Source organism: Camelus ferus, chromosome 20 (assembly GCF_009834535.1).
Source record: "Camelus ferus isolate YT-003-E chromosome 20, BCGSAC_Cfer_1.0, whole genome shotgun sequence".
Lineage (NCBI taxonomy): Eukaryota > Metazoa > Chordata > Mammalia > Artiodactyla > Camelidae > Camelus > Camelus ferus.
The window spans coordinates 2,747,315-2,807,349 of NC_045715.1; the positions used below are offsets into that span (position 1 = coordinate 2,747,315).

Sequence of the window (60,035 nt, forward strand, 5' to 3'; positions counted from 1 at the left end):
GTCTGCCTGCGATAAGGGCCCCAACTCTTTTATTAATTAAAAATTTTAATCCATTGTTCGTGCACTTAGTTATTAATGAAATCAATTTATTGAGCACCTGTTACATAGGAGGTGCTGGGAATGCAAAAATTAGTTAGCCTTGCCTGCACTCCCAGAGCTCAGAGAGATGGATGCCCAGGACAGGGGAGCAGGACTGAGGTGAGACCCAGTCCAGCTGCATGACCAGCAAAGGCTGCAGGAAAACGGAGAACAGAGGCGGCCGGGATGCAGGGTTTAGCTGGACGGCCCTTCCATGCCGGCAGTCGGGGGCCCTGCTCTGCCAAGAACAAGAGCCAGAGGTCGCTGCTGGGGGTGGGGGCAAGAGTGGGTGGGTGCCAAGACCAGAGGGGGACCACCCTCTCCTGGCAGCTGTCTTGCTTAATTATTTTTTAAATGACATTATTAATTAAGTACTATTTTTTTTAAAAGGAGAAAATTTATAATTTTGCTTTCAAAATACAGTTTGTTTCAAGGCGTTTAATAAAGTTGATGAGAAGCAATAAACTATTAACTAACACATTAGTCCGGTAAAGTCTATTCAGGGGGCAGTAATTCATGTTTACTGAGCACTAACTAAGGCCAAGCCTTGTCTTTTTTTTTGGAAGTATAGTCAGTCTACAATGTTGTGTTTATTTCCAGTCTGGGTCTGTGAGGGGTGGGCGTCGAGACCAGAGCCCCCCCCCCCCAACTCCTGCCAGCTCTCTTGCTTTAGACCCGGGGCCAGTAAACATTTCTGTAAAAGCAAAATCCTTAACCTTTGTGGGCAAGAGCCTGAGGCAGGGTCACCGTCACTGAGGACACGGCTGTGTCTCCCAGCCCCCAACCCCCGGCTCCCTGGGTGTGACTGTGCAGCCTCGCTTCCCGATGTTCATTTGCTGTTTATCTGCTGATGCGGGTGCTGCCGGGTGCCAAGCGCATGCAGGGGGGATGCGGGGTTTCCTGCACGCAGCTCCGCGACTCCCTGACTCCTGTGCACAGTGCGAGTCTCCAGGGCCCCTTACGTCTGGGCCTCTCCAGCTGTCAAACTGCGCAGGGCCTGGACCCTGTAACCCCAGCTCCTGCTCTGTGAAAGGAGGCGAAAATCCCTTCTCCTCTTCCTCCTCCTCCACCAGCGCCGCACACTAGCCAGCCTTCCTCACTGAGAAGTACGTCTGGGAGATGCGAGTTCCAAATCCCCAACTGCCCTGGAGTGACCTTGACTCCAGGGGAACTTTATAAACATTATTTTTCCAAGACCATTTTGAAAAAAGCCCAGGCATAATAAAAGCACATTGTGCTGCCCGGAGTTTGTGTTGAAGAAGTGTTTTTCCACTGGTGTTCTGACTGAAGGGTTTTGTTTCTTCTTTCATTTCTCCTCGAGGCCTTGGCGGCCGTCCACATACCGAAGCTGCACCCTCTGCTCGCTCCCGTGGATAAGACTTCCAGACTCAAGCTCCTTGCTCTCAGGAGTTGGCCGAGCAGCCAAACAGCTCCTGTCGTCTGTGTCTCAGAATCCTCAGGGCGGCGCAGGCTGTGTTTTTTCAGGACCTGGACAGGATGCCGAAGGGATGATGTCACAGCCCCGGCACCAGCCCCTCCGCTTCCTGTCCCTTTCCGCCGACAGACTCACGACTCACGAATCCACGGGACTCGGGCATGTTTCCCTGTTCCGCAGACATTGGCACTTACAGGAGGTGGGAGCCAAGTGTAATCAAAACATGAAAGCCTGAGTGAATTTACTTCCAAAGCTGGAACACATGCCCTCCCGTCTCCAAAGAAAGCACAGCGCCTGGCTTAACTCAGCGCGTTCCGGCCAAGCGTTCCGCTCCCCGGGTCAGACGGCGGTGATCTCATCTGAAAAGCTGGAAGCTCCCAGGGCTGAGCAGGGCAAGGGCCCAGCCTAGGTGGCGCCGTGGCCCCTGTGCGAGCCCACTCTTGGCCTTGGAGGAGCGAGTGCACCCGGGGCGGGGGCGTCGGAACAGTGGACCCAGCCAGGTGTTTTGGACTCTGCAGGCAGATGTGGCTGGGACTCTGTTTAGCCATTCTCCCTGGCCTTGCATCCCTGCCCTCGGGTGACAGTGTTGATACGAAAACAAGTCTAACAAAGAATCTCGACCCGTGAGTGTGAAACGGAAACATCAATGACTCTAAATATGAGGAGGGTCTCAGGGAGTCAGAGACAGGAGTGAACCAGGCACTCGGCCCCCGAGAAGGTGAGCTTACCTGCTCGCAAACACACATGGCTATGTTTATCAAGAACTCACCACCTGACAGGCCAGCTCTCAGGGCTTTACCTGCAAAGCTCATCTCACGTTCACAACCCTGGGAGGTAAATACAATTCTCGCCGTCATTACAGGTGAGGAAGGAGACACTGGGAGGCACCCGGGCTGCGGTCGCACGGCCAGTGCACGTCTGAGCCTGGGGGCACCGGGAGGATCCTGCGGTCACACGTGAGCCCTCAGACACGAGAGTGTAACACTATAGATGCAGACGTTCAGGGGTTTTCTGTGATCTTTTAAAATTGAAGTATAGTTGATTTACAATGTTGTTTCAATTTCAGAGGTACAGCAAAGTGATTCAGTTATATGCACACATATATATTCTTTTTCATATTCTCTTCCACTATAGATTATTATAAGAAATTGAATACAGTTCCCTGTGCTGTACAGTAGGTCCCTGTTGTTCATTTATTTTATATACAGTAGTGGGTATCTGTTCATTCCAAATGCCTAGTTAATCCTCCTTCACCTCTTCCCCTTTGGTAACCATAGTCTGTTTTCTGTGTCCCTAAGTCTGTTTTCGGTTTATAAATAAGTTCATTTGTATTTTTTTTATTCCACATATAAGTGATACCATTTAATATTTGTCTTTCTCTGTCTGACTTATTTCACGTAATATGATAATCTCTAGGTCCATCCACATTGCTGCAAATGGCTTTCTTTCAGAGAATTTCAGGGTTTAAAATGAATGTACTTATTTCAGAAATTCCAGGTGTATTTTAGTACAATGTATTTGGTGTAATGAGATTTGACATGTGTCTCCTGAGACATACGGCCAGCCGAGGGGGGAAACACACAGCTCAGCACGTGGACAACGTGGACAACATGGTCATGGAACTCGTGGGAGCCTGTGTGTCCCAGGCTCCGGTCTGTGTTGGGGCCGGTTCCACAGCCACCTCTGCAACTGCCAGGGCTGCACGTGGAGAGCCTGCGCGCCCTTCATCCCTGGGTTGGATTCCACACGAGGGTCCTCTTGGGCAGCAAGGCTACTTTGACCGGATGATGCTAACTGTTTCCTAAAGACATTGGTCAGGCCGGGCTTGTCCACACTTCCCTGCATCTTTGGATGCCGATTATCTTGAAAAAGGCTGTGGCAGCTGAGTTCTGACTCCCCCAGCACTTGTCTAACGAGGAGGAGGGGGTGTGCACTGGCCAGGAGGCCGTGGGGGTCAGATGGCAGTGTCCTTTCCTCAAGGGACCAGGAGGCCCCCTCTGCTGGCCCCGTCGCCACGTGCGCCCCGCTTTGTCCTCCTGGTAAAATACTGTCGGCCAGCCTGGTGTTGGAATGGCTTTCAGGAATTTATCTAAAGGCAATTCAAAGAGCATATTCCCAGGAACCCTGCAATCTCCTGAGAATTTGTATAGCTCGTCCGTGAGGGTCGCTTAGCAGAGGGTTTCCTCACATATGGTAACAAATTCTAAACATCTGTGTCATCAGTCATAATTTCTTGAAGCTGAAACTTTTCTAAAATACCAAGAACTATCTTTGCTTAACCTGGTTACACGAGAGACTGAATCATACCTGTCTATTCTCTCTGTGGAAAATACCATGATATTGTTCCCACACGAGGAGGCAGTAGCCAGCTGCCAAAAAGTGCAGGTGTTTTAGACTGTTATGTCATCTTGTGAACAGCTTTAAAGATGCTCGGGACACAAGGCAGTAATTAATCCCGAAGAAGGAAAGGCCAACATGAGCAAGAGCAATCCAGGAGACCATCAGGGGAGGCAGGGAGACCAGGGCCTCAGCAGGTGAAGGACAATGGAGGCCAAGAGCAGGGCTCAGTCAACTGGCAGCCGCTTCTGTCAGTTACACCCGCCTTCAGTTCTGCTGGCTCCGCCTGCGTGCTGATTGGTTGGCGCCTGCCTTGGCAGTTGGTATATGTTTGCATGTCATCCCCATCAGTTAGAGAGAACAGTATTAGCAAAGGCACAGAGAAGGAATCGTCTTGGCCTGTGTATCGAACGGTAAGGAGATTAAACTGGCTTGAGTCCAGCTGGGGCAGTTACGGGGAGTACAGCCGTGGTTAATTGTTATAACACTGGTTGTGAAGAGTACTGCACGTCAAGCAAAGAAACCTGTACACAACCCTGCAAGTGGTGCAGGCAAATGAACCCTTTCGGTAAAGTAATGACAAAATGGAAATTTCTGTTGTATCTTAGGAAGATTACTGAATGGGGGAACAACCAGGAAGACCGTTTCAGGACGTGGTTGCAATAAGCTAAGCATGAACTTATCAGATGTTACCTGGGGAAACAGGAGTTTAGGCTGGGTTGGATATCACTTCCTTTACTCAAGCTTTGTATTATCAGCTTATAGTGGATCACGTGTTGAAGGCCCCTAAGGCCCCACTAAAACCCTCTGGCCCCATCTCCTTCCGGCCACTGCAGTGAGCAGCTCTGCTCAACTAGCTCCATGCTGGAGCATCCTCTGAGCGCCTCTTCTTGCTCCCATCTTTGGCTTCCTGATGCGGTGACTGGCTGGGATGTCCAACCACCCAGCCCACTGGGCACTTAGGCAGCTCAGAGATGCAGGGTTGTCGACACCCGCAGAGCAACTGTGGACCGCCGGGGACGTGAGCTGCAGGGTAAACGCTACCCCTTCTCTCCCCACCTCGCTATGATGATGACACATGTCTAGAGCTTCCAGAAGCTCTCGAGGGGTCAGACAGTCCTCCACGGAGACGCCACCTCGACCGTATAGGCTTTCCTCCTCGGCTTCCCGTCTCATCCTTGCACTCCCTCCTGCTCCCCAGGACCACGTTCCCAGATAAACCACCCACGGGGTGGACCCTCTTATAATGTTCTGCCCCCTCAGGAGCATCAGCCAAGTGGTGATTCTAAGCTGGCAGGGGGGCCGTTTGGAGCACTAGGAAGAGCAGAGTTCAGAGTCATAAGATCCAGATTTGAGCTTTGCCGCCTACTAGGCAAGTGATCAAGCCGAACACGTCACTCTCTTCGTCTTTAGTGTCCCATCCATGAAACAGGGAAGTTAGTGACCACCTGTAGCAGCCAGGCAGTGTGTCTGTGGTGGGTGTTTGCTGGTCTGAGTGCTTGGCTGTCCTGCTCCCGGCCTCTCGGGGATGCGACTGCAAGTTTTGTTTGGATGGTTAGTGACTTTCCCCGACACATCCCACCCCTGCCGCACCCCGCCCCCTGCTCCAGGGTAGGTTCTGACTGACCAAATTGAAAGAGACCATGTATCATTTTCCTGGACGCCATGCCTAGAAAAAGCAAGAGGAAACGTGTTATGGGGTCTGTGAAGGAATCTCCCTCACTCTTCTGAGAGCAACCAAAGAACAATCTCTCTTTGCCCTGGACATGAGACAGCAGGTGGCTCCTGGAAATTGCCAGACATCATCTTGTGACCTTAAGGCGTGTCAGCCTAGGGGTGAAGCAGGCAGGAGGGTGAGATTACTGACCCGAGTACCGCCACATCCAAAGCGCCACTGACCTCTGGTCTTTTCAAGTGAATGAGTCACTGACTCCTTTACTCAAGCCGGTTTGAGTCAGGCTTCTCTCACCTGAACAGGAAGACTCCCAGCTGATGCAGCAGGTCAACAAGCTTTGTAACATGCAAATCCCGATAAAACATTTGTTTTTATTATTTTTATTACTACTAGTTAGCAAAAATACCATGGAGCACGTTGAGAAATATTCCTAAGTTTTCATTTTAATGTACCTTCTTTTGGAAAAAATATCCAAATCATTGCCTTATAGTATAATCAGAAATAGCTTCCAGCTAGATTAACTATCTATGTAAAAAGAAACACTCATAAGATGACCCTACAAAAACGAGTGAATTTTTAAATATACATGAAACTCATACACCAAAAAAAAATCCTGTCAGATTTGGCTACCTAAAAATAAAAATTCAAAAACTACCATGTAGCCAGAAAAAAAAAATACCATAAACAAAGTTAAAATTCAAAGAAGAAACTGGGGGAAATGTCTGGAGCTTATATAGCAGGAAAAGTGTTGGTATTCTTAATATATAAAGAGTTCTTATAAATCAATAAGAAGAAATCTCCTCAATAGAAAAATAGGTTAAAAATTTTACATGAAATTTAAAGAACATAAGATGTTCAACTTATAATCAAAAAAGTCAAGGGCTATCAGGTTAAAAAGAATTACTAATAATTGTGATAACTAATATATATTAAATGCTAGGCACTGTAAGAATTCTCTCACAGAGATGTAGGTATAAGAATAATCATTGTAGAGTTAAAAAACACAACAACTTAAATGTCAAGCAATAGAAAATTGGTAAAACATGTTACAATACATTCTTACACTGAAATACACTGGGGCCATTAAAAAGGATCTGATAGGTCTTTAAGTGTTAGCATGGAAAAAAGAATGCTATATCATCTGAAGTTATCAAACAATGTACAAAATGATCCCACTTATATTAAAGTACATATTTATATGTACATTTGAAGTCCTGAAGTAAATTCCAACTATTAATGATTATCTCTCAGGTTTGGGTTACATAAAGGCCATCTTATGTAAAGTTTTTACAAAATCCATGTAGTGTGAAAACATTTTTAAAAAAAGAAATGAGCAGAAATCATAGAGAAATCTGGGTTGGGAAATCTAGGGCCACCGTGAGGGTGGAATTCATTCCTCTTATCCTTGGCATCTGAAGGCTGATGAAGTAAGTGGTGGCACTTCATCAACAGCAACTGTCGTGTTTGGGAAGGCTGCGGTGGGGCGAGGAGGGGCGAGTGAGGGCTACACACGCCACCATCTCAAAGTGGTGCCTGGGGTGGGACTGGAGGCTTGAAGAGGACACGGTGGGGAGGGGGCGTGGTTCCCAAGGAAGTAGAAGAAATTCCTCAGCTAGAAAAGTAGGAATGGAAAAATTTCACAATTAGCTCCCAGTGAACATGTGGGATTTGATTTCTATGCTCACTGCCCTAGAGTCAGCTCTGAGCAAAGGTGTTAGCAGTGGGTCCTTGGAAAGTCTGAGAAGCATCCATTTGCCAGGCTCTGGCTGTGAAGGCCCGACGCTGCCCCAACTCCTCCACCACCAAGTCAGTCGTTTCCTGGACTTAATCAAATCCCTTCCCAGCCCTTTGGATTTGCCTTTGGACTAACCTGCTAACACGTCAGCCCTGCTGTGACCAGCCAAAGCCTGAGACGGTCTGTGAGCAAATGTCTTTGGCTGAGCTGGCATCTCCCCACCCCACCTGGAGAAATTTGGATTTCCAGATAACCAGCACCGAGGAGGAATTATGCAAGCAAATCAGCTCTAGGCTCCCTAATCCATGTCTCGTGATCAACTTGGATGAGTTATGAGAAAGTCCTCGACTGCATAACTCAAAAGGATCAGATAAACCAGTTCGCAATTTTTCAGACGACGAAACTGAAGCGTAGAGATAATACAGCTTCCCTGAGGCCGTAACAAACTGTGGAGCCGCAGTGAGGGCCCAGCCCTCCCCACGTGGCACGATTTCCACTCTGCCAGACTACGTCTTGGCTGCCACACTTCCAGCTGCAGGGTTTCAGAGACTCGGGGGTTTGTACAGAGTGATCATTTACACCTTCACTCTAAATAGAGAATTGAAAATGAAGATGTAACACTGAGCACTTTACTGTAATGCCTCGTGTTTCTAGTATCAGTAGTGTCTCAATGTCATATAATCAAACAATGTGACATTTCTTCATTCAATCATCAAAGATTTATTGACCGTATACAATATTGCCAGGCCCTGGAGCAGGGCAAATGAAAACACACACCAGTAGCAAGAGGACATACAGCCTCTCAGTAATTTTAAGCCATATATCCTCACCCAGTTAATCTGGTGGAGCCCCATTGGAGTCTTGGCCTGTGGCCATGGCAACCCTCATACAAAGAATTACTCCATCAGTGCAAAACCCATCAGCAATCAGCTCTTGGACGCAGTCCCCATGGATGGTGGTCTGGTGGGAGTCTCAGAGGGTCAGAAAATGAAGAAGCTTTCAACGCTTACATTTCACCTACTGCTGGAATCTTAGCATCCTTTGAAGCACCCATGTTAAGTCCTACCAACTAGGACAAGCTGCATCGTCAACACCCAAGACCCACTCCTACCGCTGGGACCATCATGGATAATTCCACTGGCTCAGCAAAGATCCCAGCCAGTTAATTTTGGCTACAAAGAAAGTATGGCTACATGTTAGCGGATCACAAACCACAACATCCCATGAACGGTGTGTGTGAGAAGGGGCTTTCCTTGTGTCGAGATGGCCACCTGTGCATGTCCTGAGTGGAGGCAAGGGGAAGCTACCCTGGCATCCTGAGGATGGACGCCACTGACAGCCAGCGTCTGCACACGCGCAGGAGCCTGCATCCACGGAAAGAGGCCGTGCACGAACACCAAGGACACGGGAAGCATCCTGCTTGGTGCCCACTCCTTTATTTTCTGCAGTCAGTCCCCAAATTCACCAACATTGAAGGACAAAAATCTTGTCTACACCAAAGATTTTACATTATAAAGAGAAGAGACAATCTGATTTTTTTTTATGTCTAGGAGACAAATTGGTCACTTAAAACCAAGAATGATGAAAGAATTTCTTTAGATGGAAGGGAAATGATATAAGAGGGAAACATGCAACTTCAGGAACAAAGGGCGAGAAACGGAAATGGCAAATATCTGTGCAAAAATAAGCAAGTGACTCCTTTTCTTGAGTGCTTTCTGTGCGATGGTTGAAAGCAAAAAGTCCAACATTGTCTGACGGGGTTTCAATGCATGTAGGTGTAACACATACAATAGCTACAATATATGGGGAGGGAAAAGGGACTTTCATGGTGATAAGGTTTTTCATTACTCAAAGTAGTAAAATATTAATTCAAGTAAACTGAAAAATTAAGAATATATGTTGTAATCCCCAAAGCAACCACTAAAAATCCACAAAAAGATATAGTAAAAACCTCAACAGATAAATTAAAATTGAATACTAAAAACTAATCAAGTGATTCAAAAGCAGGCAGTAAAGAGGAAGCAGAGGAATAAAAATAGGGGGGAAAATAGAAAATAAATAATAAAAAAGCAGATGTAAATCCCAACATATCAATCAATAAAAACATAAATGGTTCTGAGCACATGAATAAGACAGAGATGCCACAGTGGTTAAAAAAAAGAAAAAGATCCGACTATATGCTGTCTACAAGAAATCTACTTTAAATATATTGATATAGGTAAGTTAAAAGTAAAAAGAATGGAAAAGATACACCACACAACCACTAATCAAAAGAAAACTGGGGTAACTAAAAAAGTAAGAAAGATTACTAGGGATAAAGAGGGACATTATGATAATAGGGCAACCTACCAATAAGATATAACAACCCTAAATGCATATGTACCTAACAATAGAGCTTCAAAATACATGAAGCAAAAATGTATAATACAGAAAGGAAAATGGAAAAAATTTGTAATTATAATTGGAGGCTTTATTGCTTTTTTCTCAGTAATTAATAAAACACATATACAGAAAATCAGCAAGATATAGAACTGAACCAGTGGATCTGACACTTTTAGAGCACTCCAGTTAATAAGAGCAGAACACACATTCTTTCCAAGTGCACACAGAAATTTACTAACACAGACCATAACCTGGATATGGAACAATCTTTATAGATTCAAGAGAATAAAAATCATACAAAGTATGTTCTCTGACCACAATGGAGTTAAACCAGAGATCAGTAACAAAAAGATGACTGGATATCTCCAAGTATTTATAGATTTAAAAACACACTTCTAAATAAATAATCCATAGGTCAAAAAAGAAATCTCAAGGGAAATTAGAAAATATTTTAATTGCATGAAAATATGAACACATATAAAAATGTGAGGGATCTAGTTAACAGAGAGAAATTTACATGTTTAAATGTTTATATTAGAAATGAAGAAAGGTTTCAAATCAATAATGTAAGGTTCCACCTTAAGAGATCAGAAAAATAAAGCAAACAGAAGGAAGGAAAAAATGAAAAGCAGAAGTCAGTGAAATTGAAAACAGCAGAGAAATTTTTAAAAATCAAAAGTTGGTTCCTCGAATAGATCAAATTCAGTAAACTTCTAGATAGACATAAAGAAAAAAGAAGACACAGTATAAGGAATGAAAGGAAGGAAACACTATGAACTCTACAGACAGTAAAAGGAAAATGAGAGAATCATACAAAACTATGCACAAAAATCTGACTACTGAGATGGAACAGACCAATGCCTGGACAGCCTTCACGATCTCCGACTGAGGGAAGAACTCCTAAATAAGCATCAAAAGCACAATCCATGAGTGAACAGATAAGAAATTGGACTTCATCAAAATTTAAAACTTTTGCTCTGCAAAAGACATTTAAGAGAATAAAAAAAAAAGAATCTAGACTGTAGACGCTATCACAAATCGCATATCTGATAAAGGACTTGTGCACAACTCAATTTAAAAACTCTCAAAACTCAGTGATGAGAAAACAATGCAATTAAAAAATGATCACCTAGCCAGAGCAATCAGGCAAGAAAAAAACAAAAACAGAAATAAAAGGCATGCAAATCAGAAAGGAAGAAGTAAAAGTGTCACTATTTGTGACAGGTGAGATATCACCTCACACATATTATTTTTAAAAAAAAGACAAGAAATAACAAGTATTGGTAAAGATGTGGAGAAAAAGGAACTATGTAAACTGTTGGTGGGAATGTAAATTGGTGCAGCCACTATCCAAAACAGTATGAAGTTTCCTCAAAAAATTAAAAATAGAACTGCCATATGATCCAGCGATTCCTCTTCTGGGTACTTACCTGAAGGAAAGGAAATCACTGTCTTAAAAAGCTCTCCACGCCCCGACGCTCACTGCAGTGTCATTCACAGTAGCCAACACGTGGAAACAACCTAAGTGCCCACTGATGAACGGATAAGGAAGATGTGGTGTATATACATGCTAGAATGTTATTTATCCATGAAAAAGAAGGAAATCCTGCTATGTGTGACAACACAGACTTTGAGAGCATTATGCTAAGTAAGTCAGACAGAAAAAGACAAATAGTGTGTGAGGACCGGAGGACTGTGATGGCCTCACACGGATGACTGACCAGCCTGGCTTCCCAGGAGACACAGACCCGCCGCCCGGGTAGCCGGCTTGGAGCATGAGTGGTTTTATAAAAAGCTCCAGGTGCCCGGGGCAGCTGCCCCCTGGGCAGTCCCAGGGCAGACGTCCAGGAGCGACGGCCGATGTGAAGGAGTTCTCCAGAAAGTGCCTGAAAGTGAAGGAGCTGGTTTGGGCAGAGGCTTGGCTGTGGGGATGCGGCCGGGGCGCCCACCATGAACAACCCGACTTACGTAGTCGCACCGTGAGTGAGATTTCTCTGTTTGACACGGGAGTCGTGGCCACACCTTTCCCATTTGCTCGCCATCAATAGTCCCCAAGAGTGCCTGGTCCATCCTTGCTCACCTAAAGCCAACATTTCTTATCTCGGACATTTTCTTATCTCAGAATTTAATTTTCTGAGTGAGCTGGGCAATTGCTCTCATCCACCTCCAGGACCACAAAGGTGGTATCTTGGGGTCACCTCCCTCCCCATGAACCCTACGGAGTCCATCCTAGAAGCAACCCCAGAGACAGGTGTTCCTGCTGTCACCCCCGTGCTGGGCGCTCAGCGCTGGCCGGGAGCAGGTCAGTCCCAGCTGTCAGCCCCAGCTGTCAGCCGGGCTCCGGCCATGGGTCCAGCAAAATGGCAGGCCCTGCTCCTGCAGATGAGTTCTGGACCCACGGTCACTTCCAGGAGGGAGAAAATTAAAGTCTGAGGTAATCAATCAGCCCCATTGTTGCCCCTTTGCCACCATCTGAATGGTGGGCTTTCAGGAAAGCAGGAAGAGCAGGTGGCGTTTAGATAAACTAATAATCTCCGCTGGGGACAAAGATCAAAACAAGAGGAGGCACTGCTCACGGGGCCCAGAGCTGACCTGAACCCCTACCTCGGGGCCCCCGCTGGGCGCCACCTTCTCCTCGCCTACGTCCCTGTAGGCGTGCAGGCAGGGAGGGGAGTCCCCATCTGTCTAGAATATTTTCTCTTCTAGGGAGACATCTGACTTTTTCTTTTTCTCTGACATTTCTCTGCGAGTGTGAGCTCCTTGCTGCTGTCTCATGCACCCATTTTCTGTCCTGTCCCTTCACTTCTCTGGCGATTCTTCCAAGAGCTGGCTTTCCAGTGGTGCTCTGCAATCAGAAACAAAAGGTGTACCACCTTTAGAAAGAGAAAGAGGGTCAGAGCCTCCTGTCCTAGCTGCCCTTCACCTGCCACGTGTCCAGGGAACCTGTTTCCTCCGCCCGGCCCACAGCCACCTGGGTACAGGCGAAAACTCCCCGGATTTCTACTTGTGAGAAAAATGTAAACGACATAAAAGTATCCTACCACACATGACATTGGCCACAGGTCTCCCCAAAACTCCTTTTATCAAATTAAGGAAGTCCTCTTCTGGGTCCAGCTCGCTGAATGTCTGAGTTCCACCTGCAGGCACTGCGATGTCTGAAACGCAGTAAACCACACACGCAGAGGCTCTAGTGCTGCGTGATCGTTGAACGAAGCCTGCTCCGCCCGTTCAGGTGTGTACGTTCAGGAACTGCTGGAGTCGATCTGCCAAGTTTTACCCGGGATTTTTGCCACGACGCTTATCGATAAGACTGGAATATAACTGAGGTCCTTGCAGTTTTTCTGACCTGGCTTGTATGCTAACAACCTCCACGACAGCCTCTTCTTCGCGTGAGCTGGCCAGACGTCTGAACCTACTGCTGGGAAAATGAAATCTTCATCCACCAGAAGAAGTCAATCGATAAATTAAAACTGATCAGTCACAAAACAGCAACATAAGAGCTAGAAAAAAAAGAAGGTAAACGTGAGAAGAAACATCAGTAGAGACTGAAAGCGGTCGCCTCCAGGGAAGACTGTGATGGGACTGGGGACTCAGTGCTGCTGTTTTGTTAAAAGAATCCTTTTAGTACACTTTTCTTTTTAAACCATGCATATGTATCACTTTGAAAAAACTAAAGACAAAATTTAGATCTCACAAAACTCAAGAGATATTTATGGTGCAGAATCGATTTTGAAGTCTGTGGCATCTTCTGTTGTTTTTTTCTTTTTCCCCGGTGAACACACATACAGAAGTCACGGGCTGTTTGTCCGCGCTTTTTCCATCCAGTATATTTCATACTTCCCCGTCTCTGAACACGTGAAGGCTTTCCCCTGACCCCACCCCGCAGCAGTTAGCACCTAGGAACTCGTGTGGAGAATTCTTAAAATCAAGATTTCAGACTTTTAAGAGAGATCTGCTTCCTTCTGTTATTTGCTTTTCCTACCAACCGTCTCAAAGAGTTGGAGACTAACCTCGTTAATTGTGGAGGCTGGCTAGGGCACAGGGAGACTGTGACTGAGTTAAGAGGATGGATGCTGGGGAAGAGGGATGATGAGGCTGGGGGACTGTACTGATATTTGGGTTCTGATTAAACTGGAGGAAGGGTGGTGACAGCAGACATGGCGGCACCACAGTTAATTGGATTAAAATGTGGCTGGTTGGATTATCTAATTGAAAGAGGAGACAGCCAAGGAATCTGTCTCACACTATGTCTATTAAAGGTAATGACTCAGGGAGCCTGGAGAGAGGAGGGGAGAGAGTTAAGATTTGGGAGATAGACACTTTCAGGTCGTGATGAGAACCCGGGTGCAGAAGTGAGGAAGGAGGCAGGGGATGGAGGAGCAAGGCAGGAGAGCCAGGAAGACAGCAGGGAATTTCTGACGTGACAGCCACAGCGGGGACAGTATCCCCAGATTGCGTGAGCTTCAAGGGAGCTGGGAGTTTTAAGGGAAACAGAAGAAATGTTTTGAAAGAGCAGGGCCCCCACCCCACTTTCAGTTTGAGATGACGAGACACGTCAGAGGAAAACAACCTCCCCTCTAGGGAGCTGCAGGGAGAAGTGGTCCCCGGGGAACAGCAGGCTGAGGGCAGCAAAAAGACAACAGGAAGGCTCCCAGAGGTGGCTGAGGGTTTGGGGTTTGCTGATGAGCGGCTGTGTTTAGGGGGCACAGTGGAAGAGCTGGGGTGGGCGGAAGGCTGGATGAGACGGTGGTTCAGAGCTTACGGGGATGAGGTCCAGCGGATGACAGCACTGCGGGGCCTGAGGCAGGAGGGACTGGTCCCGAGGGAGGACAGTCCGCTCAAGCTGAGGGCAGTGAATTAGGGGGCCTCCCTCTGCTTTGGCTAAAACGCCAAGAAGGCAGGTTTGTGTTCAGATGCCCTCTGCCTCCTACAGCTCCCACCCAAGTGGGCTGTGCCCTCACCACACTTAAGCACTGGGCACTGGGTGGACTCAGCAAACACTCCCTGCAAGAATGACTCTTCAGGGAGGGGTAGGGACAGCACTGAGTGCGGTCCTGCCTCCCCCGTAACAGGCTGATGGGAACTCAGCTGACTTAACACCCTCTAGGGAGGCGCTGCAGGTTGCTTCGCTCTGACCCCCTCTCCCCTCACTGGCGTGTGTGCCTGGGGGGTGGGGGGTGGTGCACCTGACTGAGGAGAGAGTTGCCAGTCCAGGCCCAGGTCCAGTGCAGGCTGGATCTCTCCGTGCTGTGACTGTTGTATGTCTGTGCTTGACGGGGTCCGTGGGCAGGTGCACGGGCCTGGCCAGGCAAGAGTTTGCTCAGTAGACTGACCCTCTCCGTGTGCATCTCCCCAAACCCTGCCTTGCACCAGCCTGTACGGAAGCCACAGTCACATGGGGCCATTGCAATTGAAATGAATGGAAGTAAAAAGCCAGTGCCTCCATGAACGACGTTGGCCACATTGCAAGCGCTCAATAGCCCGTAGGGCTGCGCGACGATCAGAGCGGCTACGGAACCTTCCACCGCCGCAGGAAGTTCTGTAAGAGCGCGCCCGCCTAGACCCGACTGCGGTTAGAGCTGTTCCTCTGGCCCCTCCGTAACTCCCGTGTTTTTGTTCCCTGCCGCAGAGTCCAGGCGTTGGCCCCGAGCCTCCGGGCGTGGCTGGCGGCGGGGATGGCGCAGTACAAGGGCACGATGCGCGAGGCCGGCCGGGCCCTGCACCTGATCAAGAAGCGCGAGAAGCAGAAGGAGCAGATGGAGGTGCTGAAGCAGCGGATCGCCGAGGAGACCATCGCCAAGTCGCAGGTGGACAAGAAGTTCTCGGCTCACTACGACGCGGTGGAGGCCAAGCTGAAGTCGAGCACGGTGGGGCTGGTGACCCTGAACGACATGAAGGCGCGGCAGGAGGCCCTGGTGCGCGAGCGGGAGATGCAGCTGGCGCAGCGCGCGCGGCGGGAGCAGCGGCGCCGGCAGCTGCAGGCGCAGCGCGAGCGGGAGCGCAAGCGGGAGCAGCGGCGCCAGATCTGCGGCCTGTCCTTCTCGCCCGACGACGGCGACGGACGGCGACGGCGACGGCGACGGCGAGGCGGCCGAGGAGGAGAAGGAGGCCGGGCCGCCGGCGCCCGGCCGGCCCCGCAGGCACCTGGGCAAGGACCCGGCCGTGGACACCAGCTTCCTGCCGGACCGCGAGCGCGAGGAGGAGGAGCGGCGGCTGCGCGAGGAGCTGCGGCGAGAGTGGGAGGCGCGGCGCGAGCGCGTGAAGCGCGAGGAGGTGGAGGTGACGTTCAGCTACTGGGACGGCTGCGGGCACCGGCGCGCGGCGCGCATCCACAAGGGCGGCACGGTGCAGCAGTTCCTCAAGAAGGCGCTGCAGGCGCTGCGCCGCGACTTCCGCGAGCTGCGCGCGGCCGGCGTGGAGCAGCTCATGTTCGTCAAGGAGGACCTGATCCTGCCGCACTACCACACCTTCTACGACCTGATCGTGGCCCAGGCGCGCGGCAAGAGCGGGCCGCTCTTCGCCTTCGACGTGCACGACGACGTGCGGCTGCTCAGCGACGCCACCCGGGAGAAGGACGAGTCGCACGCGGGCAAGGTGGTGCTGCGCAGCTGGTACGAGAAGAACAAGCACATCTTCCCCGCCAGCCGCTGGGAGCCCTACGACCCCGAGAAGAAGTGGGACCGCTACACCGTCCGCTGAGGCCGCGGGCGCGGGGCCCCGGCTCGGCGCGGCGGCCGCGACCTCCGGGCTGACACTTGCGTAATAAAGACGGAGGCTTCGCGTTGTGCCCGCGTGGTCCTTCTGTGGCGGACGCTGTGTTGGGTTGTGGGGCTGATTTCGGGGGAGTTTCGGTGCGGCCTGGCTCTGCCGGGCCCCGGGAAGGCACGCGGCCGCCCTGGACAGCAGTGAGAGTCAGGGTCCGCGTTGGGACCTGGGTCACGGTGTTCTAGCCCGGAGTCAGGGGCGTGGACTTGACCCCCCGGCTGTCTGGGTTCCGGGCCCAGCCCAGCTGCTTACTCGCTACTGATGGAAACTCTGCGTGGTTTCCCCGCCTGTAATTAAGGGTGACAGTAGCGCGTAGCGCACAAGGTGGACCCGAGGATGAAATGGGGTAACAGCTGTGAGGCACTTAGCGCTCGACAAACACCTGCTCGTATTCTCATGGTCTTGGCTAAGTGACTTAAAGGACTGCTGTGACCCACTTCAGAACCATGTGCGGGCAAAGTGACCTGCCAGCACTTTCCCCAGGATCGGGGAGGGAGTGGCTCACAGACTGGGGGAGCAGCCCCGCCTTGGGCGTTCCTTAGCTGGGTCGTTTGCCCGCAGGAGTCAGGGGGTGGGGCTTCTCCTTTTGCTTCAAGCTCCATCGCGCCTCCACACAGCACACATGCCCGAAGGTTTAACATTTTGATGTTTTATTCATTGTGTTACCTTTGTTTCTTAAAACATTGCATTAGAGTATTTATCTTGATGACTCTGTTTAGGGGCATACCCCACCCCCCACTCTGTCCTATACTTACTGCCCAAGGCCAGTGCCTCTCTCACTTTACCGGGTCCCAGCTCCCAGCGAAAGGAGGGACACTTTTTTTCCCTTGGAGTTCCTGCCTCTACCCATAAATGAGAGCTTGCACAGGAAACACCGATGCTCCAAGTCCGGGAGCCTCAGCCTGGCTACCCCTTGGGATCACGTGGGAAGCTTTTAAACCTCCCTGATCCCAGGTCACACCCAGAGCCCACTGCCCAGCTCCCCAGGTTTTCACTGTGAGTAGGGTTGGAGAAGGAATGTGTCAGCGTTGCCTTCTCTCTACCTCCCTTTGCTAACTCCTCCCTGAGACTCCGTGCAGTAAGGGCACCGGGGTCAGGGCTCTGGGTCTCTTCACTGGGTATGAAGTGGATGCTCACTGCCCAGAGCATGACCCTTGGACCAGCAGCAGCTGCATGTGGCAGCTTCTAGAAAAGCAGACACTCAGGTCCCACCCCAGACCTGGTGAATCAGAATGTGTGTTCCAACGAGAGCCCCGGGGCCTTCACGTGCACACTAAGCCACGGGTCTACTTCCCAGCATATCCGCTCAAGGCCGACTCTTGAGCGCACAGTGGAACCCCACATCTTTGGTTGCAGGTCCCAGCCACACTCTCTAATCCGGCTTTGATTTCAACATTGGTACGCTATCGACAGTCCAACTCCCGCATCAGTTTCCTAACTGATTTCGTGTTACCTAGGTTCAGGTTCTGCTGCACGTGACAAAAACCCCAAAGTAACAGTGGCTTCAGCAAGCCTAGTTCTCTTCCTCATAAAGGTCTAGAGGTAAATTTGTATTGAATCAAGGACCCAGGCTACTTCCATCCTGTTCTTTCATCAAAGTGGCCTCCATATCTATAGTTACCTCACAACCCAAGATAGCAGCTCCAGCTCCAACCATCATGTCCCCATCCCAGGAAGAAGAAAGGAAGTAAGGGGAGAAAGAAAGTGCAAAAGGCACGAGGTGGCTGTCTCTTAAGAATTCTTGTAAACCAACAAATAGTACTTTGGTTCAGATCCTTTTTGCCAGAACTTGGTTACTTGGCCACACCTTGCAGCAAAGGAAGCTGGGAGATGTAGTCTTGAGTACAGCTGTGTCCTGTGAGGCCAACATGACAACCATCACGCCATGAAAACACAATTCCAGCTGTGACAGCGGATTCCCCCGTCCTTGCGGTTAGTTCTCCCAGTTTTCATCCTCACCTATTTTGATGCTCTGTTGCTAAAAGCACACAGTGTTAAGGACTATTACATCTTCTTGAAGAACTGGCCCTTTTATCGTTACAGAATATCCTTTTTTATCCCTAATAACCCTCCTTGCTTTGAAATCTGCTTTGTCTGAAATTAAATTTAGCTACTCCTGATTTCTTGGGATTAGCACGATATATTTTTCTCCACGTATTTACTCTTAATCTGTATATCTTCATATTTAAAGTGGGTTTCTTATGGAGACAGCACATACAGTTGACCCTTGAACAACATGGGGGTTCGGGGTGCTGACCCTCCCTGCAGTCAAAAATCAAAGTATCACTTTTCAGTTGGTCCTCTGTATCTGGGGTTCCACACCTGCAGAGTCAACCAACCCAGGATTGTGTAAGGCTGTAGGATGTAGTTAATGAAAAAAAGAGTCCATGTGTGGTGGACCCACACAGTTCAAACCCGTGTTGTTCAAGGTTAACTGTGATTGGGTTGTAGTTTTTGATCCACCCTGACAATCTCAGTCTTTCAGGTTGGTGCATTTAGGCCACTGATATTCAAAGTGATTATTAATATGGCTGGGTTAATGTCTATTTTCTATTTTCTGTTTGTTACCCTTGTTCTTTGTTCCTGTTTTTGTCTTCCACTCTTTTTCTGCCTTTCGTAGTTTTAACTGAGCATTTTATAGGATTCCAGTTTCTCTTCTTTCTTAGCATATCAGTTATACTTGAAAAAGAAAACTTTTGTTAGCATTTGCCCTAGAGTTTGCAATGCACATTGACAAGTAGCACAAGTCCACTTTCACGTAACACTGTGTCACGTCACGGTGGTGTGGGTACTGGATAATAACAATACGGTCCCAGTTCCTCCCTCCAGTGCCTTGTGTTATTCGTGTCATTCACTCCGTTGATGTGTACGGCACATAAGCACATATATGACATGCACACAAGCATACGTTACCAAATACATTGTTGCTATCATTTTGGCCAAACTTACCTGTTAGACCAGTTAAGAATAAGAAGGGGGCATACAGCTCAAGTGGCGAAGTGCATACTTAGCGTACACGGGGTCCTGGGTTCAATCCCCAGTACCTCCTCCAAAAGTAAATACGTGATTAGCCACCCCCAAAATAAATAACTAAATAAAATTTTTTAAGGTTAAGAAAAGTAAATTTTTTGGTATCTATTTATTATAATATTTTAATTTATTATAAGTACATAATTTATATATAATATATATATAAGTATCTGTTACACACGTTAAGCTCACTCTTCCTTCAGTGGTCTTCCTTTCTTTAGGAGGATCTTTCTTACGTGGAGGTTCTGTCCTGTATCATTTTCCTTCTCTCTGAAGAACTTCTTTTAACACTTGTCACAAGGAAGGTCTATTGGCAACAAATGCCTTCAATGTTTACTTGGCGAAGTCTGGCTTTCCCCTTCACTTCTAAAGGATGACTTCACAGGGTAGAGAATCCAGGTTGGTGGGGTTTGTTGGTTTTCCTTCCATCGCTCTCGTTTCTCCCTGACCGTGTGGTTTCGGAGAAGCCAGGCGTAATTCTTGCCTTTGTTTCTCTGCAGGAAAGGTGTTTCTTCCCTCTGGGTTGTTCCAGGATTTCTTTTTTTCTCTATCTTTGATTTTCTGTGTTTTTAAAATGATCTGCTAGAGGTGATTTTTGTTTTGCTTTGTTTTGGGTGCTTTGAGGGGGAGTGTTTGTCCCGTTTGGTCTTCTCTGAGCTTTGTGAATCCGCGGTTTGGCGTCTGGCGTTAACTTGGGGAAATCCTCGGTCATTACTGTTTCCTGTATTTCTCGGGTTCCTTCCCCTCTTCTCCTTCAGGTAATCCCATCGCGAGTAGGTTCCATCTTGTGTAGTTGTCCCACAGTCCTTGGCTATTCTGTTCTGGTGTTTTGTTTTTGTTTATTTGTTTAATCTTTGTTGTCTTTGCTTTTCAGGTTGGGAATTTTCTGGTGAGACATCAGAGATCAGAGACTCTTTCCTCAGCAGGGAGCAGTCCACCAAGAGGCTCCTCAAAGGCGGCCTTCATCTCTGCGGCAGTGCTTGACCGCTGGGCTTTCCTTGTGGGTCTTAGGAGTTCCATCTCTCTGCTTGTGTTGCCTGTCTGTTCTCAAATGCTTCTTACGCTGCCTGTGAGAATATTAGCATATTTAAATTCTGGATCTGATCATTCTAACATCCCAGCCATGTCCAGTTCCAGTGTGTTCTCTGTCTCTGCAAATTGTGGTTTTTTCCCTTCTGCTGAGCCCGGTAATATTTCTCTCGGTAGCTGGACGTGATACAGCAGGTAACCTGCGGAGGAGCTTCTCGTGGCTTTCTCTCCCCGCTTGGGTGGAGCAGGGCGGCGAGCGGTGTCTGGATCTGGGATGTCCCTTCCCCAGCAGGGTCTGATGACACCCCAGCAGGCTGGGCTCTGGGAGGACAGAACGCTCTGGTGTATTCAAGACCCTCTCCTCTCCCCGCCCCCTGCTGGAGGCGGGAAGGGATTTTTCTTCGATAATCACTATGGGAACCTGAGCGAGCTGCTGGAAGTAAAACTCGCAGAAGTGTGCCCACTCCCGCTCCAGCCCCGTGACCGAGTCCCCTGGAGTTCTCAGATCTCAGAGTTGCCCACAATGAGCGTGGTGTAATCCACCGATGACAGCCCGGGTGTCTGCTTTCCAGCACCGGTTCCTGCAGAGGCTTCCGCTGTTAAGTTGTGATGCTCTGTATCCAACTGTCTCTCCAGTTTTGAGGGCAGCAGTGTGCCCTATGACCTTACTTCTCTGTGGGGTCTAAGAAGAGTTGTTGATGTTCTCAGTTTGTTTGACTTTTTACTTGTTGCCAGCATGGAGTGGCGACTTCAAGTTCCTTATATGCCTAAGCCGGAAACCAGAAGCGCCCCTGACCCCCACCAACATTTAGAGGCATTCTAGTAATTGCAGCCTCTTGAGCGCACACGTCCTGCAGCCGCCTGCCCGCCCCAGCCTGCGCCGGCTTCTCTGTGCTCTGCGCGCCGGCCGCTCCAGGCCCTCCCTCCACCACGACCCCGGGAGCCCCCTCCGCCTGCCTCGAGGGGTCAGCTCCGTGTTTCCGCATCTTGGGTCTTCTTTTTGATTCACTTCCTCTTTTTGATGGAGAACATCCTCCCACGGCGTTATGGTCAAGGAGCTTTGAGAAGTCTTTGTTTTTAGCGCTTGCATATCTAAAATTCCTTCTACCCTCCTCGGTGATTAAAAGTTTGGCAGATGGAAATCACTTTCTGTCCTCATGTTAAAGGGGTCCTAGCCCAGCCCTGGAAAGGGGTTCCGGCCAGAAGAGACAGTGTGTTCCAGGCAGGATGGCAAGGGCTTTGTTCCTAGAGACGTCACACCGCCTTGTGAGCCGGCGGAGACAGATGGTCTCGGTTACCCCGGGAAGAGTGTGGCTTCTGCACTCTCCTTCTTCCTCCCTGGGTTAAGCTGCTCTGGCCCCGCCTCACTCCTCCTCGGGGGCCGTGTGTGACATCAGTGCAGCTGCAAGGGCTCGTCTGTGGGAGCACGGAGCTTGAATAACTGCAAGACTGTCAGGGCCCGCCGCCGCCCCGCGCGGGACGGAGAGGCGGGGGCGTCGCTGGAGTCCCCGACGGATCAGTTCAAGGAGCAAGGGGACTGGTGAAGCCATGGGTATTTAGGGGGAAAAATTCCTAACTGCCCCCGAATATTATTTAACCTGGATTCATCTGCTTACCTGAGTGATTGTATGTAAGTTGTAAATGACTTTTATTGGGTTTTATTTTTCGTATTAAAACTGTAACACATGCTTACTGTAGAAAAAATTTAAATACAAAAAAAAGAAACAAATCACTCATACGTAGTTGTACTACTCAGAGAAGACAACTGTTGCTATTTTGACATTTTTTTCTTCCCATCATTTTTTTCCCAAGTGGGGGTGTGCGTGTATATTTAATAGATATTTGTGTCATAAAACTGTACATGCAAGTATGTAATATGCTTTGTAAATTTGCCATGGAATCGAGGCATTTTCCCCACGTTGTCTTCAAAGACACCCCACAAAGTATTCTCATAGCCATCTCTCCCTTCCCAGTCTTTTAACAAATGTATGTATATTCCGTACACATCTTCAAAATATACAGATTTAGAAGATGCAATTTTTCAGTGTTCTAGATTTTACAAATGCCTGCCCTAGGTAATGACAGGCCAAAGTAAAGAAAACACAAGCTTTGCTTTTATTTTTCCCCAATTGCCTTGAAATTAGGCTCTGGGTCTACGGTGGCCACATCTCCTGTGTGGTCTTTGTGGTGACTTAGATGTGCATTTGTGTGACCTGGGAGAGGGCTCAGAAGGTCTGCTAATCTAAACACTGGATGTTTTAGCAGGGGGCAAACAGCAAAGCCGCTCTCCAAGGCAAGAAACTGTGGAGCTGAGTTTCTCCCGAGGACCATTAGAGCTTGATTTTCAGAGCACCTGACTGAGGCTCCACCCTCCAAAACTTGCAAACTCCTAACAACTGTGAAATGAGAATCCTCCTGAATCAACTGACTAAATTTCAATGTGGGGATGGGAAGCAGGTGGGGGGCGGGGAACTTTTTAAAAATTACAAAACCACCCCACCCCGCTGCCCTCGTGTGCCCAGAATATTGTTCGGAATTTTTTTTTTTTCTAAGAGGATTAAAACCCATCCCCACCCAGATCCAACCACACCTCCTCTGCTTTTTCCAAGAGCCCATTAGAACCCAGGCCAAGACCTGGTCCCAGTTTACCTGCAAAGGACAGAGCCCTCCCCTGCTCAGAAGTGGCAGCCCTCGCTCCTCCCTGTTGATGACATAATAAGCTGCAAACTCCTCATCTGTAAAATCTGTCCTTCTCATCACCCCACCCACCTTTAATGCCTTTAGATGTCTGGATGCTGGCTTCACTCCCGCCTCTCTGACACGAGGCAGCCTTCAGGCAAGAGGAAGGGAGGGCGCTAAGGTCCTCTGAGCCGTGTGCGGCTCCCATAGGAACAGGGTGCCCTTCCCCCTGGACCTTTGAACGAGTGTGACTGACCAGGCGGTCAGCGGGGAGTTACGGGGTTTTTACCTGGGCAAGGTAGGTTGCCACAGATCAGTTCTTCCATGTTTCCATGGATGCCTAGGCACCCAGGACCTGGGACTGCCTTTGAAAGCAAATCAATATCCTGCCCAGAAAGGAGGTTCTGATCTCACGAGCCTGCAAGGTCACCAGAGGATCAGGCTGTGGCTGAGTGAGCAAAGGGGATAAGCTGGGAAGCTGTCTACAGGAAGGAAAAGGGACCATGAGCACCGTGCCGTGCACACAGGACCCTGCCTGCTGGGAACGGGGTGGGCAGCCCGAGGGGGCTTGGCCCCGTGTCCCCAGGAGCCTGTGTCTTCCTCCTGATGCTGACCTCAGGCTCCGTGTGGACCGGCCTTTATGCCATCGCCTCTGAGTCTCCCCCTAACTACACCCCAGGGCTGCACTGGCCGCCAGCCCACAACCTTCAGGTTTCAGAAATGCAAATATTTGACCAGCTGATTAGGGTGTGGGTTGAGTCTGACATGTTGGTCTAGATTTGGCTTTTTAAGGTAGTTACAATTTTCAAGCCAGCACATTTTGAACTGTATCAACCACCTAATGTCAGTGATAGGACCTGGTGCTGTCGGACACAAGGTGACAGAGTTCAAGGTAAACACCTGGATCTTCCAAACCCACTTCCGTGGTTGCACAAGGGTTTCCGCCCCTTGTGCCAGACAGTAAATGAATTAGACGGGTCATTCTGAGCTGAGTTGCTGGGAGGAGATTCCCCTCCACCACGGCCTTCACACTGAAATGTAAGGACGCCAGGACTGATCTCAATTTCTGTTGTAAGCAGAGATCGAAAAAAGAAAAAGGAAATGAGATCAAACTTTAAAATTTTTCTTTGGGACAAAAAAAAATGTGTGTTTGTCGTCTCGCTGTTCCCTCCTCATTGTACATGATTTCGCATCACAAGAACTTCTCTTACAGGTCAGCCCCAGTTCTGCCTTTGGAAGTGGCATCAGAATACAGCTTGTGGGAAGAGGGGGTCCCTCATCTACAAGGCCAGCACTGAAGGACAGGCTGCTGGTTCTCAGACTCCAGTGACCTGGAGTCCCAAGAGCTCCTCAAAACTGCAAAGTCCTGCCTGGGCCCCACCAAGACGTTCGGTTCAGTAGACCCCCACATGATTCTACTGCAAATGAGTGGGGCTGGTCTTCGAGAAACATGGGCAAATACGAGCGGAAACCCTCTGCCTTGACAGCGTGTTGACCTTGGGGAGGACAGGAAGGGGCTGGGGGTGAAGAATTGGCAGCAGGAAGGTGGGGACGAGAAGAAACTGAACCCCAGCCTGCGGTGGATACGGAAGAGAGAAGGAAGATGTGGACGTCTCTTTTACATTTATGTTAGAGAATGGAAAGGTTTAATGTGTTTATGTGCTGAGATGAACCAGCCAGTTGTGAGGGAGAGGCTGACACTGACAGGAGACTGGAAGTGACCGAGGGAGTGAGACCCCAGGTAGGAGGGTCAGATCCATGCCTCCGCACGGGGCGGCCAGCCACCTTTGCAGGGGATTTACCCCTTGAGTCAGAAGGAAATCCGAACAATAACTCGTTGAGATAAGAGAAAACGGATGGATGGTGGCGTCTGAAGTTTCTGTAGCAGTGTTGCTGGGCAGTTTGGCTTAACTTGAAGTGTTGAAACAGGAAAATAGGATTCGGAGGGACTACGGATACGAAGGAAAGCTCTCCTCACAGCCCAGATGGTACCAGCTTCCAAGCAGCAGTGGGGTCTCGAGGCTCAGGAGAAACCGCTCCATCTTCTCACCAGAAGGGGACACACGGAGCCTGAGCTTCTTACTAAAACCGTGCTGTACGGCCAGACTGTCATTCACGTGGGGCCGGACAGCCCCGTGACTCTCGGTGGATAATACGTCGCCCAGCGCTAGGTCGTGTTAGAGGGATTTGATGCATTGTTTTTGATGTTGACCTTGCATTGGATAAAGGTTACATGCATACATTATTACATAAATGTACATTCTTGTTCCAAAAATTCAGAAAATACAGACAAGCAGAGAAAGGGGAAGAAGTCACTCCTAGTCCTACTGCAGGAAGAGGACCACTGTCGAGACTTGGCGCTGTGAACCTACCTGCAAGATGACCCCCAGTAAGCCTTGCCTCCCAGCGTCCACGCCCGGGGGCAGCCCCTCCCACGCAAAACGAGGGTGAGCCCTTCGTGACCAGGAGGACGTGGCAAAGTGACCGTGCGGGACTGCCGAGGCCAGGCCATAAAAGACACAGCAGCTTCCACCCACCACGCGGCTCCCCCGCAGCGGCCCCACTGCCGATTTGGGCCAGCCACTTCTTTGCTGTGGGCGCTGTTCTGTGCATTGTAAGACGTCCAGTAGCAGCCCTGCCCCCGCCCACTAGGTGCCGGTACCACCTCTCGCTCAGTTCTAGGAATCAGAAGTGTCTCCAGACGTTGCTGACTGTCCTGGGGCCACCGACCTACATTCTTGACTTGCGAGCTCTGGGGGAAACCAGCCACCAAGCGTCGTGGAGGGGAGCTCACGGGGAGGGGCTGAGGCCCCCAGGCCGAAGGCTGGCACCTCTTGCTGTCCATTGTCAGGGGGCCACCTGGAGGTGGACCCAGCCACCAGATGACTGGGAGCCGGGCCGCAAATTGTTGGCAAAGTTCATGGGAGCCAGAACCGCCTGAACGGACTGCTCCCAGGTTCCTAACCCCGGGAAACCAGGAGAGGTGAAAGATAACGATTTTGTTTTAAAAGCCACTAAGTTTGGGGGTGACTTGCTTAGTTGATTTCTTCGTTTAGCAACCATTCTTGCTGTCTGAAGCCTGACTACGTTTTCTTTCCTCGAGCACATTTCCCAAGGGCCTGGCGCAAAGAGTGAATAATGACCAGTGTGATTGTTCCTCTGTTACCTAAAGTTACCGTGTGACACGAACTCATTCACAACATTTCAGGTCGAGAACGTGTTACAGCCCCAGCCCCTGAGGGGTGTGATGTCCGGGACGCTGTCCCCCACGCTCCAGTTTCCGTGAACTCAGCTCCTGCCTCCGAGTGGCGAGTGGTAACAGTTAGGAACGCGCCCCTCTGTGCCCGGCCAGGCCTAGAGAAGAATTCTGCACACACCTGAGGGTCTTGGTCCCTCACTCTTTTCAGGTCATCAGGTGAACTGAGGCGTGATCGCACCCCGTGAATTAGGCTAATTCCAACAGACTGCCCTTGGGTCTAGCCTACCTCCATGGGCTCACAGAAGATGTGACTGTCACTCGCTGTGTACAAAACCAGATCTGCCTGTGCTTCTGAAACAGGTGGGTGCGCTGCTCCTGCAGGAGGTGCCTGTTGGGGTGGGAAATTGAGCGCTGTGTTCCCGGAGCCAGGAGCCTGAGGCCCCGGGTGCTCTGCGCCCTGAGACTCTGTCCCAGGAGCGGAGGTCTTGTTTGTGTTGTTGTGTGCTTCACGTAGTATCGTCGTTTGACAATGGGTTAAACTCCCTGTATGTCCCTTTTCTAGGCTACAGTGGGCTTGGAAGGGTTGTGCAGCTTTGGCTTTTAATATTGTCAGCAGAAATGGACTATTCCACCTCTTACTACTGTCAACAAATATACATTATTCCATTTTTCACTACAGTCAACAGACACGTATATGATTCCATTAGCAAACCTGTCCGCTGACTTTAGAATTGCTAAATCCAGTTACCCAGTTCTAGAAATATGAATGTCCTGCCAGTGATTTTCCTAAAACGAAGTATCAGAGGAGAGAAAACTGGAAACTAGGGAGCCAAGAACTGTAGATTCTCATTTCCTTGCTTTGGTTTTGAAGTTCTACCAGCCAACAGATCATGGAGCATTTATTTGAGGAAAAAGAACAGAAGGAAAGAAAGAGGAAAAAGAAAACCATTTCGGCCCTAAAAGGCCAGGCACCATTTCTGCATGTTATTTTTAACTCTTCCTCTGATACATAAATATTTAACATGGTTATAATCCAAGTGTACATATACTTTATGTGTTATTTTTTCCATAAGATATTATATGGTTCTATGTTTCAAAATAGACCACATAATTATCATCTTTATGGCGGCATAGTACTCCATGGTCTTGAGGTGCCGCCATTTACTAAGCCACTTCCTTATGGCTGGACATCTGGTTTGTATGAGTCAGACTTTTAACGAGACATGACTTCCAAGAAGACCTAGAATATTGTCAACAGATGGTTCATGGAAGGGATTTTGCTATCACGGCACATGTATTGATTCTGTAGTAAATGAAATGTAATGAAGGATCGCTCACAAGCTGGTTGGATATGCGAGTATTACATATACAAACAGAATTTAAGGCAAACTAGAGAGAGAGAGGACATTCAACAGAAAGATGAAAGTTAGATGTAGGTGAGAGGGTAAAGGCCAAATACACATAGAAACAAAATGGAGCTGACTTCACTTAGAATGATGGTCTCCAGTTCCATCCATGTTGCTGCAAACGGCATGATTTTATTCCTTTTATTTTTTTTACATTTTTTTATTGAGTGATAGTCATTTTACAATGTTGTGTCAAATTCTAGTGTAGAGCACAATTTTTCAGTTATGCATGAACATATATATTTTCCTTGTCACATTTTTTTCTCTGTGAGCTACCACAAGATCTTGTGTATATTTCCCTGTGCTATACAGTATAATCTTGTTTATCTAGTCTGCATTTTAAAATCCCAGTCTGTCCCTTCCCCCCCACCCCCTTGTCCTACTCCGCCATCTTGCTTCTCTCTCTGATTTTATTCTTTTTCGTGGCTGAGTAGTTTCTAGTGTGCAGCACAGGGAACTATATTCAATATCTTATAATAACCTATAATGGAAAAGAATATGAAAAGGAATATATGTGTGTAAATGAATCACTGTGCTGTACACCAGAAATTAACACAACATGGAAAACCGACCACAAGTCAATTAAAAATAAATAAATAATTAAATTTAAAGATACAAAACAGAGCCAGATACATAATAAAGATATGTTAGTCACATTACTCATTGACATGTTAGAATTTTCATGGTCTAGGAGTTTCTCTACCTGAATCCTTGGTTCTATCTAATCTTGAAATATCGAGCATGGTTGCCAGGTTTTTAAATCCCTCACATGGCTAAATCCTTTCTCGGTTTCTCCCCAAGATTATTTTAACTCCATATTCCAAGATTAAAGCAACAGTTTTGAAGGTGAAAGGCAGGGATGGGAAGTGATGGAGTAAGGCACTGCCCCAGTTACATTAAAAAAAAAAACAAGAAAGTGAAAATGAATGTATGTACGTTCATGCATGACTGAAGCACTGTGCTGTGCGCCAGAAACAGACACGACATTGTAAACTGACTCTACCTCAATAAAAAAAACATAGAGGAATCCCAAGAGTGACTTTTGGCCTGCGGGATGGAGGAGGTCTAGGAAGGCACCCCAGGAGGAACAGGAAAGGTCTCTTCCTGCAGGCGCACCGTCGTTGGCAGAGTGAGGAGTCACACGCACTCCTGGATCAGACACACTCTATGGCTTCAGTCCTTGCCTTAGGTCTTAAGGGGCTGAAGCTGTCCTTTTAAAAGAACCAGAGTCTCATCCCTGCCCACACGGTTCCAAGTTGAGAAACGGGGCAAATTCTATGTCTCTGGAATATTTTAGCAGTTGGACTGACAAACTGGAAAATCATTCGCTTTGCTTTGGCCCTGAGAGGAACCAATGTTTCTTTGTTTTCCTTCCCTCCCTCAGAGTTGGTCCAGCTGTAACTTTGCACCAGCCTTGAAAATTCACCCGACCTGCTACCCAGTGGGAGGATCTGTCTGCTAGCAAATAACCTGGTAGACAAGTTTTTTACTCTGAGCCAGACCGCGGTGACTTGTGTGATGGAACAAAACCCAAGTCCTAGATCTGAGCAGGGTGACAGCCTGTCATCCGAAGTCCTTTTCAGCATCCGGTGGAGCATGTGTCTGCAGTGGGAAATGCACACTTCTTCCTTGGGCTTTATCTGCTCTGCTTAAATGGTCGTTACCTTCAACCCCTGTGTTGAGGAAGTGATGGAATTCTGTCACACAGATGAATATACTTAAGTACACACCAGTATCTTCTCGGTCACGTATCAGTAGTTATTTGAGTTATAAATCAGTAGACTGTTACATTATGAAGGTTTCTCAGAGAAAACTGACCACATTTTCTATTAACATACACATCATGATCCTATCATGATGACAAGTGTAAATTTGACCTAATTTCTGATTCACTGATGTATTCAACAGATATTGACTGTGTTCTGGGCCTGGGGAAACAGCAGGAAATCAGAGGACAAGGGCCCTGATCTCACAGGGAGTGGCTGTTCCGGATCAGAAGGTGGGTAATAAGCAAATAAGCAGAAAGATTATCACGATAATTGCATATCTTTGCATTAAAACATCTTCTAATAGAGATTTAACATTATTTCATCTGGTCTTTTCAAAAACCCTAGAAGGCAGGTAAAGAAGGCATTACCACATCCATCTTCAGGGTTATTTTGAAGTCGTCGCCAATGCACTGAAAACTAAGAACAGTACAAAGATCTCCTTTCCACCTGGATTTCCCACTTTTTAATACTAAGCGTGTAACGTTACTAATTACTAACGTGACTGCACTGCTCCATCACTTTCTCCGCCTCTCTCTGAGAGATGGATAGATGTCTTCCTGACTTCAGGCCCCATCGCCCCTGAATGCTCCCCACGTGCCTCCTACCGACGAGGACCGCCCCTCCACCCCGACCACGCGACTGCTCCGACCGGACGTGCACACGGCGCGGCCGCCCAACCCGCAGGCCCTGGGCCCGTCTCACCGCGGGCCTGGGCGGGGCCTCCCCCGCTTCCCCGCGGAGCCTGCCCCGCGGAGCGCACACCGCATCGGGCCGTCGGCCCATCAGGCCCCCTCCCTCCGGACCGCCTCCCCCGCTGTCCCTGCCTCTGCCGTCCTTGACTGTCTCTGCAAGGGCACAGGCCCTTCCTGCCTCGGGGCGCACCTGTCCCGCCGGCGGGGCCGCGACCGCATCGCCTGTCCAGCTGTGTCTGCCACTTCCCTCGAGCATCTGATTATTTTGTGGGGGTATTTTGCCAATATCCTGCTTCTCATCAAAACTCCCCCCACCGGTGACACACACGCACCAACTGCTACTTTTACTGTTGCCTGGCCTTAATTGCTTATTCCCAGGTTCCTTCCACGTCTCTCAGTTTGCCTTCCGCTGTAGGCGAGCTCTCCCCTCTCTTCATTTATCTCTTTACTTAGTTTTGTCAGCACGGACTCACGGACTCCTATCTCATGCACTGGGTTGGAATCCAATTACTTCTTTTGATGCTGAAATTATTCTAAAATCAGCCAGTGGGAGCCCCTTCCAGCCGGGTCTGTGTCTTTTCAACACGGTCCATCACTCTGGCCTGCTGCCTTGCTTTCCTACTCAAAAAGACGTTTCGGGCTCATCTTGTACTCCTCCTGCCCCAGCAGGGGAATCAGCCCCACTTCTCCCCCCGAGATCTGGGTGCTGGTTGTGCCACTCCTGCCGGGGTGTCACTGCTCCTCGGCCTGCTCAGCTGACAGAGGTTGGAAATACATGTAGGTCTGTCTGTGTGAGCACACATGTGTGTGCACAGGTACGTGTCCACATCACATAAATACACGTACACACACACAAACTCACACCCATAACAATTCCTACATCTAGTTCTTGCCTGTGGCCAGACACCACCCGTGTCTTGCTGCTGCTGTTTCCACCTTCCTCTTAATGCTTCCAAGCCCCAGGTACGCTCGGCTCGGCTCCCTCCTTGTCCGGGGGGATGCAGGTTTATGTAAACGGAGAATCAGAGCCACGCGCCTGGCCCCAGGAGAAGTCTATCCCCAAGATAGACCTTGGGAGAGCTGGTGTTAAGTATTAAAGTGTGTGTATTAAAGCTCATGCCTTCGTCTCGTGGGAGAGGCCAGCATGTTTGCAGAACCTGAGCTCTGCCTCCCTGGGACCCCTTCTCTGGCTCCTCTCAGATCCACATTTATTTAGTCAAAATAAAGCAAGGTCATCTGCGCCTTGTCACCTGCGCAGTGCTTCCCTCTCGTTGGGTGGGGGCCTTTGGCCTCTTCCCTGAGCAGAGAAGCTGCCGTGGCCGTGGGATTCCAGTGGGAGGCCGGACGTGGCAGGCGCACAGCAGCAGACGGCGGATGGACGTGTTTGTTCCAGCAACCACAGGGCTGTACTCATCTTCCCCGGCTGCCTGCTGCAAGGCCACCGACTCAGACTCATAGCTCACAGCTCCTGTGGTCAAGGCAGCGGGGTCCACAGGGTCTCCTCCAGCTGGAATCCCAGGTCTCCTCCCAAGCTCTTAGCTGCTGGTAGAACTGGGGTCCTTGTGACTGTATGAGGTGGCCCTAGAGGCCACCCCTTCCTGGCCACATGGGCTGTGCCACAATAAGCAGTGCTTCTGGGCTGACAGGAGAGCTGCTGCTTCAAATCTCTCTTCTCAGGAAGTGCTCTGTCAAAGGGCTCCCCTGATTAGGTCAGGCCCACCAGGATGATCTTCCCCTCAATGGCCTCAAAGTCAACTGATTAGGGACCTGAATTATGTGCGTGAAATCTCTTTATCTTTACCTTCTGGTCAACTTAATGACAGGAGTGAAATACTGTCCCATTTACAGGCCCAGGCCCCACTCGACAGGAGACAGGAATCAGGGGCCATCTTAGAATCCTGATTCCTTGAGTTAGACTTACCCCATTTTTTAAAATTTATTTTTATAATGGTGGTAAGATACACAGAACATAAAATGCATCCTTTTAAACCATTTTTAGATGTGCAGTGCATTCAGTGGCCTCCACATTACCATGCTACCATCGCTGGCACCCCCACTCCCACCCTCTTGTGCACCAGTGTTTCTCAAACCCAAGTGACAGCCAGGCAGGACTCGGTAAAATGGAAAGCTCTCCCCTCTCACTTCCAAGGCTCACGGCCTTACCAGAGCCCAGTGTCTCGCGCAAGTCAGCGCTGAGTGTGCATCTGGCCTGCTCTCTAGGGGACCTGTGTAGCCCGCCTGGGCTGGGACTGCAAACTCCACTGGTCCCCTTGCCGGACAGAATTCAAAGGCAGAGAGGAGTCAGGTGATGGGGACCAGACACGCTACCTGACCCCGCACTTTCCACCTCAGACGCGGCGCTGGCAGCAAAACTTCTCACGCAGTCAGCGGGACGGGACGAGGGCTCGATCTGGGAAAGGAACTGAGTCCAGAAGGAATGAGGAACTTTTTGTGCCTCAATTTCCAACCAACTAATGAGGTCAGCAAAGTCTACATTTATTTTTTTTTAAGTCACATGCCCCTGGTGTAGACAGAAGTAGCGTACTAGAAGAGTCTGGAATGTTTCTAGTGCTATGAGAATTCTGGCCTCAAGCTGCACAGTCAAGATAATTTTTCAGTTTCTTGGAAGCCTCCCCCCTCACAGATGTGTTGTTGTTGGGTGGGGTAATGAACGTGACTTTGATTCTGTTTCTGATTGAAGCCAAGAATCATGGGTGCAAACCTGCCTTCTATAGTCGGGGAGTCTTTGGCCCAGCCGTGTCCAAGACATGGGCAGATTCTGTCCCCTCTGTTTGAGCACGGGTGTTGTGTTTTGTGCACAGTCGACTTCTGCAGCTTAGTTCACGAGGCATAATTCCTTCCAGACACGACTGCTGGCTCAGATGACTGCCTCGTCCCCTATGTGGCTTCTGAGTTTCGCAAGCAGCAAACACAGTGTTCCTCTCGCCAGGCCTTCTGTGCATCCTGCTAACGTGGCAAAGAGCAAACTCATAATTTTCAGCTTGGATAAAGTGTTTCCAGAATAACGTCACGTGCTGTTCACATTCCAAACCCACATGCGTAGAAACTATAATCCCGTGTGGACGGCAAGCCTCATCTACATACGGAATAAGGGTGATCTTGCCGAATGGCACCTGCTTTTGAGATGCTCCCGCATCCGGAGGCCCATCCACGTGGGGCGCCCCGCTGGATACAGCGAAGTAGAAGCTCCGAGCTTCCCGCCCCGACACCCTGCCCGGTCTCCGTTTCCCAGCCCCCAGCAGAGCTGAGAAGAGAGCTTGAGGGGGCTGCTGTCTGGGCTGGTGACCACAGAGATGTGTGGATGAAAGTCATCAATAAACAATCAGTCATAAGAATAGAAAAGGGTTTTATCTGAGCCAAACTGAGGACCAGCCCGGAAGCTGCTTCCCAGATGACTCCGCAAAACTGCTCCGGAAAAGCAGGGTTTCCAGCCCAGTTTTATATCTTGCCAGAACAAAGAACACCACACAAGTCAGAAATATGTTTCTTCAAGGCTTGAAAAAACACACAGATCAGCCCGTCCACAGCGAACTCAGTGTGGCCTTGGCACCCGGGAAGGGGGTCTCGTCAGCAGAGGAGGACCAGCATGGGCGTCCCAGGAAGAGGGGTGTTCAATCTTTACTTTAAACATGGACACTCTTACTTCTAGTCAGTGGGCCCTTTTCTTTAGTAATTAAAGCAAATGGACAATGTATGTTTGATGGGCCACAAACAGGCTGTTCTAGTACACATCAAATTCGAGTTAACTCGTATATAAGCCATAATGGCTTGCCCAGACCTCAGTGTGTGCACATTTCTTTTATCAGATGCATGGAGCAGTGAGGAACCTGTGGGTGTGGGGTCTTCCTCAGGGACTGGGTTTTAAATAGTGAAACAGATACAAGTTCAAGGGCCTTCTCGCTTTTAAAAAGGGGCGGGGGTTAGTTATATTGCCATCGATAGTTTTAATGTACTTTAAGGTAAACGAAAATTCCATAAACAGAGAGAACTCTAACTACCAGCCCCTAAAGATTCGTGTGCAGCTGTTTCTACCTCCTCCAGAGTGGAGGGAATTCCAGGCCTGTGATGTCACCGCGTTAGCCAGATGGTTCTGAGGACACGGCTGTTCGGATGTGCAGACTTTCTGGTTGGACCATTTCCTCTGCGTGTCCCAAAGGCAGACAAGGAGGCCCAGTCACGGCAGCTTCAGCAAGCTGGGCTGACCCGGGACTGTGTGTCCACATGCGCGCGCGCGCACACACACACACACACGGCCATTCCTGCAGCACTGCCTGCCCGGCCTCCCTCGCTGAGAGCTCCGAGCCTCAGCCTTGCAGGGAAGCTCCCTCCCGGCCCCTACACGCTGGCTGGGAACCCGCTGGAGCATCCTTGTGTGCACGGCGCCCCAGCTCCTTCTCACTCTCCCACCCTCGCCTGGATCACTATTTCCTTCCTCGGTGGTCCCCCAGCTTCCACCTGACTCCTTCTCCCGGAGGCACCCAGGAGCTTGGCTCAGAGACGCTCAGCCTCACCTGTGTCCACATGTCATTTCAGAGTCCTGGGTCGCCCTCGCCCCTGCGCTCTCTGCATCTCCCGTCCCAGCTGGAGCAACGGGATGGTCTCCATGCTCCACAGATCTCCCCTGTACCCCCACATCGTGCTCCTCTGTCCCCTCAAGGTCTTGCAGACTCACCTTCCTTTCCTCCCCGTCACTGTCTCCATGCACGCCCTGGGCTCGCCATGGGTCTGATTCCAAAACTGGCGTCAGGGGCAGACCAAGCCTTGGGGAGGCAGGGAGTCCTGTCCAGCACCATTTAAATAACTGTAAGTTATGGCTGCAGGAAATGTGCAGAATATGAAAAGAGTTTACAATAGAATCAGCCAGAAATAACACTGTGAACTCCATTCCCATAGTAAGAGACACGGCAGGAAGACAGAGGTGACACACAACTGAATGTGGGGAGAAGGTGTAAATCAAGCTGTTTCCAGACAGGGACACAGCAAGTCCAGAACCAGCACAGCAAGTCCAGAACCAGGCGCAGCTTGGCCGTCAAGGAAATCCGTCCTGTGTGTCTCTAGCTCTGGCTCACACACCCCACCAAACCCCCTGCACTGATGCAACTCCACTGTCAGGGGTCCCCAGAATTCACCTGGGAATTCAGCCCCAGATTTATTTAGAGTGATATCATTTCCTTAGTGAGCACATGACATTTGATCTTGAAAAGACACAGAATTAAGTGTAAAAATGATGAAGATAAGCTGCACCTACTTTTGAAACACTGGGGTCAAGGAAAAGCTTGTGCATATTCGGTGTTTTCCCATTTGTTACGTGTAAGAGGCCTTTGTGTGCTGGTCACACACTCACAGCTCTCATTTAAACCACGTGGTTAAACAGTTGATTTAGATTATGATAGTATGTTGACATTTTAAGAGAATGTAAAATGCATCGTGTGTCCAGATTTTGTTTGTTATCTTTCCAGGAATATTTCTTAAGTGTTTGGCATGATCTGTTTGTTAATCAGACAATTAAGGAAATCAAATTATTACATGTGCAAACGCTGTTTAAAACGTCGTTTGGTTTTCTAAATAGGACAAAGATTAATCAAAGGCCCTCTCTTAAAAGTTATTAAATATTACCCAATTCATTGTTGAAAATTAGACTGGCAGGTTGAATGGCAGGAAAGGACACTGCCACTGCGTTAATTAAAGAACATTTACAATATTCACCAGTTTTAATTGTGGGTGCATTTCTGATGAGGCACTTTGGCAAGGGTCACATTTTCTTCCACTGAAAAGACCATTTCAGACACTAACAAGCATGTGCTCACAGAGAGGCAGAGAGTCTGGTCTGAGCTCAAGGGATGTGGCTGGTTAGCCTGTTGACCCTGAGCCTCTCAGCCTCTCAGCCTCTCTGAACCTCAGTTTCTTCATCTGCAAAATGACGTAAGAGCATCGCCACCGCTGCAGCCGATCGTGAGGACAGAAGGAAACCAGGTGGGCGAGGAGAGCCCCTGCCCGCCCCGCTACAGTGGGCACCATCACGGTCTCTTTCGGGAGGACTACAGTACAGTAAGTGCAATATTCTTTGCCTGGGCCACCACTTTCTCGGATTTTATCAGAAATTTATGCTGTAAGGAAAACTTCCTGGTGACCCTGTTAGAATGCAAGAAATAAATCACACGTCGGCTTGAAACCCAATTCCCCCCAACAGCTCCATCTCCATCAGGGGACCAGGACTGTGGGCCCCCAGTCCCGCCGCAGGCCGCCTCCTCGCCCTCTGGACTCCCCCCCCCCAACTGCTTCCCCCCGGCCCCGCTGCGCTGCGCGCGGACCTGCCTCGGTGGCGCCTGCCCCTCTGCCTGGGAGCGAGACGTGGATTCCATGTGGCTGCCCGCCGCCCGCTTTCAGGCCTCTGTTCACACAGCGCCTGAGCCCCCTTAAAACTGCACCCCACCCCTCCCGCCTGGGCACCCCACTGCCTTGTCTCTTTCTCCCAGAAGCCCACATCACAGTTAATCAGACCCCTGTGTGGGGACGCATCTGTCTATCCACATTCCCGACCAGAATGTGAACAAAAGCTGAGGCTTTGCTGATTCTGCGTGCTGTCGTGTTCCCCAGGAGTAACAAGGGTGGCGAAGCAGCGGAGGCCAGAACCCAGGGGAGGTGGGTTTTAAGCCCAGTTCTGAGACTCACCTGTTTGGTGACCTTGTACGAGCACTCCTGAGTCACTGCCCCCGTCCACACAGCAGGACAGTGACGCACCTCTGGGCCCCTCCCAGGGGCCCACAGCGTTCCCTGGGTGTAAGGGCATGGGTACTAGAAGGCGGAGCAGAAACGCCACAGGTTATTCTCACCAGCTGAGGACACTTAAAAGACTGCCTGCAGGCGCACTGTTGGAGATGTGTTGTTTTCCCTTATGCAACGAGATTGCTACATTGAGTGGACTCGCATCTCCAGCCTCGATGTTCAGCCCTGCGGCATGACGCGGGGAAAGACGGTCACTGCGAATTTTCTCAAAACTGGTGGAAACAGGGTCAACCTGCAGATTCTGAGATTTGTCAAGGAGGCCGTGTTAGCATCTTTGGAATTAGCCTCATTGTTCTGTGAAATGCCTGGAGTGCGTTCTCCTGGGGGTTTCTGAAAAATCATGTGAAGGGAAGGAACCTGATGAAGTTCATGATCCCCGATAGTTAACAATTATGGCCGCAGCGGTAGTGGAAAAGCTTAAGAGGTAGAAACGTGATTTCGTCACTGTTTGTCTTGGGTTGCTCAGTCTGCATTTTAGAAAACTCCTCGCGTGCAATTCAGAGATGCAGGTTTTTCCTCTTGCAAAGAAGAGGCCCAGGCCTGGCTGCAGTACCGGGTCAGCGTGAGACGTCACCTCGCGGCACTACAGAGTAAGGCCGACGGCTCCCCTGGCTGAGGCCGCAGGTTCCAACACAAGAGACTCAAACCAGTCACCGCGCCACCACCCCAAACACGGCGCTCAAGCTGGCTTAGGCCCTGGTTCCGTGCGGGGTGGGACAGCCCTGTACCCCGCTTCACGGGGACATAAAACAACGTGCAGGCGTCTACAGTGCTGCAAAGCAGGTGGCAGGCGGTGCAGGAGGGTGGACACGGAACCTCTTCGTGGCCCTCCTAATTGCTCTGCAGCAATTTGAGGACGAGTTTGGGAGCTAAGACAAGAGATGAGCGCCACCTTGTGCGAAGACCTGAGGGTCCTCCTGGTTTCGCGTCCCCCAGCCCCTCTTCCCAGTCCGGCATCTGCCAAGCCCACCCGCCTTCACCGTCGTCAGACTCAAACCACGGGAGCATCTATCTGACAACATCCTTTCAACTTTCCAAAATAATAATAATTTAACAGCTAAAAGCCCTGCTGGGGCCCCCCAAGGTGCTGTGTGCCTTACTCACCGTGACTCACCCCCCAGCTCCTTTGCTCACCCAGGCCTCCCCCACTTCCATCTCACCCCATGTGATTTCAGGCAAGAAGCACCTGTTAGGTACTAAATGCCGCGTAGACACTGGAGATGCCCACTGCCCAAGGCCGGGCCCGGCTCTGGGACCCCGTCTGGCAAGGAGTCAGGATAACAGACACAGGATAAACGCTGTGACTGCGGACAAAGACAGGGACAAATGAGTTGGGGAGGGAAGGGGGGCGGGCCTGGGGCTTCAGAGCAGCCGTGGCCGCTGCCAACGCCCCCAGTGTCCACCTCCCTCAGTGCCGCTGTCCAGGCTCCTCCGAGTTCCAGCTGGAGCCGCTGCGGTGGCCTCGCCGACGAAGCCCGTCCTCGGGGCCTCTGGCCTCCCTGGCAGGGCTGGCCTGGGTGTGGACACGCTGCTTTTCCTCTCAGACCGTCCAAGGCAAGGTTGGAATTTTCCAGTAGAAATGTTTACTAGGCAACTAAAGGAAAAAACAGAAGCAAAAAAAGGAAGCACAGAGGTATGTAAGAGAGCTTGCTGAGCGCAGCCGCAGCCGCCCGCACAGACGCCTAAAGTCCAGGGCTGCTTCCCCGCACACATCCCCTCTGCCTCCTTCGCCTTGCCGTGTCTCCGGGCTGCAAGGCCAGCGGGGGCAGGATGGGGCTCCCATGGCTCCCCGGCTGCTGAGATCTGCAGGACATCCCAGAAGCTGCTTCCTCAGCTCTGCTTGGGGAGACTCCGGGCATCACGTCCCAGCCTCCACTGCAGCCTCTGCGTCCTGGCCCCGAGAAATGGAAGCCCTTTCCTTCTCTCCCTCCTCCTCTCCCCCCTCCTCCTCTCCTCCCTCCACCTCTCCTCCCTCCTCCTCCCCCTCCCCCTCCTCGTCTCTCCCTCCTCTTCTTTCTTCTCCTTTAAGACTAATGAACATTTGAGTTACATCTGAGCTCAGTAAAGATTTATTCTGGTTACTCTGGGACAGAATCTGTAATCTAATTTTCTGCCTTTCTCAATCTCACCTTGAGATGGGATTAAATACCTCCCGCTTCTAGCCAGTTCATGGGGACAAGCACGTTTAGTCTGGGAAAACTGGAACTGCTGTGAAGCAACACCGAATTCTGGAAGTCAGTCTTGAGGTGGCGTTCATGTAGCAGACACAGAGGACAGACCTGGAGGTGGGGTGGGACTCTTCGTGTCCTGAGCGATCAGCAGGCCATGGAAACAAGGGTCCCCAGCCCTGGTTCTGGACGAGGCCTGAGTCCGCATCTCAGCTCTGCTAAGTACTCACCGGGCCCACCCAGAGCGAGGCTGCCAGCAGGCCGTGCGCTGGTGTCCCTGCTCACAGACCACAGGGAGAGACACAGTGAAGGCGCAGGGCGGAGCCTGGCCCAGGGCAGGTCCTTGGGGAAGGCCCAGCCCCACCAGTGCCAGGCGCCTGTGGCCTGGACTCTCACACACACCTCGGGACAACACTGAGGCCATCACTTAGCTCTGCCTGTTACACCTAAACGGATCAAGTTTTGAAAAAGAGGAACTTTCCTGAGGGCACGTTTCTAAGCAGCAGAGCTGGGCCTCGGACTCTAGTTGGTTAATTGCCAAGTCTTTTTTAAAAGACTTTTTTTTTTTGAGGCAAAACACATGTAAAGAAAAGTACTCAAATCGTCAGAGTGAGTCAGAATTCAGCTCAATGAATCTCCAGAAGATAAACACACCGTGTAACCAGCGGCGGGTCAAGAAACAGACCGTTCCCTGCACCCAGAGACCCCCAGCCCCCGGCCCCCAGCGCAGCATCAGCAGGTGCCCCTGGTTGGAGAAGCAGCCCCCAGGCAGGCTCGCCTCCCTGGGCTCCTCCCCCCGGCTCCTCGGTGCCGTCTCAGTTCTCTGATGTCCGAGACACAGAGCATGTCTGTCCTGCTTCTCTAGGAGGGCTGGTCGAAACCACCGCAGCTGCTGTTACCAGAAGCCAACGCCCAGACCGCCGAGCCACCTGCCCCACCTTAGAGGAGACGTCCATCTTCACCACCTCTAAGAGTGTGTTGAGAGCGGCACTGTGTCCCCCGGACTCACACGCTGAGGTCCTAACCCCCAGCACCCCCGAGCATGGCGGAACTCGGAGACGGGCTTTACAGCGGTGATCAAGGTAAGAGGAGGTCATACAGGTGGGCTCTGACCCTCGTACAGGAAGAGACGGTTCCGACACAGACACACACAGGGATGCCCGTGTGAGGACACGGGGAGAGGGCGGCATCTACAGGCCGAGGAGGGAGGCCTCTGGGGGAGCCCCCGTGACACCCTGACCTTGCACGTCCAGCCTCCAGAGCTGTGAGAACATCCGTGCCTGCAGTTTGACCCCCAGCCAGCTGGGCCCGCTCAGGGCTGAGGGCAGGACCCCGCCTCCCTTCAGCACGTGGGGGCAGGGGGCTCGTCAGAAGCAGGACGGGTGACCTGGAGCAGGTCCCCAGGCCCCCCTCACCCCAGTTTCTTGCCAGAGTCTTGTCTGCAGGTCTCAAAATGTGCCTTGTGCAAACTTGCTTATGTCATTCATTTTTAGATTAAAAAGACCCAGTACTGCAAGGAGGAAGCACTTGACTTTTCTCTCCGGCGGGCTGCGTTCCGGAAGCCCGCGCGGAGCCCGAGGCCGTGCGCTTGGTGGTTTCCCCCAGGGCCCTAGCGGGCTTGGCCGACCCTGGCTGCACCGCGCCGGACCCGTCGCTGGACTTGCCGACGTTCCCTGTGCATCTTTTATCTGAAAGGGAAACACCAGCGATGGCCTGCCCGCTACTTAGGAGGCTCGTGCAGCAGTTCTCACAGCCCTCGGTCACGGCGTCGCGCCTTCCGGCACCGTGCTCCCCCGACGGAGGGCATTAGCAGGCTTTACTGGGGTCACGGGAACGTTCTGGCCTCGTTCTGAAGTCTTCCGCTGCAGGTGGAGAGTGTCAGGTACCCTGGCCAGCTGTGGCTTCCTTCCTCCTTTCTGAAGAGGACTAAACGGGCCGGCTTAGTTAGGTCCACTGTCCTGTAAAATCACATCTGTTTTCTCTGCGGATTGTCGATGTGAAGTGTGAACCCAGCCTGGGGCCTGCGGGGCAGGGAACACCCATCCACCAGCCTGTGCTCCGTCGCAGCCCATTATACCCCATTATCCCTGCAGAGGCTCCGACTGCGTCTCGTTAACCCTGCTCGTTCCCCCTTGTGGTGCCAGCCACTCGCCTCCAGGGCGAGGCCACGCTTGGCTGGTTTCCAGCATTGAGTAACTGGTGCCCAGGTGCACATTGTCCAGGTTGGGGCGGGCGGTGTGAGGGGACAGATGCCCACATCTCTCCTGCTGCTGACGGGGACACAGTGGTGGCCTCAGGTGCCACATCCTGGGTGGCCCACAGGTTGGGCCCCTTCTCTGACACCCATTACTCATCCTCGTCACGCAGCGATTCAGTGACCTGATGGCTTCCAGGCCTACACCCGGCGCTGGGTCATGGGCCTGCACAAGTCCACGGCCTGGTGGGGAGGGAGGGAGGGCCAGGGAAGCCACTGACCCCAGAGCCGTGCCAGGACCCAGGAGTCCCCCTCGTGTGATCCCCTCAGGGCCCTGTCCCGTTAGGATGTTCTCGGTGTAGGTGACAGAAACCCACCGTCCATGGATCAGCGATGGGGAAAAGGAGTGTCTCATGCAACAAAGTTAGAAGAAAAAAGAAACACACACACAGAAACCTAACGTAGAAAATAAAGGTAAAATTTAAAATAAAAACACTGTGCTTCAATAAAAAGCATAAACAATGAATAGGAAGTAAATAAATATGACAATAGGGACAATAATGGTAAAAAATAAAATACAACCCAATAAAAGTAACTACCATATTGTATACCTGACAGGCCTTTCGGAGTGAGAGGAGCTGGATAACGTCCACACAGCTGCACGTCACTTCAGGGCTGCATGCACGGGAGGCATCGTTAACGTCACATCTCCAAGGCGCCCCTCGGGAAGATGTGACCGTCTGAGCATCAGGAAGAGTTAAGAGCAGCCGCGGACGGAAACACACCTCCATGTTCAGACCCGTCTGTCCCTCTGCCGCTCAGGCAGGACAGCGGCCACAGCAGCTGGCTGGCTGGGCGATGCTAGGAAACCAGCTTAGTATTTTGAAAACAGGAAAACAAGGGGAAAGAACGGAGCGTGCGCCTGGCCTTTCCTGTGTGAGCTGAACTGTGGTCATCAAACAGCCAGCGCAGAAGCACCGCAGGGAGCAGGCCGAAGAGAAGAGGGTCTAAGAAACGAGAAGATCTCCATCCCGCCAACTCTAGCGGCATAACCGAGGCGCTGCTCATGAACAGCCGGGCGTTCTGTGGTCCCAGCTGAGGCACACGGCACCGTCTGTGGAGGGGTCTTGACAGAAAAAAAAAAAACTGACCCCGAGCTCTGACCTCCAGAAGCCCAGAGGGCAGAGACACTTGCTAAAAGATAGCACGTGACTGCGGTGAGCAACACCCATGCCTACGGGACAAATAATTTGGTTTCTCCAACAAATATATTCCGAAGGGGAGGAAAAAAGAAAAGGAAAAATCAGAGATCTCAAGAGACTTGAGAGGAGCATCAATCCGCTGCAATGATTTGACCTTCTTTGGGTCCTGATTTGAGCAGATGTAAAAAATAAAGGAGACAATCTGCAAAATTTTAACAATGAATGGATATTTGATGCCAACAAGTAATTAATTATTTTAGGTGTGATGTTGATATAATGGTTTTTTAAAGAGTTTTACTATTTTAGAGAGCCACACTGAAGTACTTAGAGACAAAATTATGTGGTATCTGAGATTTGCTTCAAAATAACCCCGATGGAGTGTACAGATGAAAAAAGATTGGATATGCTTTGGTAATTAGGTTTTTTAAAGTTAATAATTGTTAAGCTGAATGATAAATACATGGTTTATTACACTATTTTTCTTCTTAATATTTGTGACAATTTTATATAATTTTCCATAATAAATTGTATCAGTCCCAATTTTTATCTCTAGGATAATGTACATATTCCACCCAGGGAACATTTTGTTTAGTGCACACCAGGGACGTAGGTAAGACTAGCCACGCTGTCTGGACCGTTTCCAGTCCTGGGTCAATGATTCGCTGGCTTCTGCTGGAGTAGATGTGGCAAGTGTCCACACAGGAAGCAATTTCAATTCAATACTCTATTAAGCATGAAAGATGCTGTAGGAAGGAATTTTTGACCACAGCATCTTACCATCCTGTTTGTAGGCAGTAGACCAGACCAAGGCATCCATGTAGGTGGTGACATTCACCCCCATAGCATCAAGAACACCCAGAAGGGGCACCTCCGTCACTCGAGGATACACACACCCTTGTTCTCATAACCAGGTTGCGAGAAGCTCTCCTGATCGCCTGGGCCGTCTCACATCACACGCCCCCTTTCTAGCCAGTTGATTCTGGAAGCAGGCTTGCTGTAGGTTAAGCTTCACTGCAGCTTGACCAGGAAAGTGTTACTTCGGTGGGGATGCTGGAAACGCATGTCTTACTCCATGGTGTGCATCCGTAGTCACGCCGCTGCCCTATCTGCGTACTTCAGTGGCGAGCAGCGCTCTGCTCAAGTTTCCAGGCAAGGAGAGCAGAGGGCTTTTCACAGCAGGGGCTTGGATATCAGGGATGTGAGTTCATCTGGGGAAGTCCTGTGGTGCAGTAATGCGGCCACCCCTATCACCCTGTCTCACACCCCAACTCCTCAAACTCTGAGGCAGAGGGAGCCCCCAGTCGGGGCACCGCAAGTTCAGGAGGAACAATACAGTGAAGCCGTATTGGGCAGACGGGCAGTCTGGGAGAAAGATTCCAAGACGAAGAGCTACAGCTGAACTGGGGGGAATCTGGAAATGCCCCCACCTCCCTGCAAATAGCAGGAGGAGGCTGGTCTCCCCACCAATGTAGGGAGGAAGCGGGTCTCCCCGTCAGTGTAGGGAGGAGGCTGGTCTCCCTGCCAGTGTGGGGAGGAGGCTGGTCTCCTCACCAGTGTAGGGAGGAGGCTGGTCTCCCCGTCAGTGTAGGGAGGAGGCTGGTCTCCTCACCAATGTAGGGAGGAGGCTGGTCTCCCCGTCAGTGTAGGGAGGAGGCTCGTCTCCCCGTCAGTGTAGGGAGGAGGCTGGTTTCCCTGCAAATGCACAGAGGAGGCTGGTTTTCCCAGCGTTTGTAAACTGGGGGTTTGAGAAACTTTGTTTACATTTCAAAGGATGTGGTGACCCCAGTAGCTGGAGGACTGGGCCCATCTATGCAACTAACAGTTGGATGCGCCCCGTCCTGTAGGCCCAGGACCCGATTCAGCAAAAGTGATGCTGAATTACTTGGGGTTACTCTGAAGATGCTGGTTTTAAATTGAGCAAAAAGAGGCCGCACACAGATCTGTCTGTCCCTTTCCAGCCTAGAGTCTGGCTGGTGAACAAGACCTTTTTCACTTGGTGCCATAAATAACACGTTCAGAGAGATCCTATCAATTCAGCCCTGCGGAAATGCTGGGGTCAGAATCAGCAGCACTGCGCCCTTTGTAGGACGCGGGCCCCGCCACGGGGGCTCGCCGGCACCAGCCCCGCCCGCCGACTTCCTTCGTCACACCTTACAAAGGAGCCCTGTTCGCTAAGAGGTTGAGACAAAGAGGTGGATACATAGTTCCTACTCATTTTTCTTTTCCATAGAGTTACTTTTTAAAGAAACTGAAAGAATCATCTCTAAGGTTTTCATTATGAAAAACACTACCGTCAGAGAACGTGGAAAACCGCAGGACACAAGCAGCGCACGCGGCTCCCGGGCTGGCCGCGCGGCGTGAACGGTGCGGTATGTTCCTGGGGATGTTTTGATACATTTCTTTGCAATTTTTTCATGTTTGGTTTTTTTTTTAGAAAATTAGGAAATCTTTCAAACCTACAGAAAATAATGTAACAGACACCGACATGCTCATCACCAGAAGTGTGCCAGCGTCTCCTCCATAACTGGATAGCTGTAATTACCACAGCCCCCTCTTTTAAATAGATCAGAGATGGCAGGCACAGGAGAGCTCCCGCCCTGAGCTCACGTCCCCCCACACACGCCCGCACGCTGACGGCGGCGTGCCTCGGTCCCGCTCTGCTTCTGCTTTGTTCACTGCGTGTTACACGCACCCGTAAACAGCTTCTGGGTTTTTGTGTCTTTGAAATATATATAAGTGGTAACCTCTTCTATCTTTTTGTCTTTGTTTTTCCTTCCGACATGCTGCTACTGTAACTCGTCCGCCTTCACCCGCGGCATCCGTGCAGTGGCCTCCCCGGGGGCCTGTCCCCTCCAGCCCCCAGCACGCCGTCCGACAGCAGCCCTGTAAAGCACGCCAAGGCTCAAGGCCGCCCGGCTTCCCCTTTCTCTAAGCGCTGCCCATCAGAGCTCGTCCTGGGCCGCTTAGGTGACGGGGCTGCACACCGTTCCTTTCCCAGGACCAACGGCCCGTCCACGGCGGGGCTCTAAACACCCACCCTCGCGAGTTCCTTCTCACGCCGGACCCGCGGGACCCATCTCCTTCCTTCCTTTACGCCGTGTTCACACCCACCTCCCGGCCTTGGCGCGCACCCTTTCCACAGCCCAGAGTCCCCTTGCTTGTCAGTCCCTTGCAGCCAGGTCCAGGCCCCCCTGCCCGAAGCCCGGCCGCTGCCGGCCTCGTGCTGCGACTTTGCTGGGCCCTCTGGCCAGAGTCACTGGGTCTCCAGGCTGCTGACTCACAGAGACAGGAAGGTGGGACGCGCTCCCAGGGGGACGACAACTGATGGAACGTATTACGTGCTGAGCAGCGTGCAGTTTCCCGGCAACCTCCACCACAGGCCTGGGAAGTCGGTGTGCTCGCCTAGGCCGCGGACGCACACGCTACGATCTGAAATCGGCTTCCAGGCTGCAGCTGCCTGAGGGAAGTCTGACTCCTCCAGGGAAGAGGTACACTCGCTCCCGCCAGAGTCCGCGGGTGCTCCAGGCAGAGGCTGCTTTAAAAGGGGTCCCACACTCACCCGGTGTGAATTCAGTCCACTGCCAGGCCACAAGACGGCTTTCGGTTCCAATCTTCAGCCACGTCTCAGTGCCTTGCTCCCCATGTGCCCAGATGGAGGCAGACGTGCTCCCCCACTCACGTCTCTGCAAGGAAGAGCTCCGTCTCTCTGCCCTTCACGGAGAATGCCTTTAGTGTCTCAGCTCTATGCGGGGGTCTCCATTAGGCTCTCCACCTTGGGCATTTGTTGTTTCCTAGTGGTGTATGAAACACGGCTACGTAAAGTCGCTGTGTGCATCTTCAACCCTGTGATACTGAAATCCCATCATAAGTGGAAAAATGAAGGAAGGGGCCTTGCGCCCGTGGATGAAGGTGAGTGAAGCAAAAGCGCAGGAGGCTCTGACGGGGGCTTGTCGGTCTGCTCATCGGCCGCCGGCTCCGACCCACACCCCTGGGTTAGACCCCGAGCTGATCCGCTTTAGTCTGCATCCCAGGCTCAGGTGAACAGTCGTCCAATGAGGTGCACACAGCTTGGTATACAGACTCACGCAGGCAAACACGCGGCATTCAGTTTGCCGTCATTTCAATCTTCACATCGGGATGGAGAGAGAGAGAAGAAGCTGGGAGCACATCTCGGAGCAGGACGGGGCTGCGCCCCTTCCACGCCAGCTCAGCCAGTCGGAGGTCAGTCTCCAGGAGCGCCCAGCCACACTCAAGCCGGTTGCAAGATTGCTTTGCTGGGTAATTTTCTCCCGCACTGTTACTGAGTGTCCTTTCAGAGAAAACCACGAGTCTGAGCACTTCTCAGCAACTCCACACTCACCGACACGGGTGACCCTCAGAGACGTGCTGTTGCGTGGGTCCCTTCAAGTCGAGTTCAGAGATGAGCAAAGCCAACGCCCAGGGACAGAGGTCAGCGGGGGGCTCCCCTCGGGGGCGTGCGGCGGTGGAAGGTGCTCGCGGTGGCTCGGGGATGCCTGTGCTGAGGTTTTCCCTGAGCTGGGCGCTTGCTGCATTAATGTGCTCATTTTGTGGACATTCTTGGAGCTGAACCCTCGGAGCAGTGCACTTCTCTGTATGAATTATGCTCATGTAAAAGGTTTACTTAAAAAAAAGGAAACCCAAAGCACCCTGAAAACACCTGAGGGTTTGGAGTTGCTACCAAGGAAGAACAAACTCACAAAGGGAGGAAGGCGTGAGGAAAACAGAAAAGAGATGAGGTGAGGCAAATAGCGGGCAGTTGGAGCTGCTGGGCACCAGACTGCCCGTGGGGGGCAGCGGTCCAGATTCCCAGCTGGGCTTTGCTCGAACAGCATTCACGCCCCGTCAACCGCCGCTAGGGTGGCTGCATTCTTAACACACTTCTGGGATGCTTAGCAAACACACAAAGGGAAAACTGAAAACCGGGCTGGCCACTTCCAAAGGCAACTGGTGGCTTGTCCCCTGGCCTCCCCAGGTGCAAGGAGGGGCGTGGAAGGAAGGCGCAGCAAGGGTGCGGACGAGGCAGTGTCCACGCAGCGCTGCGCTGTGACACTCTCACTGGTTGACGGGCTCAGCGATCAGAGGGTCCTGGTGGGACTGGCATTTTAGGGAGCCACCCACCCAACAGGGGGGAACAGCACAGCTGAGCTGTGACCTCGCCTGGGACACAAGGAAGGAAGAAGGAAGACGTTTCGGGCTGTCAGAGGAGCGAGCTGAGGCTCTGTGAAGCTGACAGGGTTGCTGGCAAGAATGAGTGGACCAGGTCCCGGCCCCTCCAGGCGGATCTGTGACATGTACGTGTTTGTGTGGAAACACACCGCCTGTCTGGTGCCCGCGGGGATTTACATCAGGTTCTGCGGATTCTTTCTCCCACTTACAAAGCAGCCTGTGTGCAGGGGAGGAGTGACCCGGAGAGGTGGTGATTTACGCTGGGACCAGCCCTGGGGGTGGGGAAGCTGATCCAGGGGGCCATGGGGCGGGGGGAGGTCTGAAAGCAGGGCTGTGTCTGCAGTGCTGGAGGAACATGTGTGCATCTTTGTTTTCTGGACGGGCAGAGAACAGGGACTTCCTGTCTGAGGCTCAGGGAGAAAACTGAGACTCTATTTCCTGTTTCCAGGGAAAGAAAAAAAATCCATCAGGCAGATGACTCAAGGTTCAACTCCCACACACTCGCTGGATGAACTGCAGGACGGGGCCTTACGTGCAGGATCGGGCCTGAGCCACCGGGAGCCACTCGTTAAGTGAACAGTCCCGCAAATAACAGCCTGACAGCCAGTCACTGGTGTCTGCTGCATCCGCAGGCTCTGGAAAATTGCTTCCAGACACGTTGGCATTTTTCTTTTTAATGTTGTTCCAAACCAAGGGAAAGCTGTGAGACTGCTGACTCCCAGCACGTGTTACATCGAGCAGCCACAGGAAGATGGCGCTTTGCCCTGCGAGTGGCAGAGCGTGGTCCCCTCTGGCTCAGCGGGTCGAGCGCTCCCGGCACAAACCCCGAGGGCTGAGCGTGTCTCTGCACCTGCGATGCCATCTTTGGTTTGGAGCCCGTGGCTTCTCCAGGCAACGGTGCCCCAGAAAGACCAGCGTAAGAGCAGCCTGTGACTCAGGGCAGGTGCACCTGGCAAGTGTCTCACTTGTTCCAAGGAAGGGCCCCCCTGTTTTCTCTGAGGACGGCTGTGCCTTGGAGAAAGGGCTTCTCACCAGCTAAGCAGCTGGAGAGACACCAGCTCTGTCTTCCTTCACAGCAGGGTGTGTTCTCCGGGAAACAAGAGACATGAGTCTTGCCAGCGGTCCTGGAAGCCCGACCCTCTGCTGAGCCCTGCGGTTGTGCGGACATGGACGCAGGGCGCATCAAACCCACTGCTTCCTGGGCGAGCAGCCTGCCTCCAATCGCACCCCCCCCATCACAGGCGGCCAACAGCTTACAAATCAACATCTCCACCATTTTTGCAAAAACGACAGCTGTGTGGAATACCCATGTCCAGTCCACATGAACTGAACATGTCTCCCCAAGACGGTGGACTCTCCCCTCCTACAGAGTGTGTGGACGAGGAACAGGTGAACATAAGACCAGGAGGCAGGGACCCTGGCTCCCAGCCCGGCCCCGCCATGAACAAGCTGGAGATCTCCCTGAGCCGTCACTTCCAGGTCTGTAAAATGGGGATCAAAAAAAAAAAAGCCTCCTTCAGAGAAGTCAGTGAATTTCAGATTTATGAAAAAGGGTATGGGAGAGCTCTGTGGAAACTCCAAAACCAAAATATCACGTAATGAAGCTGTGAAACAGGGCCAACATAACCTGTTGTCGTGATGAATTTAACAAAGTGACCTCTGTGATCTTTACCGAACTGTTAATATGGTTTCCATAAATAAGAAGCAGCTAGTAGAAACTGACGCAGAAAAGGTTCAAAACTATTGATCGGTCATGCAACGGGCTGGGGGAAGGAAGTGGCAAATTTTTAGTTAATGTACAAAAAGATTAAAAAGGAACACAATGAAAATGCATGAGCTTATGACAAACATAAGAGCATGACAAAACGTCTAAGCACAGTTTGGACTAGAAGACGGAGCTGGAAAACGAAGGGCCGGAAGCAAGTCCACTTCCTGAATTCCCGTCCGGCCCAGTGGAGGGGTCAGCCGTCTGTGTTCCCGTGTCCCTCCCTGACCGGACGGAGGGCCAGTGCGCAAAGGCAAGCACTTTGAAGGCTGGGGCCGGCTGCCCGGGTCCAGGGCGGGCGGGGCGCACCGGGGAGGAGTGCGGGGTCCCCCCGCACACAGCGCCAGCCACCCCCTTTCCCGTGGTCCCCACTCTGCCGACTGGTGCAGCTGTGACGTCCAAGTCCAACCTGCGGAGGGAAGAGGGAAGTCCTGGAAGCCGCTCTGCAGTGTCCAGGGTCTGGTCCAGGGAGCAGGTCTGCTGCCACTAGAAAGAAATGCCCCTGGGTATGCTGTCCTGTCCGGCTGACTGCACTCTCAGGGATGGCGGCTCTCCCTTGCTGTCACCCTCCCCCCTCCCCCTCCTCTAGGGACTCTTCCATGCTTGGCTCTCCTGGAGGGTCCTGGCTCCACCAGCTGGCCCACAGCAAGGTCCTGGAGGCCACGTTGAATGTGGGCCTCAAATTCTCCCCTCGTAGAAAAGCATCAGGAACATGCCGGCTGCACTGATGGCTCTCGTAGCAAAACTCCTCTGGGTTTTATACCAACGAAGCTGTCTCTGCTCCCTCTCACCGCACACCCCTCTCCCACCAGGTGCAGGGAGGGCAGAGGGAGCTGGTCCTGCCTCTGCTCCTTAAACAGTTCCAGTATCTGCAGCATCAGACTGTCCCTTCCGGGGACCCGGGGAGGAGGCCACCCTTTCTAAAGTGCACAGAGCCCTGCAGCACAGAGGCTGCCGAAGTCACGTCTCCGGACAGCCCACTGCCAGGGAAAAACAGGCTCTCTTTTCACGTAGAGGCCTTTAAAGATAGTGAGAGAGACAGGAGGCTGGACTGAGTGACCTCTGGGCCTCCAGGCGAGGCTCAGGAAATTCTGACAAACTCAGAGATGTAGGTTTTTGGAGACTGGGGGCTTCGCACAATGAGGCCCTTTTTAGCATCTGCTGCTGCGGGCTGATGAGCTGAATTAATCACTGTTCTCCGCAATCAACTCAAGAAAATGGCCTTTCCTTCAGAAAGCAGCTGTCAGCAATGAGCATAAATTGGCTCATTTTATGCGGAAAGATGCCCTGTGATAGGCTGTCAGCTAGATGAATGCTGGCTTCGCTGTGCCTTGAGACAGGCTGTTGGAGGTGACAACCTATGAATGAACAAGACGGGAATGAACGTCTTCAGTCACACCAAGGCACCACAGAAGGGACACGAGGGTGAATTTTGAAGCTGACAAGGAAAAATCGTAATCCTCACAACGATGCCGCCTGCTCACGTGCTCGCTTCGGCAGCACATATACGATGCCGCCTGCTCACTGGGCACCGATCACGGCCCCGGCACCGGACTGTGCACATCACTTGCCTCATCTCAGCCACCATTAAACACGTCCAGGCAGGTCTGTTTGCTGCCGAGAGCAGCCAGGCTTCACCAAAACCACAGGCCCGTGTCAGTGGCCCAGATGCACCAACTGAAAGACAGAGATTGTCAAGGTGGGTCCAAAGCATGACCAAGTTGTATGTTGTCCCCAAGAAACCCACTTTAACTATAAAGTTGCGTGGAGATGAAAAGTAAATGGATGGAGAAAAACACATCACGTTAATCTCATCACAAGAAAACAGGAGTAACTATATTAATTTCAGACAGAGCGGACTTCAAAGTGAGACAAGTTATCAGGGATAAAGAAGGGCATTATATTCAGCTAAAGGGGTTGATTCTCCAGGAAGACACAACAGATCTTCAAGTGCACGTGCCCCACAACAGAGCGTCCAAATACATGGGGTGAGAACCGCAAAGACAGACTGATGAATCCACTGTCGTAGCTGGAAACGTTAACCCCCGCTCGGTAACGGACAGTCCCGCAGGCAGAAAATCAGTGAGGCCACGGCTGGATCCCGCAAACCGTCCGTCCGCCGGACGTACTGGCATCTGTGGACTACTTCACCCCAAAACGGCAGACAACACATTTTTTTTCTTCAAGCTCACATGGAACATTCACCAAGATAGATCACGTTCTGGGCCATAAGACACACCTTAATTAATTTAAAAGAATGAAAATCTTATGTTGTCTGCTCTCAAATTACAATGGAATTAAACCAGGAATCAATAATAGAAAGATACCTGGAAAATCCCAAAATATATGGGTCGAAACAACACACTTCTAAATACACATGGGTCCAAATAGAAGAGTAGACTTGAGGGGTCACCAGTCCCCATCACATCGCGTCCCTCTGAGTCACTCGGCCCCGGGCCGGCATGGAAGGCCCTGCCCTCCTTCCAGCTCTGATGTACTTTTTCTGCAGCAGACGCATCCCTGCTCACAAAGCAGCTCCCATAAAACAGCCTCGTGAAAATCCCCAGAGCACAGGCCAGTGATGCAGGCTCTTTCCTGCTGTCGCTCTTGGCCCCAGGAGGCTTCGCAGAATCTCCGCAGGGGATGGAAGCAGCTCAAGCGTAACTCAACGTCTCCCCTCCCCCTAGAACGGGAAAGGCCTAGACTCCTGGGGAGACCCTGCTACCCAGAGCACTGACCCCGCATCTGGGCCAGCAGGTGACCACCTCCTCATTCCCCAAACCGAAGGGCACTGAGCCCAAGCCCCACCTCGACCTGTGCCCGGACATTCCACACGTCAAACATCACTGTTTAAAGTAGGCCAGAGTCACACCCTCGAGCTGTCGCCTCCTCTGCTTCTGTGTTCCATCAAGGTCTCCCCCATCCTCAGCCTCTGACTATTTCTCTGTGTAATGAATACACACAGCCCCGCCCCACTCCCATCCTGGCTGTTCCCAGTCTATTCAGATCGTGATCCCCTCAGTGAAGGTGAGCACCAGGCTGCTAGACCACAGGGCAGTTTCCCTCGGAGAAGATGCTCTGACCGCCTGCCCCCTAGAAATGAACCAGCGGTCAGATTCTCCTGGCAGCCACTCTTACGTTCAGCTCAGCCTCGGACGCTGATGGAATCACAGGGCGGCCTCCCGCCTGCTCCAGGAGAACCGTGTTGTGGTCAGTCTCAGGATGACATAGTTATTATGAAATGAGATTAAAATATTCGTCATATTTGTACATTTGTAAGACTGGAATAGATTGCCCCAAGTGCATATTTTAGTTTTATTATGGTAATCTGTGCTCACATTTTTTTATAAAGATAATGACAATGTCGATCACTGTTAACGTCTGGTAAGTGATCCCGTCGCTCGCTGGTAAACGCTGGGCGACTTGAAGCCCCACCAGCAGCTGTTTGAGGTCAGCCAGTTGAAGTGAGGTTCACAGGTTTTTTGGTGAATCTGTGACACTTGATATGAAATAGAAAGAAATTTACATTTCACTTTCTGGCTTTCATTATTATAACTTTGGGCATAGAAATTACATGACTCGGTTGTAAAAATAAAGGTCATCCACATGACACTATGTATAGAAAACCACATAAAAACTGCTAGAACTGATGAACAAACTCACCAAGGTAGCAGGACACAAGACTAACATTCAGAAATCTGTATTAAAGGGCTCTAACAAGTCCAACAAGAAGGCAGACCAACCAATAAAAACTGAGCAAAAGATTTGAACAGACGCTTTGCCAAAGGTAATACATAAACGCAAAAGAAGATACTCAATCATCTGGGAAATGCAAAGTAAACTCACAGTGAGATAGCACCACATACTCCATAAAATCTCAAAATTAATTAGACTGTCGGGACCAAGTCCCGACGAGGGGGTGGAATGACTGACTGGTTCCCGCAGTGCTGGTGACAACGTGAAATGCGCATCTACTCTGCGCAACACTGTCGGTTTCTTCCAGGGTTAAACACGCACTCGCCATGTGACACAGGACAGCCCACACGTTCACCGAGAGAAGAGAAGACACAACCCAAACGACGTGTGCACCCAAGTTCACAGCAGCTTTGTTCAAAGAGCTGAAAAGTGGAAACAAGTCAAATGACCTTACACCGGTGAGCAGACAAACAGGCTGTGCGCCCACACAGTGCGATCCCGCTTGCGCACGGGCGGGCACGAACTCCTGGTACAGCGGCTGTGCGCGAGGGACCTCAAAGGCGCTGCTCCAAGTGACAGCAGCCAGACACCAAGACCAAGTGCTCTATGGTCCCACATTAGGAAATTCTGTAACTATCAAAACTAAAATAACAGCAAGTACATCAGTGTTGCCAGAGGCTGGAGACCGGAGGAGGGGCTGAGTGCAAAGCAGCAGAAGGAAGCTTTCTGAGGTGGTGGGGATTTTCTACGCACTGACTATGGTGGCGGCCACCCTACCATATACGTTGGTTAAACATTACAAACAGTACAGCTGAAAATGAAAATATTACTTCAATTAATCTTATTTTAAAACCAAATAAAAATACTGTGCTGAGCAAAAGAAATCAAAACCCAAACTAGAGCATACCAAACTGAATAAAATAAAACAGGACAAAAAGCTTAAGCCCATTTGGGTTTACAGACAAGTAAACAGTCACACAATTTCAGAAGCTGGAGAGTCGACGGGCAGGTGGAAACTGACAGCAGACCCAAGGAAGCCGTTTCCCAAGCCAGCTCCAGGGAAGGCTGGAGATGGCCTGGCGCACGTTGCCCGAAGGTCAGACAGACTCTGGGAGTTCTCAGTGTCTCCTCCAGTCGGGGTGAAAATGGGACTGAAACAGGTTGTTTGGTTCAAAGTCTATTTGAGAAGCAGTCAGAGCCCAGACGTAGGGTTACCAGATAATATAGGAAGACCAGTCAAATTTGAATTTCAGATACACAATAAATAATTTTTTCTTTCATCATTTTTTAAAATATATTTTTAATGTTGGTACTGGGGATGGAACCCAGGACCTCGTGCATGCTAAGCACGTGCTCTACCCCTGAGCTATACTCTCCCCCCAATAAATAATCTTTTAGTATATCACAAATATTGCAGGAGACATAATTATATCCAAAAATCATGTGTTGTGTATCTGAAATTTAAATTTAACTACACGTCAGGGGTGGGGGGTACAGCTCAGTGGTGGAGCCTGTGCTTAGCATGCATGAGGTCCCAGGTTCAATCCTCAGTACCTCCATTAACGAAAAACAAACAAAGAAGGAAAGAAATTTAACTACCCATCCTGTACCTCTGTTTGCTGTCTGTCAGCCCTACTCAGATTCCTCCTCCTATTTTTGGCAGAAGACTGGAGGGTAGTTCTCCGGAGATGGTGAAACAGAGTGTCACCCAAGCACAGCTGAAGGCAGAGATCCTGGATGGGAAATTTCAGGACTGACTGAAAGTTCATGTAATTGATGTCTTAGACCCTCAGCATCTTCCCAGAACACAGATAGCCAGCACTGTCATCTCCAGGTGGGAGTCTGGAAGGTTCTTCCCTGGGGAAGATGGTCAACTGAAGGCAGAAGATCTTAAAATAATTGACTTTGGAAGTTCTCCGATGACACCGGCCTGCCAGGCCACCCTGCCATGAAGCCACAGTTGACAAGGCTCTCCACTCCCCGCGCACAAAGAACTTCCGATCAGCATTACTGGCTCCACTCTTAACGTGAACAGATAGCCAAGAGCACCAGATGTGTGAGGTGACCTGATGTGAAAAATACACACACACACACACACACACACACACACACACACACAGAGGGAGGAAGACAAGGCCGGGAGAAGGTACCTTTTATATATTTTGTATCTTCACGTAAGTGAGAAGATACTGAGTGCATGAAAAAAACAGCATGTTATAAAAATGGAACAGAAAACACAAAAGAGCTCACAGAAACAAAAAATACGATTAAATTTTTTCAACTTAGGGTTCCAAGATAAATTTAAGGAGATTTCCTAGAAAATAGAGCACAAAAAAAAAAAAAAAAAGACAAAGAGACAGAAGAGCTAAAAGATAGGAAATTAATGGCCTAACAGAGAGGTCAACTGCCCACGGCAGAGCTCCAGAAAGTGGGGCGGGGGAAGAAGGGGAGAACCATGGGTGCGAGGACATCTCTAATGGGGTGAGCGCAGCCCAGCTGCAGGCTCTGTCTCCACGCAGGCAGGGACGAACGCGCCCTGGGAACAGCGACAGCCTCTGGCAGAACGGTAACCCTCACGTGAGGACGAGTGGTGTGGGCAGCACGAGGGCTGGCTCTGCACGGCAAAGGCTCAGCCCGCGGCGGACGGCTCGTGTTTGATGACTCCTGAGTCCGTGGGTACAATTCGGAGGCACAATTAGGAGGGTACATGTGTGAAAGGATGAAGATCCGGACAGGGTGGCAGCCACAAAAATGGACAGGGCGGGGAAACTCCACAAGGAAGTGTGGGAAACAAGAACAAATGGGGCTCCTTGTTGAGCGCAGAAAGGTACACGAGTCAGAGCTCTTGGAGCCTGGCCCCCGGCCCAGAGAGGCGCTCCTGGAAACAGGGCCAAGAGGGCTGTGCCTTCCGGAAGCAAAGATGAGCTCGTATTTGGACATTCTGAGTTAGTTGAGGGGGAGAGCTCTCACAGAGAATGAGGTTCTCTTCAAAGAATGTTCTTGTAAAACTGACTAGCGAAGTAGTCCCCGGGGAGCGCTCATTACCTCAAACAAAGGAACATTCTCTAGGTTTTTTAAATAGACAAAGCTTAGCTCTGAGCAAATGTGATGTATTGATACAGATCAGGCCACATCAGACAGATAGAAGGCAGACCATTAACACAGAAAGTGAAGCAGACTTGGTGCCCGCGCACTCGGATAGGAAAGGTTAAACCGCGACTTTGTCCCGAGCCCCCGCTGCGGAGAGATTTGGCGGCGGCCGGCTGGGGCACAGAGGTGTCGGCGTCGTTCCCAGAGAGCAGACCCTCCCGCTGCTGTGAGATCCCATTCGGGTTGCTGTGTGGCCAGGGAGGGAAGGGGTTGTGGCTGAGTGACAACAGGGCTGCCGGGATGGGGCAGGCAGGGTGGGGTGGGCTGTAAATGAACCCAGGAAGTGAGAGCCATCTCTCTGGGTCATGCAGGTGACCCCCCCCCCCACCCCAAGGGGAGAGAAGTTCAATTCCCGTCGTGGGCCCTGGGCTTCCGCACGTCAGGGGGACCCTGCAGCGGCTCGAGGTCTGCTCCTTTGCCTGGCTGTTGGCATTCGGTGCCAATCCTATCTACTTCCAGTTCCATACCTTTACAAGAACAGACTGGGAGGACACTGTAGGAAAATATTTCAATATAAATGCCAAGCCTTGACAGGTGTAATATTTCCACAATTTCAGAGTTAAGCTTCTCCCAGAGAAGGACAGAAGAGTTGGGGTCATCTGTGTGACGCATGGCTGACAGCGTGTATGTTAATTCCAAGGATTTATTGGCTCAGCGTGACTCACACCATGGTGGGGTAGCTACAGAAACCACGGCACAGCTCAGGTCTCCTCTGTGGGAAAAAGGACACTAATGCTGAGACAGGAGGGAGGGGCAGGGCACGACCACTGAGCGGAGGACACGGCCGATGAGCATGTGACCTAAACCGGCTGGAACCACCTGGCCTGAGCCGCCCTCCTGCTCCCTGAGACGGCCCCCACTCTGCCTGTGGAGCGTGTGTCTCCCTGAAATGGACTTTCACTTCACTGTGCCTCACTCCTGTGTTCTCTCCTGCACGAGACAAGAGCCCACTCACTGGCAGTAATGCCTGTGTCCCACGAGACTGGCGTGAGCGCTGAGCGGGGCGACGTGGGTGGCGTACTTCGCACAGGGCCTAGCGTGCAGCTGGCACTCAAGCGCCGGGGGAAAGATCTGCAGCGCTCGACAAAAGCAGCTACCACACGTTCACAGGAGAAAACAAGCATGTTTCCCAAGGACGAAGTGTGTGAACAGGAAGCACAAATAAGCAGAAACAATGTTGGTTAATAATCAGGGAGGAAGTGGCCGCCCTACCATAGGAATGCAAAATAGAAGAGCGGCAAGAGGCAGGGGAGGAGACAGTGTCCTTGACCCTCTCTGGGCCCCTGGCTGCGTGTGCAGATTACAGGCTAAGAGGGGAAAAGCACACACATTTGTTTAATGCAGGGTTTCGGGCAACGGAGCCTCATAAGGAAACGAAGGCCAGGAGCGATGGTGGCCCCCGTGAGCTGTGCCCGTTGGGTGAGGAGCAGAGACTCGTGGAAAGACGGACGGACAAGGGGCGCGGCGACCGGGGAGCGGCGCGGGGCCTGGCGGCTCAGCCTCCGTCGGCTCCCTCGGCCCCAGGTACGAGGCTGCTCCTTCCCTCGGTATCGGGGGCGCCTCTCACGTGAGGGTTTTACCACTTGCTTCAGGGGAGAAGGGCAGGAGGAAGGTCCTAGTGACCTTCCTGCTTCTGCCGTTTTCTCAAACCTCCTGTAACTTAGAAGATTCAATACGCCAGGGGAGGGTATAGCTCGGGGTAGACTGCACGCCTGGCACGCACAAGGTCGTGGGTTCAATCCCCAGTACTTCCATTAAAAAACAAATAAACAAATAAACCTATTTACCCCACCCACAAAAATAAATAAAATAACATATATATTAAAAAATAATCTGCACGCCAAGATGCCAGACCGTGGATCAGTGTGTCCTGAACTCCGTGAGCACCTATGAGACTGGCAAAGACTTTTTTTTTTTTAAAGACAATGCCCTGAGCTAGTAAGTATATAGCTAAATTCAAAAACAAAAAAAACCACTCTCTCATGTTTTATTGGGAGTATAAATTGGTGTACTTTTTAAGGTAATTTGTTGGTGTTTATTAAATTTCAACCTTCACACCAATTTGCCCTCACAGGTTCACTTCCAGAAATTTGTCCATGGAAACACTTATTCAAGTAAGTAAAACACACGTTATCCACAAGGACGGCTGCAGGTGAGACCCAAACTACAAATAAGGAAGAATATCTGTCATGTGAATTCAAGACATATTCACAAACGTGTGCAATAATTTATACCGTATAATCTATTTGGTAAGAAAAATAGAATTACAACATACATGCTAATCTACTCATAAAAATATCTACCCCTAGAGGTTAAGGTTATATAGCATTTTCCCTTTCAGTGTTATTTTTATGCTTAAACCACAAGCATTTATAAATCAGTACTAATGACATACTAGTGATCATCTGTGATCATCTCAGGGTTGGAGAGGAGACACCGGCGTGTAAGAGGAGGTCTCAGGAGGGGATGAGATGGGCCTGAGGTCACGCAGGAAGGGGGCAGATGCCAGGGGTGAGAGTCACCAAGAGCCCGGTGATGACCCACCAGCCACGCTGTCTGCACCCCATCAGGTAATATTCAAGTTAAACCGCTCACGCGCTCATTGGCAGTACAGACTAACCACTACTTGAACTTAAAAAAAAAAAAGCTGCCCTACTTTTCCATAATTTAGACTTTGCATTAATTCTGAGGAGGTCCTTCTCGTGCCTCCTCATCTCACTTGAAATTACCTCCCGCGTGAAAACTCAAACACATCTGTGCAAATGCTTTGCAAAGCTCCGAAAAGTGCTAGACGGTGCACATCTGGGCCAGACCTGAGCGCAGCAGCAATCAGCGTACGGAGGGCTCCGGGGAGAAGTGAGTTCTGTGGCTCCACGTCAGGAAGAGTGCACGTGTTTACCACATTTTGCCATGAAACTTTATATTTTAAAAACTGCACATGAGTTTTGAACACAGTCTGTGAACACAGCACTGATTCTCCACCAGTGTGTGGTCACTGCCTGAAGCTGCTGCTTAGTTTTGCCCCTGAAACAATCTCTCCCTTCATATCCTTACCTCTAAATTCATCCTACACTGAGTTTAGACTGTTAGCATTACATAGGCCGTTCCCTGTTTAATTCGCCAATCCAAGTCATTTACTCCTAATCTGAAAACATGCTTCATTTAAAAAAAAAAAAAAAACGCACTCAGGGGAATAAATGCGCGGAAATGGAACCGGCCCAAGGGCCTCACATGAAGGCAGATACAAAAGACATCTGTGCAGTAATCCGGGAATCGGATTACTCCGCTTGTCATCGGTATTTTTCAGGGATGGTAGAAGGAACCGGTGTCACCATGGAAATGCTCCTTCCTAAAACACAAATCTTAAACAAAACCCCAAAGCCTAGGAACATCAAGGAAACCAAGAGGCCCAGCCTTCCAGCGGAGACTCCCGCATTACCATGACACAGAGCGGCCGCCGAATCCTTCCCACGGCGGAGAGGCAAGAGCTACAAAGGCAGGCCTTTGCTTCCACCCCGGGCAAGGCGCCTTCCATTCTGTGAAATAAAACACTTGTCAGCAACCACAGAAATAAAATACGTGTCTGAAATTTTCCTAAGGAGGACTGTTACTCAGTAGCTAGGTTCAGCCACTTTCTGGAGAGAACCGTGGTGTG

The 60,035-nt window shown here is 50.7% G+C and overlaps 1 protein-coding gene and 3 long non-coding RNA genes across 6 annotated transcripts; 3 read left to right on the forward strand and 1 right to left on the reverse strand.

Moving 5' to 3' along the window:
• The first annotated feature begins 676 nt into the window (after positions 1-676).
• FAM50B (family with sequence similarity 50 member B) lies at positions 677-16,418 on the forward strand. Its single transcript, XM_032462423.1, is given in 3 exon segments — positions 677-2,231; positions 15,272-15,704; positions 15,706-16,418. Coding segments are annotated over 2 exon segments (1,023 nt in total). The 5' UTR covers positions 677-2,231; positions 15,272-15,317; the 3' UTR covers positions 16,342-16,418.
• Positions 16,419-24,663: 8,245 nt separating this feature from the next.
• LOC116658167 lies at positions 24,664-32,542 on the forward strand. The gene is made up of 3 exons (XR_004313364.1): positions 24,664-26,704; positions 29,135-29,749; positions 29,865-32,542. It is a non-coding gene; the product is annotated as an uncharacterized LOC116658167 (long non-coding RNA).
• A 147-nt stretch (positions 32,543-32,689) lies between these two features.
• On the reverse strand, positions 32,690-42,125 carry LOC116658164. Of its 2 annotated transcripts, none has more exons than XR_004313351.1 (2): positions 41,992-42,125; positions 32,690-41,623 (listed from the first exon to the last, which is right to left on the reverse strand). It is a non-coding gene; the product is annotated as an uncharacterized LOC116658164 (long non-coding RNA). The 2 variants fall into 2 exon arrangements; XR_004313352.1 differs by having other exon boundaries at positions 32,690-39,297; positions 41,992-42,123.
• LOC116658165 lies at positions 38,549-42,795 on the forward strand. 2 transcript variants are annotated; one of them, XR_004313361.1, is made up of 4 exons: positions 38,549-38,651; positions 40,052-40,268; positions 40,680-41,068; positions 41,999-42,795. It is a non-coding gene; the product is annotated as an uncharacterized LOC116658165 (long non-coding RNA). The 2 variants fall into 2 exon arrangements; XR_004313362.1 differs by lacking the exon at positions 38,549-38,651 and adding an exon at positions 39,835-39,925.
• The last annotated feature ends 17,240 nt before the right edge of the window (positions 42,796-60,035 follow it).